This window comes from Saccostrea cucullata, unplaced genomic scaffold (assembly GCF_032062105.1).
Source record: "Saccostrea cucullata isolate Sc308-1 unplaced genomic scaffold, CSIRO_AGI_Scuc_v1 ctg1301, whole genome shotgun sequence".
NCBI classification, from domain to species: domain Eukaryota; kingdom Metazoa; phylum Mollusca; class Bivalvia; order Ostreida; family Ostreidae; genus Saccostrea; species Saccostrea cuccullata.
Window position 1 is genome coordinate 12,074 of NW_026918437.1, and position 72,089 is coordinate 84,162.

The following is a 72,089-nucleotide window of genomic DNA, read 5'->3' on the forward strand; positions in this document are numbered from 1 at the left end:
ATAATACATCATATAATTCTAAACTGGCTGTGTTAGAACTTAACAAATATCCATCTGCAGCTTAAATTGTTTATTGCATATTTAATGGAATAATGGAAATGCTACAGTCTAATAAAAAAAAACAAAAATAAATTATTCTTTAGACTATAAAATTCTAAGTGAGGCATGGTGACTGCAATTTGTTGCAAATATATAAAAATTGAAATGTATCTCGGTAATTTTATTTCAATGAACACATGTATAATTAGTTATCATTATATTATACAATACTAATTTAGTTTTAATCATACATTAAACATCAATTTGTTTTAATTACATTACACCAATTGAAAGATCTTTTTCTGAACTAGCCATCAAGAACTCTTAATGAACACAAGCAACTATGAGGCCATTTCTTTTTGCCCAACTCCCAAGAGATTAAAGATAAAGATAACAGCTGCATTTTCAGAGATCTGCTCTACCACTTAGCGCCTGACAATAAACTCATTAATTTCTCTCTATTTCTGTTATCAAAATTCTTCTTGACCAGTGCTTGATAATTATGCCCATGGGACAAACTAAATTCCTCTCAAAACATTAACATTTGTTACAGATTGCTTTAAAGCATATAATGAAAAAATAAGTTTTTACTTGATTTAACATTTTTAAACAAGGATACAACTATATTTTTGCATTTTTAAGGATTATGAAATTTAAAATTTTAAAGACTTAGTTTTTTAAAAAAAATCACTTAAATTAAAGGTCACAGTGACCTTGAAATAGGCCGCGACACACCTTCTACCTAAGATGCATAAACTGGCCAAGTTTGATGACTCTGAGTCTAATAGTTTTCTAGTTATGGGCCGGAAAGGATTTTTCCATATTTGGCTCTAACTTCTTAATTAAAGGTCAGAGCGACCTACTTTTTGTGCGCGACACACCTTCTACCCAAGACGCATCAGATGACAAAGTTTGATAATCCTAGGCCTAATAGTATTAAAGTTATGAGCCGGAAACGAAAAAGCTAACAGACGGACAGACGGACGGACACGAAGCCTATAACATAATACGTCCCGTCTGAAGACGGGCGTATAAAAATATTTCCTAACATAAACCATTAACACACATTCTTACCTCCGGGGTGACATCTCGGGGGGAGAACCCTGTCCCTCCCGTGGTCAGTATGAGGTTCAGTCTCCGTTTATCGCTCCACTCGACCAGCGTCGACTTGATCTGTTCCTCCTCATCAGGGACAATCTTAGTCACCACCACACGCCCCGGGATTCTGTAAATCACAGCTAGACCATTACATTAATATACTGCAGAACCCTTTAAAAGCAGACACCTACACTGGACTACCTGAATTTCTTTTCTTTTAATTACATATATGAAAATTTAAGACATATCTTTATTTTCAGGAGAAACAGGGCTACATATTTTAAGGAGACTTTACAAGAGTTTTCAGGACTTAGAGATGACAGGAAAATGTCTAAAAAAAATGGCAAGGACTGATGAAATCCTTAGACATTTCAGTCCAGATGAATGATTATCTTTTAAAAATTGCAGAACAATTAAAATAAAGAACACAGATAGACAGACCTTTCTTTTGACTGATACACTCTGTCAAAATGTCTTTGAGATTTATTTTTAGAAAATTTAACCATCTCTGTAAACATATGGCAAACATGATAAACATGTGTGAATAACTAACATAGTTTTAAATGAAAATTTCAGGATCAGATTGTATATTAGTGCTTTTGTATTGCTTCTTGTTCACTAATTCAAGTACATTAAAAATAAAACATGTTGTTTTTAAAATTGGACAAGTGAATGATGTATGATTTCACAGGGCTCTCACATCACATTTTGGGACTGGGGCCGGGGCCGTTCAAACTGGGAAAATTATCGTCAATTTGGGAAAAGTTGGATAACTAAAATTCATTAAAAAAATCCTCAAAATTTTGCTTTTCTAGTATTTTGTCATCAATTTAACTCTGGTTTTGAATAAACAGTTAAACAGAACAAACATGGGTACGTAGGCTATTTATGAATTTTCAAAGTACATTAGCTTTGTCATTACTATCTTTGAGTGTTGATAATTGCCGTTATATGTCTTTCTGAGTGACAGTCGCTAGTCAAGTAGTCCCGAATTTCCTCGATCACATGGACAATTTTGCTTACCAAAACAGCGCGAGACTGCACATGCCAAAGCGTGGGTATATTTCTAGGTGCAGCTTACTAATGTTTAAATGAAATGTCTATTTTTGAAACCAATATGATGTTTTTCATTGAAACTACATGACAAAATACTCTGCTCTCAGGGGCTGACAAATAGATTTTTAAGGCACTTGTCCAAGGGCAAGTACATGGTAAAAGTTGACTTGCCCTACCTGAATTTTTGCTTGCCCTACCATAAACTAATTCTGTATTTATAGATATTTCAAAAAAAGAGGAAGACAAATGCTTAGTAAATCATGCAAGCCCCTATGCCCAGCTTAATATTTATGGAATACAAATAAATTCTTTTTTTGATAAGTCACTTGCCCACGGGCAAGTGGTTGATAAAATTTCACTTGCCCACCCCTAAAATTCACTAGCCCCGGTGTCATATAATATATTGAACCCCGCGATATTTTGAACCCGGGTTCAAAATATCGCTGCGAAATATTGAACCCCCCTATAAAATATTGAACCCGGTGTTCAAAATATTATGGCCATAAAATATTGAGTCCCCCTAGCTGTCCTTTTAATTTAAGAGGTAGGGGGTTCAAAATATTATGGCCATAAAATATTGAGTCCCCTGCCCTTTTAATTTTACAGGGAGGGGGTTCAAAATATTATGGCGGCCATAAAATATTAAGTCCCCCTACCCATTTAATTTAAGAGGGAGGGGGTTCAAAATATTATGGCCATAAAATATTGAGTCCCCCTGTCCTTTTAATTCAAGAGATAGGGGATTCAAAATATTATGGCCATAAAATATCGAGTCCCCCTGCCCATTTAATTTTACAGGGAGGGGGTTCAAAATATTATGGCCATAAAATATCGAGTCCCCCTGCACATTTAATTTTACAGGGAGGGGGTTCAAAATATTATGGCCATAAAATATTGAGTCCCCCTGCCCATTTAATTTTACAGGGAGGGGGTTCAAAATATTATGGCCATAAAATATTGAACCCCCTGTTCTTTTAATGGGATTTGTCATCCCCTGGCTCTCATAGTTAGTACATATTTTTGTAAAAACAATAACCTGGTTCCCCGAACCAGTTTATGAATGCATTTGGCACGAACTATTAAAATAGTAGTACAGTTTCACTTTCATTTGCAAGTTTGTTTAGTTTGGGTTTTTTTTTTTTTGAGATTTAGTTTCATGGACTTTTATTTTTTAATTATATTTTGCTATGGAAATTGGGAAATTTACACCTTTCTTTTGGGAAAAAAGGTACCTTTTTTGCATTGGGAACGGGGCCGAATATCCACCCCAGATATAGAGAATCGAGAGCCCTGTTTCATAATTTATTAGCATGAATCAGTACAATAAAATTGCACCCAACTTTGAGCGTTTCCTTTATTGTATGTTTACAGTATGTTTAGACTTATTTTTGTACATTTACAGTATACTTAGACTTAATTTTGTACATTTACAGTATACATGGTATATACTTACACTTTTTGGTCGTGAATTAACACAAACAGGTTCTTACAGCTTTCATCCACTGCTTCATTTCTGTAGCACCTGTCACTGACTGAAATACAAGGGAAACAACGCCTTATATGTACGTGACTTAAACTCATTCACTAATGACTAATGTAATAACAATAGCAACTACATTGATCATCTTATTTTGTAAATCACTCTGTGGAACAAAAAATTCTATTATCATGACTATAAAAGGTAAAAATCTGATAACCCCCCCCCCCCCCCCAAATAAAAGAGAAATGATAGAATTGATGCAGAAAGAGTTTGAAGAATTCAAATATTCACATCAAAAATCATTACCAATGGAGTGATCAGTATCAATAAAACTAAAAAATTCTTCTGGACAAAATTTGCAGGCTACTATTTACTATTTACCAGGTCCAGTCCAAAGACTATTTCTACCTACGTAGCTATTAATTGCTACGTAGGTATTTAAACCTACCCAAAGTAGATATTTTTATCTACTTTCTGCATTAATTGCATTTTGTGGCCAAACAGCTGAACGGCGCAACATGGTGAGTACCATATTTCTTAAAACAGTCACACTGATGATGGATATGACAAAAATTTGACCAAAAAATGATTACTTCATGAATTAACAACTTTGCATAGAAATTAATGTAAAATTGAAGATTTAGGAAGTAATCATTTTTTGGCCAAAATTTCATCGTATTCATCATTAGTGTGACTGTATCAAAATACTGTAAATGTAATATATTTATGTGTACAATATTTGGCGGAAATTGATTTTTCAACAAGTTAGCGTAGATTTGATTTAGCGCATTTCTAAATGTTGTTATTTATGAATACATGCGCAAGACATTTAGCGTTGTACATGTACTTGAATTAGCTGATGTTTCTTTCCCCCAAAAGCGCCAAAAAGAATACACAGCCAAATGTAATACGTTTACAGTATATGGTATTTGCCATGTAGCGCCGTTTGTTCTTTTGGTCACAAAATGCAGATAATACAAAAAGTAGGTAAAAATAGCTATTTTTGGTAGGTTTAGATACCTACAAAGCTATTAATAGCGAGCGCAGTGAGGCGGAGCTCTTAAAGCAACGCCTGTGCGAAGAGAAAATTCGGTCTTCTGCACATTCATTCGATAGATTTTTTTGATGCAGTAATTTGGACCCACAATGCATCACTTGTTTTAGCTACGTTCTCGCGAGAATCACGGCAAATGTTCAACAAAAAGTTTACTCGCCTTGATTTAATGGATATATATTGAAGATAATAGAAAACAAAACGTTCTTCATTAACTTTCAGCACTGTTCAGGCTTTTTCTCGGTATATTGCGACTTACATACGTCATGTGACGTCAGAGTCTAGACGCACCAAATGTCACGTGCGGTTTGACGAGCCCGATCTAAATGAAAACAATAGAAGAGTTTGCGCTCGCTCTAACGGTCGCACCGTCAACATATTAGCTACGTATGTACATAGGTAGAAATAGTCTTTGGACTGGACCTATTTACTTCTCCAAACTAAAGATGTAAAGCCAAAGGTATAAAATGACCTTTGTCAAAGTTTTTTGTCCATTCAATGCAACTTTGTTGTTGGAAAACTGCCTGTACCCAACCGAGACAAAGTAGACCCATGAATGACCTTATATAGTTACATGTAAAATGTAAACAGCGTGCGCAATCTACTTTCGTTTTCTTTGTATGATATTTTTTCCGTTTGTCATTTAGTCAGGACTGTTCATCTAATCAATTCCTGAATTCCTGCTACTCCTGAATTATTTTATGGGAGACATTACCTGTTAGAATCCCAATCTGTATCACCGACATCTTCCCCGCGACGGAGGAATCCATGTTTAAACTTCCCGAATTACGGAATGTTGAACCCGATGCTTTAAAGATGAGCAGCGCCTTTTCGCGCCTCTCTCATAAATCATAAATTTATGACGAAGTCTCACATGATTTAATTATATGATATATGGTATAACAATTGGTATGAAAAACATCAGCCAGCATTTGACTTACCAACAAATCTCTCCCTAAGCTTAAATTTTGGTTATAAAAGCTGAATGAATCATTAAATTCATACAAATCATCCCAATAATTTTGATAAAACTCTTTTTGACAAGGACATTGTGTCGACCATAGAATTTCAGACATTCCACATTAAATAGATCAATTCATAGTGTAAAGCATAGGTGGATGATTGTTTCAAAAAGCAAAATGAACATAAAAATTCTCTGATATAATTTAAGTGAATTTGAAAAAAAAAAATATTCCATTGATCATAAGGTATAATGTAAAGATCGAAAGTTAATTCATAGCTTCTTCAAGTCTTATTATTTTTTAATAAAGCTAAATTTGACCAATTTTTGTTTCTGATGTTGAGAATAGAACACTAAAGCATGATTCACAAGTCTCGCGTGAATCTGAAATTGAGTTAAAATTTCGGGAAAAATATCGTTACGGAAGTTAACGTTATGCAAGTGAATTTCCCAGCAATAAAAGTTTAAATTCTAAGAATCTACAGCTCTTGATACTTGTAGAACATCGATTTTTAAAAAAAAAAAAAAAAGTATTTCCGATTTAAAAGTATAATATGTGTATATAATTACATCCACTGAATATTTTCTCCTTTATTTCTTAAGAAACCCCATTGCGTTCATCACTGTGTCATGTTGTAAATTTGGAATTTACCGGGTGGCCGTAAATACAAAATTTACAACTGCATAAACTACAGTAGGCATGTCGCCTGTACAGATTTCTTAATCAGTGGCTGTTCCATCAATGAAACGTATAAAGACGTTCGCATCATTAATACAATAATTAATCTTTTTAATCCTACTTTAATTGATTATTTAAACAGATATAAATATAAACAATCAAATGTCTTTCTTTGTTTGTTATTACTGGAATGAACGGTCGCAGCTATTGCAGAAAAACTTTACATAACCCGCTTACGCGGGTTATGTATTTTTTCTGCAACAGCTGCTTCCGTTCGTTCCAGTAATATTTACATCCACTGAATATTTTCTTCTTTATTTTATAAGAAAACCCACTGCGTTCATCCCTGCATAAACTACATTAGGCATATCACCTGTACAGATTTCTTGATCAGTGGCCGTTCCATCAATAGTTAAGACGTTCGCATCATTAACACAATAATTAATATTTTTAATCCTACTTAAAATGATAATTTAAGCAGATATAAATATAAACAATAAAATGTCTTTCTTTTTTTGTTGTTACTGGAATGAACGGTCGCAGCGTTTGCAGAAAAAATTTACATAACCCGCTTACGCGGGTTATGTATTATTTCTGCAACAGCTGCTTCCGTTCATTCCAGTAACAACAAACAAAGAAAGCATTTTATTGTTTAAATAACAAAGAAAGAAAGACATTTTATTGTTTAAATATCGACATATCAGTTTAATCAGATACTTAAAAACCAACGGAAGTACATGTACGTTTAGAAAGATTGAAATACCCAAAATAACTATTATAGAGGTACTGTGAGCAATGAGCTCACTAAATAATACGCCGCCTCCCATATGAATATAATGGCAGTGTCCATGTTTTGTCGTGGCAAACCCAAAATATGTGTCAGATCAAAAAATAAAATAGGAGGTGCACAAAGGCAATATTTAATAAAGAATCTGTGAAAGTTTCAACAAATTTCATTCAGTGGTATATAATAGGAGTTGCGGATAATCGATGCATACATGGGTACCCCAAAGCGTAACAGACGGACGGACGGACATACCGATTACAGTATATCCTCTCACTTTTCAAGCGGGGGGTATAATTATACCAGATTAATAGCATGAATTGTTTTTTATTTAACTATTCCCCACGATATATTAAAGACTATATATGCAGACTTTTAACGTCATATAGACAACCCAGGTACTTGTTGACATCCCCCCCCCCCCGATAAAATATCAACCCCAGGGCTTGTAGGATATTTCTTCACAAATTATATGTATTACATTTATTCATTAAGTTTACCACAGGCATAAGCGGGAAAAAGTGGAAAATACTCGTTCCATACAAAACACCCCACTATACATTCTCTCTTATAATGTACATGTGTATAGTATATTTTTATGGAAGGATTATTTTTCATTTTTTCCCGATTTTTCCAATGAAATACTTAATAAATAGTGAAGAAATATCCAATAAGCTTCGAGGTTGATAATGAAGTCTCTTGCTGCCATTTTCAATTTAGTCAGGGATTCATTGGGTGGCGATAAAAACGGGATTCAGTGATTGATACGAGGATTGTTTGACAAGTTGTACTCCTAAGTGAGGTGTATGTAATTCACTGAAGTGGAAATCGTGATTTTTGAAAATTTTCATTTAATCTGTAATTATGGTGATAATTATTTACATATCATCGATGTCTGTAACAGTTATATAATTAAACTCTGTCACAGTGCATCTTTGATCGAACTACAGGGCGTATAATAGGAAATACAGAGCATCTTGGACTTCGATAACGGGATATAGCGGTATTAAAAGTATATAGATGCGGAAAATGAGTAAGGATGCTTAATTTTAAGTGAATTAATTTTCCAGTTTGATAGACCCGACCAATAACACTTCAAAATACATCGAATAGCATGAATAGGGTAATACTAAAATACGAGAATAAGAAGATATAAGGGAACCAGATTTTGAAGAAAGGAAATGGGGATAAAAACAGTATTCAAGCTCATTTGTTCATTCAAACAGCAAGTACAAATTATAGGAGCAGGGCAAACACGGACTTTTAATTAGCTGCAGATCTGTAGCTCTCCGAAAAAAAGATATTGATAGACCGGAGAGCTACAGTGCCACCCATTGAAAAAACTGTATATTTATTGCGCACAAAAAAGTGCGCTCGATTCTTGATTAATTTTTCCAAATTCTTACCTCAATTGCAAAAAATGGAAGATTTCAAAAAATTACTCTTTCGTCTATCAAGTTCTCTCGTAGTTGACATCTGAACGAAGCATTTTGGATCGAATTATCTTTGAAACCAAAATGGCAGTATAAATAAGCGAAATGTCCGAAGATTGCAATATCAGGGCCAGGAGGACTATTAACAACAATTATGAGGAATGTTTTGTTGTGGAAAGAGTCAAAGAATATGTTAGGAACACACGGTTAGTAATATTTTGAGATTACAGCTTGAAAAACATGGAGAAATAAATCGATAACCGAGCGCATTTTTTGTGCGCAATAAATATACAGTTTTTTCAATGGGTGGCTCTGTAGCTCTCCGGTCTATCAATATATGGGTCAATATAAAAAAAGCAGCTAAATGGTTCATATGAAAATTGGAGATACAATTAAATATTTCCGTTTCTTTTTTTGTATCTAAATTGATAAAGCTGCACAATATTTTGGGAAAACAACATTTAGCAAACAGTAGGGAAGCTATTTTTTTCACAGGTGCTTGAGGACAGGAACCCCCCCCCTTAATATAGACCCCCGGGCCTGTTAGACTTTTTTCACATAAATTATATATGGATGACACATTTGTGATATAATCTATCCTATCAATTCAGAAAATTTGCTTAAACTTATATTTTATAAAAATATCTACCCTCTCTGTATATAAATTAACGTTGATTTTTATATAGAGAATGTAGGGTAGATTTAATAGAACGTTTGTTTTAGGTAATTTTTCGATTTGCTGGTATAGATCATATCACAAATATGGCAATGGAAGATTTTTTATGAGAAAAAAATAGAAAAAGCCCAGGGGTCTATATCGAAGGGGGGGGGGGGGGTCCTGTCCTCAAGCACCTGTGATTTTTTTCAGAATTTTCTCGTAAAAGTTACCAAATTGTGTTTTTCTGTCATTGGTGTTACCTTATAAAATTTTGTTGTGTAGAATCAATTAAAAAACTTATGAATGCAAGCCTTGATAAACATGTACTAGGATTATTCAAGTTTACAGATAAGTACAAAAGTATCGTTGTCCAGTGATGAAAATTAAGTTATCAATCATATTTGGACATTGACATGAGACAAAAATAAATAGACACACACTAAAAGATGCTGTAAATGTGGTGCCATGTGTGTACAGTTCAAAATAACATAATTTATGACTTTTTTGAAGGAGTGAAATTAGGTAATATAAAGTCATTTCTTACATTTAAACTTATTAAAAGTAAAAAATAACAAGTTTTAGGTTGGTTACTCCACTGACTCAACTGTAACACCAATGATCGAAATTATTAATACTAATGACTTAGCACTTAACAATTAGCATTTAAACATACTATAACATGAAACTTCATGTGAAAGACAGAATACAATGCATGGCTAACACACAAAAATGAAAAAAAGTTTCTGAGATTTCATACTTAAAATGATCTTATAACAAAAAGAAATCTGGTAACACCAGTGACAGAATAGTTAACTTTTATGGTAACACCAATGACTGGTGAAGTAACACCGGTGACAAGAGATATGCAGTGTTTGTTAATCATTGGTTTGAAAAAAAAAATAATGTTTGTAGGGTAAAAGGGTCTCAATTGTGAAGGATATGATGTTTTAAATCCCACATTCTTCATTAGAGAACTAGTAGATAAAATGTATTAATCAAAATCTCTTGTCACCGGTGTTACTTCACCAGTCAATGGTGTTACCATAAAAGTTAACTATTCGTAGAGAGATTTATACAAACTAAGTTAAACTTGACTAATTTTACTTTACTTAGGTGATAAACTTTGACATTCATGCATGGCCAGTGAATTTTTCAGAAGGGAAAATATATTTTTTGAGCATAAAAAATGTTTTGTCATTGGTGTTATACAATACATGTATATGATCTGAAGTTGTCATTGGCATTACCAGATATTTAAAACTTCCGTACGTGGAAAAAAAAATATTTATTGGAAAATAAATCAATTACTTTCAAATACCATAAATTAGGTTTGCAAATAGAATACAAATAAATAATTTTTCAATATAAGAAGAATATATTTTGCCTCCAAAAGTACTTGTTTTGTCAATGGTGTAACCATTCCTGTCATTGGTGTTAAACTTTAGAAAGTAATGCCAATGACCGTAACACCAATGACGTATTAGTCATAAAATGATCTAATACTTCTAATTTACCCTGGATAAAGTAAAAGTTTTGTCAACATTGCTTTTAGTTTCCCTAAAGAACATCTTTCGTAAAAGAGTTCAATGAATATCTGAAATCGTTTTGAAATAACGATGGAAACACCACTGACAAAAAAAGTTTGTACTAGTGTACTTTTTTACTTCTGAATCCATTAATATGTTCTGATCATGAATATCAAGGAGCAGTTTCTGTTGTTTTTGGTGAGAAGTGATGTAATATGACTTAGGACTGTTTATATTTTCTTATCAGGAATGATAACTCTTTTGTAGCAAAAACAAAAATAGTAACACCAATGACACAACTTTCTTGTACACAGTCAGTCATATTAAATGCTGTATCAGTTAAATGGAAGGAGGGGCTCATATTTTTTTATTCAAAGATATATTCTATTTAACATTTATTTTATGTACATGTATACATGATTTTTCAGACAAAATTTCATATAATTTTTGGCGTATTTATCCTTATTTGAAGAGAAAAATTCCATTGACAGCATGAATTTGGCTGATTGGTGTGATAAAATCAGCCATTGACTTTAATGAAATTAATTATGTGAAAATTTCTATTAGTAAATAGAAAGTACAGATGTCATAGATTGTAAAGCAACAATCCAAAATTGGGAGAAAATAAGAAATAGGATTTTACAAAGAAGTGACACATTTAGCTGCTTTTTTTTATATTGACCCATATATTTTTTCGGAGAGCTACAGATCTGCAGCTAACTTTTAATGAAACATATGGAGATAACGAGCAGTATTCAGTTGCTTTTTCAATAAAAAAAATATAATTATATAGAATTTCAGCAGTCTTATTTCATTTTTAAGTCATTATTTCGCAAGTTCTATGGTCGATACAATGATCTTTTCAGCAAATACAATAAATAATGAACTAACAATTAGTATGAAAAACGTCAGTCGATCAACATTTGACTTAATGATAAATTGTACTTACTGACAAGGTCATTGTATCGACCATACAACTTATGAAATGATGACTTGAAACGAGACAGCTTATATTCTTGTTTCTTCAACTTGTTTGTCAATAATTTACCTTGTTTTAGAAATTGTTCTTAAGAAGAGCATGCTCTTGTGTATCGAATCAAATGAGATACATAAACACCGTATGCAGGTGATGAAGGTATATTGCTACATAAGTAAGGGAAGTTGACGATAGAAAAGGTAAAGTCATCACTTTTATCATAGAGCTTTGGTTGTTGATCACCATTAACGTCTATTTCAAGTAAAATATCCAAGTATGAAACAGATGTGTTAGACTCTTTGGTATCTTTTATCTCAAGCTCACCAGGATATATCGTACATGTATCGACATAGGAATGGAAATTACCATTTGTTAAGGCCCATGTTTGCTCTACCCCTATATTTTGTAATGTTTTATGGACTTTGTATTGAATTCTGTTCGTTTTCTCCATATCCTTCATGCTATGTTATACAAATGCTTAGAGACATTGGCAGAAATTGCAAGTTTTGACCACAGGTACTTGTGGACAGGACCCCCCCCCCCCCCCCCCCCCCGATATTCAACCCCGGGGCTTATTGGACATTTTTTTCAAAAATTATATTTATTACACTTATTCATCATGTGTACAATATGAAAAAATCGTCAAAACCCCAAAACAATCGCTCCACAAAAAATACCCCACTATACATTATAAGTCCCTTATAATGTATAGCGGGGTATTTTTTTTTATTATTGCTAAGGCATTCAATTCAATTTCATGTCGCTAATAGTTAAAGATTCCATTCAAGGGTACATGCCGCAAGGGTTTTAATTTCACGCTAAAGGCTTGTGCTTTGAGACAGGTACTTACGTTTTCCGATACCTGCATTCGCTATTTATTTTACGAAGATATTACAAGTCGCGAAAACGGTGAAAATAAAACTATAATGTAACTGCCCAATATATACATGTATGTACTTGGTACATGTAAACGTCAAGCTATTACATGTGTACAGTATGTAATGTGGTTGAAGACGTCCATATGAAAATTACAATAAAATAAATTAATTTTAAAAAGCACTTCGACTAAATTAAATTCGTGATAAAGTTTCAAGCCTTGAATTCTTAAACCATTAATCCATAAAAACACATCGCTGTATAAATATTGAATATGAATATGCATTGATTTATCAGTAGGAAGTATTTCTGCTAGTGTATATAAGAAAACAATTACAGATAATTATAAACTTTAATTATATTGAATTCTTACAACTTTAAACGTGACGTCGTCTAGTTTTCCTACTGACACGCAATTAAGATTGGAAATTTAGAAATTTTAAAGATTTAAAAGTAAACCATTTACATCGTTTACGTATCCTATTATTTCATTATTGTCTTTTCACAGAATAGTTCAGACGGTTGTTTGTAGTACGCCAACCTTAAAACGTACCACTCCCAGAGGTATTTATTGGCGTATAGCAACAAATCCAACTGTGAATTCCCAATTTACAGTGGTGTAATTTTTTGCATCTTTTACGCTCTTGGGATGGCGATTTACAACTCGTACACCATTTATAAAGCCAAGAGGGACCCATCCATTGTGTGAGTCTCTCTCTCTCTCTCTTTCAATATTTAGAACAAGTAGAAGGACTAAAATTTTAATTTGCGTGTCTTTTAATTGTGTTTTATTAGAAAGATATCTTCATAATCGAGAGAGGTATCGACTGTAAGCTATTTTCAATATATTGTTAACGCATTAATTACTCAATTTGTTTGCACACACCGCTGCTGTTATGAGACTATATCTTTACAAAATAATGCTTTAATGTTTATATTGACATTTTTTAACTCTCTGCATTGACAGCAAATGTGATTTATATTTCAAAATCCATGAAATATATGGAGATAACGAACAGCATTCACGCAATATCAAAATACATAAATCTGAACAAAATAGTAGCAGAGCAAACACGGACCTTCAAAACATCAGAGGTTGGATCAAATTTCAATGAGGAGTGAGCATCCCCTGTCGACCGATCATATTTTTTGCTCTGTGCTCCTTGTCATGATCGGGAAATAACGGAGAAATTCGTCGTCAAGTGTAAAAATAATGGACTAACATATTGAATTAAATTTGTGAATGCATTTATCCTTCGGATAAGCTACGGTTGATGGAAGAGCCAACGCTACAGCTTCTGCTCAATGTAAGCGTGGTTTTCGTTTTTGACGTTGTACTTCCAAGGTGTTCAACATTTGTGACGTCAAAATAAAACGTAACATTTATCCTTTTGATACCGTATCCATGTTATTGCGTTTTCAATGCAAGGACCGTAATGCCTTGCAATGCCGTAAATGCACAGACGCTTTATATTCAAAATACATGTGTAATTTAAATATTGATACTTATCTTTATTTGATGAGAATGTTTATTAGAGTCTCAGATAGGGTTAATGATGTCTGGAAACCCTGTGTTATATTTAGGTCACAGATGTGGGTTTTCCCATTTATCCTGCTGAACTCAGTTGTGACAGTTCTCATGCTTGTTGCCTCCTGTATGGTCGGTGTTGGTTTTAAAGAGATGTGTGACTCCTTGACGAAAGGGGAACACAAGTATTTTCCCAGGTAAGAATTAATACTGTAGACGTCTCCCCTTACAAACCAAGGACATTAGCAAACCCATCCGTTTTAATACTGTGCCAAAAAGGAATCTATATTTTCCAGTTGTATAGAAGCAAAATAAAAACCAAATAAAAACTAAATCAGATTAACAAGAGTTTCCCAGCAATATGATGAGAAATGATGACATACTTTAATAATCAGTGTGACTTCATCAACTAGTCAACAATTTCTATTGTTAAACCCCCTTATGCAGTACAGTGTATTATTCCTCTATCGTCTGCATTCTTACTTGAAGTAAAAATAAATTAACTTTGAAAAAAAAATAGCAAGAAAAGAGTAAAATTCCCTTGTCACAAATATTAGTTTCGGGATAGTATGAAATATCGGAGTTTTTTTTTTCTTTTTTTTTTAGACTTTTCTTACAGTTTTGATATTTTAGTAGTCTGAGGTCGACATCGGAAAGATGCTTGAGATTCTAATTAACAATATATATGTTGTTTTTGGAGACCAGGTCTTCCAACAATCTATTGGAATTCCCATGGGTACCATGACCAATTGCGCCCCGTTATTAGCAGACCTCTTTTTGTATTCATATGAGGTAGAATGTGTGCAAAATCTTATTAACTTTGCGCAAAACACTTGCTTTGGTCTTCAACTTGACATTCAGATATATCTAATACGTATTGTCAATTAAAAATTGTAATTTCCATTCTTATGTCTAAACGATATATCCTGGTGACATTCAGATGTAAGATACCACAGAGTCTGACACATCTGTTTCACATTTGGGTATTTTCACTTGAAAAAGATGTTAATCATAATCAAACAACCAAGCTCTATGATAAACGTGATGACTTTAATATTTCTGTAGTCAACTTCCCTTACTTTTGAAGCAATATACCTTCATCACCTGCATAAGGAGGTTATGTATCTCAGATGATTTGATACGCAGGAGCATGTATGAACAATTTCTAAAACGAGGTAAATTATTAACAAACAAATTGATAAAACAAAAATATCAGCAGTGTCGTTTAAAGTCATCATTTGTTAAGTTCTATGGTCGATAAAATGACCTCGTCAGCAAATTCAATTTATCATTGAGTCAAATGCTGACTGAAGTTTTTCAATTAAAACGCGATCGCGAGTGTGACTGTCGGCTGGAGATGTTCACTCCTCCATGGTACCTGATCCCACCTCAGATGGTACCTAAGAAAGCGCTCTAGGAATGATTCAACCAAATTATGAAAGTGAGTATTACCTTTTGAATAACAATAAATTAACTCAATCAATTTGTTTTGGTTTTTTTCTTCAATTTCAGAATGCCTCATGGATTTGTACTAGGGATGTCAGTTTTACTCGGACAGCTTAGTCGAATGGTCGGAGGCTTTAGTCGAACGATAGTCGAATATTCGTTTAATTTTAATTATTTATTCATATCATTTTCACTGTCTTTTACAGACTATTTTACAATATTCATCCTGCGCTATCACCATTATAAAACGATTTTCTAAATTGTAAACATGTACGTAATACAATAAAAATTGTACATCAATATGTATCCAATGCATTTAATTTCAAAATTAATATATCAGCTGTACGTTTTATCTAAATTCAGGATAACAAACGCTCGTAATTGTCCTTTCTTTACATAACGATAGAACAGAATTAAAGCCAATTTCTGCGTGTCCGTTTAAACAATTAAAGTGTGTCTCTTATAAAAACAAAGAGAGAGCGAGAGCTTGGGATAATTTTTAATTATGAAATTTTGTGCAAATAATCAATGATTGTATGTAATTAATATATATATATATATATATATATATATATATATATATATATATATATATATATATATATATATATATATATATATATATATAAAGCACTAAAAAAACCAACAACACTGTATATCCTAAATGTCGGATCTATCAAGTAGATACAAGGTCACGGATGGAAATTTATAAAAAGCACTAAAAATGACCAACGACACGAACAATAAAAATTGTCAAATTTTCGGGACGCCCTGTCCCTTCCTCAGGACAAAGAAAAGAGTTAAAAAGTCATAAGAACAAAGGAAAAAGCGAAACAAAAAACAACTAGCACTACTACTAAACTACTAAACACTATATATTTACATACTAAGTTACATGTTGATTTGGAAATTTTTAAGAACACTATTAAAGAAAGAATCCGGACCGCTATGAAATGCGTCCGGTCTATCGGGTATACTCGGGTGAAGTGCGATTTAATTGAACGAATTAATTATGCTAATTAATTACGACAATCAGTAAATCGTACATTGTTTCATTCTCTCAAAATGGCGTAACTATACTTGATAAAGAATAACCAAAGAAAAATAATATAGAAGGGGCATTTTAACATATGAATTATGATCTATTATAAATTTTAATTTGAAATGTTTTAGGACTGATTATCGGTAAAAAATAATTAATAATTAATTAACAAAGGCGTAAGCAATACATAGTTATGTGGGTTGTTCGAGAGTTGGTGACGCAAATTAACTGTGGAGTTTACACTAAATTGAAAGAATAATCTTGTTTGGTATCATCAGGAATCGGGTCTAGTTTACGTTCATTCTGGTGAAGTCATTCAGTTTGTTAATACCATTGGGGCGGAATGACTTCAATCTGTGCATCCAGAACTTTTCTTTGCTTTTTCTCTGAGCGTCTGTCCATCTTGGGTTATGATCAATCACCACTACTGTCATGTCCTCCCATTTGTGACCCTCAAGGTTGAAATGTTCCCCAACGGTTTCATTGAGTTTTTTGGTCCTAATGGTCGAACGGTGGTTATTGACTCTCCTGCGGAGATCTCCTGTTTCACCAATATACTGTTTGGAGCAAACTTTGCAACTGATGAGATAAATGCAGTTGTCAGTATGACAGGACAAACTTCCTAGTATTTTGTAGCTGCGGCCTGTAACAGGGCTGTTAAAACTGTCTGTGTCAGTGCTGTGCTTACAAAGAAGACATCTTCTGTCAGAGCAAGTCTTAAAGCCCCCGTTAGGTAATGGGTTGTCCAGTCTGGTTCTTACTACCATGTCCTTTAGGTTCCTAGGGCGTCTGTATGCAGCCAATGGGGGTTCCTTAAAGACCTCTGCCATTCGTTTGTTTGAATGGAGAATTGGTAGGTTCTTTTGAAGGATACCGCTTAGGTTCTTAAGAATGAACGTAAACTAGACCCGATGCCTGATGATACTAAACAAGATTATTCTCTCAATTTAGTGTAAACTCTACAGTTAATTTGCGTCACCAACTCTCGAACAACCCACATAACTATGTATTGCTTACGCCTTTGTTAATTAATTATTAATTATTTTTTACCGATAATCAGTCCTAAAACATTTCAAATTAAAATTTATAATAGATCATAATTCATATGTTAAAATGCCCCTTCTATATTATTTTTCTTTGGTTATTCTTTATCAAGTATAGTTACGCCATTTTGAGAGAATGAAACAATGTACGATTTACTGATTGTCGTAATTAATTAGCATAATTAATTCGTTCAATTATGTAAATCGCACTTCACCCGAGTATACCCGATAGACCGGACGCATTTCATAGCGGTCCGGATTCTTTCTTTAATAGTGTTCTTAAAAATTTCCAAATCAACATGTAACTTAGTATGTAAATATATAGTGTTTAGTAGTTTAGTAGTAGTGCTAGTTGTTTTTTGTTTCGCTTTTTCCTTTGTTCTTAAGACTTTTTAACTCTTTTCTTTGTCCTGAGGAAGGGACAGGGCGTCCCGAAAATTTTGACAATTTTTATTGTTCGTGTCGTTGGTCATTTTTAGTGCTTTATATATATATATATATATATATATATATATATATATATATATATATATATATATATATATATATATATATATATATTTATATATATATATAAAGAAAACATAGTTTAATTACTCTCATAATGGACCCAAATTTAAAATTTTGGAGGTAGACAATCATTACTAAACATGTTTTATTTTCTTTCCCAATCTGCTTTTTTAACCGTTATACTATACCCTTATTAATTTTACATATGAAAATATTGATCTGTAAATAAATGAAATGGGCAAATCTAAGTTTATTACCTTAAATTCAAAATTACTTTCATGAAACACATTTTTTACGAATAATCGACTAAAGAAATTTTAGAGGATAGTCAGTATGATCGAACGATCGTCGAGTACTCGAATATTCGTTGACATCCCTAATTTGTACAGTTTGCTGGCTGGTGCTGGTAATTTTTGGAATTGTCCAATTTGTACTCAGTAGGCGTTAGAAAACTCATACACGTCATGAAGCCAATTAACAGAGCCAGTACAGAGCAGAGTCGAAGTGAAGAATCTAGGTCATATATGATGTACACAAGAAACATATTGACGCAAGCGTCAAAAATCGGCCGCAAACCAATTATTAATTCTTTCATAATACAATTAGAAACTAAATTCTTATATTTATCTGTTAATATATATCCCTATGACATTAAACATTTGAATGCGACATTCCAGGGTTTTCTTCAGTACATAATACCTGTACATTTCTACATGTACAATGTATTTAAGCAACTTACTCATAGTCCTCTGCGTCCCCGCACTCAGATTCATTTGTACAAACGAACTCTGGCGGAAGTTTGATGTTTAAGTAGTTTTAACATTTAACCATCAAAACTAACGTTTAAACTTATCTAATTAGAGATAGTTTAACTTTAAATAAAACGTAACAACTATGTGGGGCTCCTCGCTCGCTCAGAGGATGTTGAAATCCCCATATTCCCTCTAGATCCGCCACTACATTTTTTCTCTATCTTGTGTGGCTGGAAAAGGCTTGGCATATTGTAAAACGCGCTTTGTCCTTGTCTGTTGGAGAAAAATCTCCTAATATTCTGTCTGATAATAAACTAAGATTAAGTCATATTTTTGAAAATTTTCCGTATTAAAAGTACATTGTATATTTATATTTACACGTCATTTTAAATTATATATACAACAAATCCTGTTGAAGTAGAGAAAGTAAATTTGTTTATACATGTATATAACGCGGCCCTTGCTTTAGACTATGCCCAACATGTGTGCTTATTTCTCCGCACTTCAGTTACGTCGGAGTTTGTCAATCAGGATTGGATGAAACATTTAACCCATTATTTATAAAATTTTAATTTTATGATTATTGTGCGTTTTTGTTTAACATTTAAAAAAATCTGTCTTAATATTCTATTACATGAATGTTAAATATTTTTTTATTCAAATTGTTCTAACTCCGCAGAAACGCACGGCGACTTAAAACTTTCATATCATATAACCGACCGCCTCCTGGCGGCCGGTAATAATCACTTTTGGAGTTTTAACATTCTATTTATTTATTACTGATTATGAAGATAGATAGATGTTCATTATCAGTTCTTTTTTGTTTCTATTTAACCATGCTTTCAGTTTAAACCCTATTTTACCACTAATGAATGATTCAAATATATTTATGCTTAATTTTTAAAATGAAAAATGCAAAATAAACTAAATATGCAAAATAAACTATGCTGTTAATTAATATAATTATAATTAGATAAGAAATGTCGGATTTTTCAATTGTTACAGATGTGTTAACATTTACGTCTGTGTATCTATTTCTCCATTATTAAATATGGCAACCTACTAGTATACATTTTTGTAATAATATAAAACGAAAAAAGCATTTTGTAGTATTTTAAACTATTAAACCATTAAAGGGTGAAGGAGTAAAGACTTCAAGTAATGCTGCTTAATTTTCAACTACAAATACCTTAAGGAAGCACACCATATCCAGTATATAAAATGCCTTATTCTGAAAACATGTTCAGAGAAGGTAAGTCGCCCCTCAAATGCCAACTTTTTTTCAAAAATTCTGACAGTCCTGTCCTACAAATTAGCCACATATTGTAATCAACATGTTAAAGAAATCCAAACATTAATAAAAAACTGTATTATATTTTTTAAACACGTTCATTTAAGTCCATATAAAGTACGATATATTGAATCTCGTTTAGTTCATTTGTAAATTGATGAAAAACAAAACCCTATATCTCCTTCAAATATTTGAAATCTGATAATATATATTATATATATTTAAATTTAAAATTGAATATCATGTTTCTAACGTAATATACGAGTGTATAATATATAATAAAATGTACGAAAAGCAAAACCGCTCTGCAAAGGCGGATTTCGGTAATAAAATTAATTTCAAATCTTCAATACATTTATGAAAGATTTTTTCGCAAAATAATCATTATACATGTATACGGCGAACATCTGTTTCCGCAGGAAATGTTGAATGTTGTAATTCATGTGCAATGGCTTTCATAAGGTTTAATGCTATATATTTTTACATTAATTAGTGGTGAGAACACTCCCGGAATCGGACTTTGCGTACCTAGGACAACATAAAAAAATTATGCGGAAAAAAATCTGAATGAAGTTGTTTCTAGGAATAATTTAAAAGACTGTATCCGTCACATTGTAAACTGTGTTACCGCTCTTGAAAAACACGCCCCCTAATTAACATTATTGCTGTTTGATAAGTGACCAATTTTTAATGACTCTTCAATTAAATGTTTCGTCATTTTCATTCGTGAAGAAAACCAACATGGCTGTTTCAAACTTTTTGTTATTGTTTAATATATTTGTTTCTTTCGTTATTGTTGTTTGTGGTTTTGCGATTTCAAATTCGCCAGGCGTTTCACGTGTAATTAGTGTATACATGTACAATTTAGATAATTTAGACATGTGCAGTTAGTATAAAATTTCAAATATTGTTTTAAACCGAAATATATTAATTTAGCTTTACGTATTCCTTCAGTTTTTAGTCAATTTTCTTGTTGCCAACATTAAACGATTAAATATAAGGATATTATTCACAAAGATTTTTAATTTCACTGTAAAGGTTGTGCTTTGCAAAAGGCATAAATACCGAATGATCTATTACCAGCATTAACTTCTTTGTTTTTCTCAAAGATATGTAAACTCCCAAATAAAACTACTTGGTTTTTTGCAAAAGAACGTACCTAATTGATAAAAATACTGATTTTTATTGTGCAAATTTAGCAATTAAATTGAGTATCAAAGTGAAATACCTTTCATATACATCAATCTTTTTATTTCATCGTGTACGTCTTTTCACAGATTAGATCAGACGGTTGTTTGTTGTACGCCAACCTTAAACCTTACAACTCCGGAATATATTTATTGGTGTATAGCAACAAATCCAACTGTGAATTCCCAATCTACAGTGCTGTATTTTTATGCATTCTTACGTTCTTTGGATGGTGATTTACTTGTATATCATTAATAAAGCTCAGATGGGCCCATCCATTGTTTGAGTCTCTCTCTCTCTCTCAATATTTAGAACATGTAGTTTATTTTTGCGTGTCTTTTATTTGTGTTTTATTAGAAATATATATTTTGATAATCGAGAGACTGATATGTATCAACTATAAGCTATTTTCAATATATAGTTAGCGCGTTACTCAATTTGTTTGCACACACCGATGCAGTTATGAGACTATATCTTTGCAATTAAATAATGCTTTAATGTTTATATTGACATTTTTTAATTCGATCTCTGCATTGACTGCAAATCTGTGAGATATCTATGTTTCGAAATCCATGAAAGATATGGAGATAACGAACAGCATTCAATATCAAAGTCCATAAATCTGTATAAAATAGGAGCAGAGCAAACACGGACCTCAATATGTTGAGCAATGATGACATACTTTTAATAAGTAGCGTGACTTTATGAACTAGTTCAAATTTCTATTGTTAAACCCTCTTATGTAGAATTATACCTCTATCGTCTGCATTCTTACTTTAATAACAACATTTATAACCTTAAAAAGCAACAAAGGAGTAAAATTCTCCTGGTTTCGGGATAGTATGAAATATGTAACGTTTTTCAGTTTTTTTTATTACGGTTTTAATATTTTAGTAGCCTGAGGTCGACATCAAAAAGATACTTAAGTTTCTGATTGACAATATCTGTGTTGTTATTTTTTTTTTTTTTTGACACCAGGTCTTCCAACAATCTATTAGAATTCCCATAGGTACCAATTGCGCCCTGTTATTAGCAGATCTATTCTTGCATTCATATGACGCAGAATTTGTGCAAAATCTTATGCGTGAAAAGAAGAAAACACTTGCTATCGTCTTCAACTTGACATTCAAATATATCGATGAGGTATAGTCAATTAACAATTGTACGAGAACTGTTCAATAAATAGTGTCCTCAGTGTTCAAAAAGGAACAAAAAACGCTATTCAATGATTTAGTCTCAATGATTTAACTTAAATATTCTCTTTTGATTAAAACATATGTCGGTAACAATTATATACCGCTTGTGATTGTTTTTCGAGCACATTTTTGAGTATGGCCCTTCGTATACTGGATTATGGCAGATCCTATAATTTCCCGGACTTGTTTCACCTTTTGAATAGCAGTAAATTAGCTTAGACAATTTGTTTAGGGTTTTTCTAAAAATTCAGAATGCCTCATGGATTTGTACAGTTTGCTGGCTGGTGCTGGTTATTTTTGGAATTGTCCAGTTTGTACTTAATAGACGCCAGAAAACGCATGCACATCATGAAGTAAATAAACAGAGCCAGTACAGAGCAGAGTCGAAGTGAAAAATCTACGTCATATATGATGTACATAATCACTTACGTCATGGAATTCCTGACATCATAATCCGATGAAGACATATTTTGAGTCTATCATTGAATGAGTACTTATATGTATCTGACAGCTGAAAGGATGTACATGTATGACAGTCATAGTAACCATTATATGGACACTTTTGGAGTTTTAGCATTATATTTATTTATTACTGATTATGAAGATAGAAGTATGTTCATTATCAGCTTTTTTTCGTTTCTATTTAACAATGCTTTCTGTTAAAACCTGATTCTACCACTAATGAATGATCCAAATATGATTATGCTTGAGTTTTAAAATGAAAAATGCAAAATAAACTATGCCGTTAATTAATGTAATTATAATTAGACAAGAAATGTCGGATTTTTTAATTGTTACAACTGTGTTAACATATACGTCTGTGTATCTATTTCTCCCATATTAAATATTATATTATTAAATTACCTTAAGGAAGCACACGATATCCAGTATATAAAAATGCCTTATTCTGAAAACATGTTTAGAGAAGGGAAGTCGCCCCTCAAATGCCAACTTTTTCCAAAAACCTGACAGCCTTTTTCACACAAATTAGCCACATATTGTAATCAACATGTTTAAAGAAACCCAAAGATGAATAAAAACTGTATTATATTTTTAAACACGTTCACGTACGTCCATATAAAGTACCATATATTGATACTCGTTCAGTTCATTTGTAAATTGAATTTTAAAAAATCTCTTTACCTCCTTCAAATATTTGAAATCTAAAAAATATATATATATTTAATTTCAAAATTAAATATCATATTTCTAACGTACCGTAAAATATGTATAATATATAATAAAATGTACGAAAAAGCTAAACCAATCTGCAAAGGCGGATTTCCGTTATAAAATTAATTTCAAATCTTCAATACGTACGTTTATGTTAAGATTTTTTTCGTACAAAAATGGTATAATACGTGTATATGGCGAACATCTGTTTCCGCAGGAAATGTTGAATTTTGTAATTGATGTGCAATTGCTTTGGTAGATTTAAATCTGTGTATTTTTACACTTATAAATTAAAAATAGTGTTGAGTACACTCCTAGAATCGGACTTTCGGTACCTAGGACAAATCGGTGACGTAACAGCATAAAAAATATGCGGAAAAAAATCTGAATGAAGTTGTTTCTAAGAATAATTGAAAAGGACACTCGACATTGATTTTCAAAACTCAAACTTATATGCTCGGATCATGAGAGGAAATTTAAAAATGTGGTTCTTGGATTTTTAGAGTAAATCTATAAGCTTAATTAGTATTAATTACTTTAAATAAATATAAACCATACTCCTTTTAAAAATTACATTTACTCTTTTGTGTTGAGTAAACCCCCATTGAACTTGAAATAATTAATTGCCATTATCAGTATATGTATATATATATAATATATATATATATATATATATGTCGTTGGTCATTTTAGTGCTTTATATAAATTTCCATCCGTGACCTTGTATCTACTTAGTAGATCCGACATTTATGATATACAGTGTTGTTGGTTTTTTAGTGCTTTTTTTATATATATATATATATATATATATATATATATATATATATATATATATATATATATATATATATATATATATATATATATACAGGTTTAATTGTCATCAACTTGTCTGCCTGCTCTATCATCAATGAATATTAAAATATTTATAAAGAATAGAAATTGGTTGAAATATTACATAGGATAGTCTTACATAGAATTCGAAAGTGTAGATTTTAAGAGAGGTATTAATTGAAACTCGCGATACTCAAAAATAAAAATGGCAAAAGTGTAACCAAGACTGTTTAATCACTGTATCCGTCACATTGTAAACTGTTTTACCGCTCTTAAAAAACACGCCCCCTAATTAACATTATTGCTATATGATAAGTGACCAATTTTAAATGACTCTTCAATTAAATTTTTTGTCATTTTCATTCCTGAGGAAAACCGACATGGCTGTATCAAATTTTCTGTTGTTGATTAATATATTTGTTTATGTCGTTATTTTTGTTTGCGGTTTTGCGATTTCAATTCCACTTGGTGTTTCACGTGTAAGTACAGTGTATACAATTTAGATAGTTTACACATGTGCAGTAAATATAAAATTTGAAATATAGTTTTTAAACTGAATCATAATGATTTTATTTATGTATTAGTTATTTTTTTAATTTTCTTGTTGCCAAAATTTAACGATTCGATAAAAGGATATCAGTCACAAAGATTTACAATTTCACTGTAAAGGCTGTGCTTTGCAAAAGGCATAATTTCTGTATGATCTAATACTTGCAATACTTTTTTTTAATCTCAAAGATATGTTAACTTCCAAATAAACAGTACTTGGTTTTTTGCTAAAGAACTCTAATTCATACATATTCACTTCAAGGCAGTCCATGTGTTAAAGGGTTAAACACATGCATATATATGAAAATAAAGTTTTTATTTATCGAAAGTTTTAACACTAAATTAAATATTCTGATGAAATTCCAAACCCAGAATAAACAATTGATTTGTAAAACAAACCTGCATACGTTTATCAAATATTTATAGATTAATATTTTTTACTATCGAAGATAGACTTTTAACTTATGCATACAAACAGAGGGTTTCCTTTAATTAGTGAATGTAAAATTTTGCATTCTGATCTTTTCTTCTGCATCCAGTACTGATTTTCCTTGTTAAATTTTAGCAATTAAATTAAATATCAAAGTAAAATACCTTACAGCTTGGAGACGTCATGCTTTTATTTCATCGTGTAGTCTTTTTACAGATTAGATCAGACGGTTGTTTGTTGTACGCCAACCTTAAACCTTACAACTCCGAGAGGTATTTATTAGTGTATAGCAACAAATCCAACTGTGAATTCCCAATCTACAATGGTGTAATTTTTTGCATCTTTTACGCTCTTGGGATGGCGATTTACAACTCGTACACCATTTATAAAGCTCAGAGGGACCCGTCCATTGTGTGAGTCTCTCTCTCTCAACTTTTAGAAGGGCTAAACTTCTATTTTATGTGTCATAAAAATTGTTCTCTAAGAAATATGTTTTCATAATCGGCACACTGGTATCAACTGTATAGAAAGTAAACTTAAATTTTAATTCTATTATTTTCTTGAAGGAATACAAAACTATTTTGGGTGCTGAAATGAAATGTAACTATTTTAAACTTGTTTATTATATTTAAAAAAGAAAAGAGTTGATCCTTATGTTGCGTGTTCTAATCCCACTGTGGGACGTGGAGACCGGTCCTTCGGATGAGACCGTATAAACCGAGGTTCCGCATCGCAGTAGGTGCCTGCTCAAAGGCCTTAAGTGCCGAGTATGGAAAAAAAATTGCAACTCTCCACCGCCATTTGGTGGCGTCTCCATATGAGTAAAAAATTCTCGAGAGGCACGTAAAACAATATAAAATCAATCCATATATTTAAAATCTATTTCAAAAACGAAAAAAAAAGTAAAATAAATATTTCTTTTTTTTTATTTTACAATTAGTAAAAAACACACACAAAAACATAATTTGTTAAAATACAGCGAAAACTGTCTAACCCGACACCTGTGTAATCCGTTATTCTTACGTTAAATTTTATTTCCATTTTACTATTTATTATGTTTTTGTCTTATCCAACATCCTGTCTACTCCGACATAAAATTCCTCTCCCAGTGGTTGTTGGATAAGACAGGTTTCATTGTACATAACCTATGGATTGGATTTAGGTCACAGATGTGGGTTTTCCCATTTATCCTGCTGAACTCAGTGGTGACAGTACTTATGCTTGTTGCCTCCTGCATGGTCAGTGTTGGTTTTAAAGAGATATGTGACTCAATGACAAAAGGCAAATACAAGTACTATCCCAGGTAAGAATAAATTCTAAAATAGTATCAGCTTACATTCTAAAGACATCGACAGATCCAGCAGAATTAATTTATACAGTGCTTACTCTGAATTTATATTTTTCCAGTTGTATAGAAGCAGAAAACCAGAAGCTTGAGTCAGTGGCAACAAAGGAAACTTCTTCTACGGGACGCTTCTACACCTTAATTAATGTTACTCAGGTAATCGTGACAACCAAATAAATTTTAAATCTGATTAACGCTAATTGACTCTCGGAGTTTCCCAGCAATATGTTGAGAAATGATGACATTCTATAATAATTATGTTTTATGGCGACCTGATAAATTAGCTTACAATTTTATCATTAAATCCCCTATTGTAGAATTATGCCTTTAACGCCTGCATCCTAAGAGGAGAGAAAAATTTAAAACTAAATTTTCAGTTCAGTGAATTTCAGAAACATTAGAGAATGCTGGATCAAAAAGATGTGGCCTTTCAATAAATATTTTCAATTGTCCCATTATAATCATTACCTGAGTGGAATCAAAATAGTCAAAATAATTATCAGTTATGCTTATTATCGTAATAAATCTACTTCTAGTCTAAGGAAAAAAATCATCCTAAACAGACACTTGCATGTTTTGGATCTCAGTCAATCAGAAATTTAAGAGGGATTCTATCAAAATATAACAGAGAGTATTAGTTTTTGAATAACAATAATAAAGCTGCGCCAAAATAATAATATTTATGGGCCTTTTCAGAATGCCTCATGGATTTGTACAGTTTGCTGGCTGGTGCTGGTTATTTTTGGTATTGTCCAATTTGTACTCAATAGACGCCAGAAATCTCATACACGTCATGAAGTCAATTAACAGAGCCAGTACAGAACGGACGTCATAGTGAAGAATCTACGTCATATGATGTATATTATCACTTACGTCATAGACTTCATGACATCATTATCAGATGAAGTAAAACTAGTCGTTCATTAAATGAGTACTTATACACGTACATGTATCTCGCAGCTGAAAGGACGTTTGACAGAATCCAAACCCGATATCCTCTGTGTCCTTTTGGTTCTGTAGCTATAATATGGAAACTTTTGTAACTTTTGCATTCTTTTTCTTCTCTAATTATGATTGTTATTGAGTATGAAGATAGATAAATGTTTTTATCGGTTCTTTTATTTTTCTATATAAACATGTTTTTAGAAATAAACAACAATCTTAAAAAGTTCTCTGGGAAAGAACTTTTAGTTGGTCACGTGATTTAAAACCTAATGCACGTCAAAAGAAGATTGATTGTACAACTCGTGATTGAAAAATATCCATATTGTTAATCATTATATCTTTTTCATTGTTATAAACTTATAACAATAGAGATATTTAGAAATATTCCAATACAAGTTGCACCGTCTTATAAATATGTATAGACAAAACATCACCTCGCTCTGTGATTCGCTATGACCTCTGACCCCCAAATAATATGAACACGGAATTGAATATATTTTCTCTTCATAGAATTATCTAAGAGAGATATTTGCAAATGTAAATATTTCAATTTAAACCTTATTCCACCTTTAGGTGTATGATCGACTAATTTGTCAAGATGGTTGATTTTTAAATAAAAAATAAACATTAGAAAATTTATAGATCTTTTTTATTCCTATAAGATGATTTGGTAAATTCACGTTCTTGTGGTTCTATATAAATGATCATATTTACTTGTCCAAATAATTTTCCAGAAGATTCCTTGCAAATAGGAAGACTGTTCAATCTCTCATGAACTACCATGAATGTCTTCATTGTTATTTCATAAAACCGCACTTTACGTCAAAACTATGGTGCAAACTCTTTTGCTTTAAAAATGACAGCTGAATGGTATAAATTTTGTGGTAATTCATCAGAAAAATATTTATCACGAAGCACTAATGCGCTTCATGAAATATGCCGGTATAACGACGAATTATTTCCTATCTAGCTTGTAACACGAGCTTTGATTGGTTACAAAGTAGGGTTTAGAATTCCGTACACCCGACTTCAGTCGGGGGAAAAAACATGACGTCACAATGCATAGTTTCTTTATGATAAGAAGCAAATAACATGACGTCACTATATGCATTGAAGGACGTAGTAAATGTTAAATCGATAGCTTGATACACAGTTTTATAAAGAATTATTTGGGTAAATAGGAAATAAATTCGTTATCCAAGTCCAATCAAGGGTGTACGGGGATTTACCCCGCGCTTTATTCCATATTTTATACAACCTTCGGCCTCAGGGTGTATGAAATAAAACCCGGGGTAAATCCCTGTACACCCTTGATTGAACTTGGATAACTAATAAAGTGACCCTCGTAGACTATTGGTAGGTTGTTGTTGGGACCCCCCCCCCCCCCCTTTCCAAAAATAAAAAAAAAATAGCAATCTTAACCATAGGAGCAAGAAAAGCAACGTAATTTAACTATACATGTATAAATATTTAAATATATATGTATGCATTCTGCTTTAAAAAAACATGCTTAAAATTAACTATATCAGGAAAATACCATTCATATTAAGAAAGTTCTTATAATGATATATAAAAAATCCCTCAAAACAAGCAAAAATTTAAATTTGAGTGAATGATAGTTTATGCCTCGGTCACATTTAAGCCGATGGTCGGGCGACTTAATTTTTCTGGTCTTGTCGGCTGAAAGAACATGATCGGTCGACATAGTATTGGGCGACACGGAGCAGTCACATTATTTTCTAGGGACACCGATGACTTGGATAAATAACACAAAAAAAAAATCTTTTTTCCTTAAAAATCAGCAATAGTTTTTCATAGATCTATATTCAGATAGGTGACGTGGGTAATGTTTGCAAGGCAAAGTGGCAGAATCTTATAAAATTTTGACTCAATGTTGAAAATGTGTACAAAATTTTGTTTGGAATTGCATAAAAACGACAAATAGTGCCTATCTAAGCAGCAAAGAATACTTAAGGTTTCTTTATATCTTAAGGATTATTTATTTATGTTATTTCCGTTCAAAAAATTTATATCAATCCATGCATCAAAATTTTGTTTATTTTATATATCCTTAATAGGTTAAATATTCACAAGTCGGCCAATAGTCGCCTGATGATCGAGCTCTGAGCTACAGTTTGATTTTAACTGTCGGCCGAAATTTTCAACACACTTATTGTCCAACGACGGGCGACTGACTTAATAAACTGACCGCCGATGGTCGGACGATGATCGGAGGTTGGTCGACGGATAACTGCAGTTGAAGAAATCGGCCACCGACGCATGAAAAATTATAACTTGGACCGATGGACACAAAATTGGTCGGCCGACAAAAAATAGGTCAAAATCGGCCAAGACAACTGCCGATGAACTGACTACTGTCACCCGAAGAATCCCATTTTTGCTTCAAAACCCGTCGGCCGTTGTTCGTTTTTGGAAATGTGACTGGGGTTTTAGTCATCACAGATATCTATAAATTCATCAAAATAACTTCAAAATAACTTCCTTTTCAACATTTTTTAGAAGCCACTTAAAAATAAAGTTACACCCATTCAAGAGAATTCGCTAGAGCTTGATCGTAAGGTCGTGGTTTCGAGCCACGGTTGCGACTCTCCTATGTCGATAAAAAAAAACGTAACAACTGCATCTTCCCTAAGCGTTAAGCACTTTAAAGTGAAAGTTGGGGTTCTTTGGATGATACCTTAAAACCGAGGTCACGTTTCATGGCAGGCATTGGCACGATAAAAATTTCAATACTCAATGGGCCTGAGTGCCAAATAAAGTCTAAATTTGAAGTCCTTCATCGGTATATGGTTGCTTCTCTGTTAGAGTGAAAAAATCTCGAACAGGACGTAAACCTTCATACACTTAATCAACACTTGATGAAATTCCGAAAGCTGATACACGGTCCCATTAAATATATTTGTGATTCAAGAAAACCTTTCAGCGACAGGAGGTTTACCACCGAACTAAAATCGTGTGGAACAAATTTTCTTAAAATTTGCAGATTAAATACTGTAGAAGTACGTTTTTCCGCGTGTTATTAATTTACGCTATGTACGCGGTCACAAATTTTCCGCGGAAATTTGTCCAAGCGTACTAAATATAAATGTATAAGGCATATAGTGACAATCTAGAAAATCTGCGTAATTTTCTACCCGCGGATAAAACAGAAATTGAGATTCCGCGGAATTATGACCCCGTGGAAAAAAGTACGTCTACAGTAATCAAAATCTGCTGAATTTCAAAACAACAATAATATGATATATATAATATAAAAAGAAATATTACTTCTTTAATGATTTTGATGTTTATTTTAAATAATTACTCTCCATGTATATATGTATGTATATGGCAGAAGAGAAAAACAATATGTCCCTGATCTTAGATCTAGGGGCATAAAAGTACCAATATGTTACGTTTATATACGTTATTTTTTACGTGTACATTAGAAATTCTTTTTTGATGATTATACGTACAAGTATAACAATGACCATGTAAATACGTATTATTAAATACTATGTAAGCTCCTATTTATGATTTTCGATGAAATTTACTTTTCAGTTTTATCCTTAAATTCTTCAACTTTGTGTTACACAGCAAAAGTTAACGCTTAATTTTGTATAGTAAAGACACACATTTGCATTGCCATAAGGAATTAATTAGCTTTAAAGAGGGGGTTACAACCCCGTTACCATAAAACTCGCCACATTATATAAGCTTAACGGGACCACGCAATGGTTCTTGATTCTAACATAATATGTTACAATATATCTTATTTTTGTATAGTTCTATTTAATTTCACTATCAAATTCAAATGTGTTAATATTGCCTATCATACGTAGAAAAAAATAATGTGTAAAATGAAACTTTTTCATAATCCTGCATTTTTTTTATTGTTAAAAAATCACCACATGTAACTACATGTATATAAAAAGAGGAAACATGATATTACTTGTGTCAATTTTTTATGTCAAACGCCTCTAAAAAGCGACCACATCTTTAATCAACGTCCATGGAAGTTCTTTTTTTTTCTTAAACTTCTTAGGCCACTGGAAAACAGTAACTAAATGCATTTTTCCCAAGCCTTTGTCAATAATATACACGTTTAAGATAAAGTGATCCCGGGATTTTTACAAAACGTGTGACGAGACCGAAATTTGACTTTATCTAACAACTTAAAGATGAACAATAAACCATCTACTTATAAACTAAATATCCAGTAAAATCAGTAAAACTCTCACACAAATTTTTATAAAAGATCAAGCAATCGTAATAATGACATAGTTTTCGTTTTATATACCACAGGGCGGTTTGATTCTTATTTCACGAATTAAGAATCAAATGATAATAAACGCGTTAATGTCTCCCCCGCATTTCCAAACAACCGTTTCTATGGCAACTGCCACAAAGTTACTATCAAAGATATTTAAAATGTTTTTTGATTTAAAATATTCATCAAGTGTCTATATTTTCATTTGTAATTTTCAACGAATTCCACTGAAAAATAAATAAAATATGAAGAAATTCCACGAACTTTTGGATCAACCCTCGTACATGTATATCTTCATTTGAACTATTCTCATTAATGAAACTACTTAGCTAATTCATGCTTTATAGCTTATCAAGATTTCAGTTTGGTTTGTCTGATCATGATATAGAGCACACTGCGGGTACGACGGTCAACAGGGATGCTTACTGCTCAATGACACCTGATCCAGCCAGATTTCAGAGGTCTGTGCTCGCTCTGTTCACAATGTGTATTGATTAATGGGGCTTTGTGCAAGATTTTTGTACATCATAAGATAACACTTGCTAAAACTCTTCGCATCTGCTTTCAAATTTTAAGATAGATGTTTTTAAGACACCGCCTATTGCGATGACCATTAATTGTAATGGAAAACTAGAGGTACTGTGAGACATGAGCTCACTAAATGATACTCCGGCCTTCCATATAAAGATAATGGCAGTGTCCATGTTTAGCTATGCGAAGCCCAACATACGAGGGTCATTTCAAAAGTTCAGGTAACTGTTTAATAAGAAATTAACAGTTTAACGGAAATTATTGAGTTTGATATCATTGGAGAGATCAGAAAAATATATACAAATTGTGACGTCACTTTATAATTTTTATGATATGATAACTCCGAAAATGACGTCAGAATATAGAATAATTAGCATATTGACCATAACGTAACAAAAGACACAATTTGATCAAATTAAAATTTTCAAGACATTTGCTCATTACTCGGACGCAACCCAACGGACGCAAATGCCAGTTGATGGAATGTTTACATGGACTACAATCTAACATATGGTATAGCATTCTATTTCGAAGAGACTGTTCACGGTAGCCTAGTGGTAGAGCGTTCGCTTCGTGATCGGGAGGCCCGGGTTCGATTCTCGTTCCCGGCGCCGCGTCCAATCTAAGACGTAAAAATAGGTAGCGACTGTTCCTTCGCCAAGCGTTCGGCATCAGAAGTGAAAGTCACGGGTCTTTCAGATATGACCTTAAAAACGTAGGTCCCGTGTCATGGTACGCGCTGGCATGATAAAGAACCCTCACTGCTCAATGGCCCTAAGTGCCGAGTATAGGTGTAAAGAACTATATGCGGTATATTGCATATATTTGCCCCCACAAAAGTCAAATTTTGAAAACTTCCTGAAATGTGCTGAATTCAATAAATTGTTTGAGATATATGAATTAACAGAAAATATCATAGTGTGAAAGCAGTGTATTCACAATTTTGGTTTCTATGACGTCACAAACTAGTCCGATTTTATATCCTTTTTTAGAAAGAGGACAAAATGGACAAAATTTCAACAATTTTAGCTTTAAAATTTATAGAGCGCAAGTTTGTTCAGGAACAATCTTGACATATTTCATTGATATTGTCATTCTACACATTATCTCAAAATATTGATCCTGAACACACATGCGCTCGGTGACTTTTACTCAAAATATCGACGAAATATGTACATTTTTCTGTAAAATTCATAAAAAAACTGAAATTTACGTCATGTTTGTGACGTCATTACGTACATAGGGCGTCATTACTTATGAAAATATTCAGTGCTTCGAAGTCAGCATATACTCCCCTGTTTAAGAACTTAATTAAATATATCTACATCAAAGTTTTATTTGGGGGGCAAATATTGGTTACTACCGAATAAAGTTCTTTGAAGCCCTTCACCGGCATACGGTGACGTCTTCATATGAGTGAAAAATTCTCAAGAGGGACGTTAAACAATAAACAATCAATCATACAATCTATTTCGAAGATCTTCTTGTTCTGAAATAATTTTAGCGAGTATCAAAATTTTATGGATTTTCGCTCAAACTATTGCGCAAAAGAGATCTAACTGCAAGAAAAAGACCAAGTTGACAATCAAAGAAAAATAGGCGGTAGTCTTACAAAATTTGATGGCATAAATTCGTCAGGTGTTTTAACCAGATTTGTGGGATCGAGTGAGGGCTCAAGAGAAGTTAAGTTAAGTGTGCCCCATATGTTCTCATAAAATCCAAAATGGCGGCGGTGCAGTTGTAATTATTCGTGAAAGACAAATGTTCGTTGATTTCGCTTGTTATGACTTTTGTCGGATGCCAAAGAAATGCTAAACAGACATGTTTATTGGTTTCAAATTTAAAAAAAAGGAGATTATAAAGGGTTGGGTTCATAAAATATAAAGGACGGTTATGCGTCAAGAATTACCCGGTAGGAAATGAAAGGTAGTGGATCGAACCAATGCTTGAAAGTGATGAAATTCTCCCAAACAATGCACAGAATATCGTACCCCGTAAATTGCCCTTTATGTTCTTAATGGCATCTGTGGAGTTTTAAAGACTCATTGAGTCAAATGCTGACTGACGTGTTTAAAACTAATTGTTAGTCCATTTTATACACTGAATTGACAACGGATTTTTCCGTTAATTCACGGTCACGACAAGGAGCACACGGCGGATGTGAACAGTCGCCAGGGGATGCTTTCTCCTCCATGGCACCTGATCCCACCTCTGATGTTTAGGGAATCTTTGTTTGCACTGCTCTTATTTCTTTTACGGACTTGGATATTAAATACTGTTTGTTATCTCCTTATCCTTCATACTTAACAGTAAAGATTTGCGGCTAGGATTTCGTGAATCCTTTTCCAAGAATCTACATCCCATCAAACGTTTATACTGTAATTATATTGATTCATTGAATCTACTGAATAAACAAAGAAACATAAGTTTGCTTAAAGTTTTATAATCAAATTTGAGTATTTTTCTGAGGTAAGGAAATATTTTTGTTTAAATTCCCCGTTTTATACATTAAAGCTTTTATGTCAAGACCCTTTAAATATTTCAATTTACAAAAGCTGTTATTTCCCAACCATGACAAGGAGCACACGGCCGGTGGGAACGGTCGGCAGTGGGATTATCAGTCTTCCATTGCCCCTGATCCCACTTATGATGTTTTGGAGGTCCGTATTTGCTTTGCTCCTATTTTGTATTGTTTTACGGACTTTTGATCTTGAATACTGTTTGTTATCTCCATATGCATTTAATTTCTAATTTAAAAAAAACATTTTGTCTCATAATTGCACCAGTGTAACTCGGAATACTCGGATTCTAGGAACTCATGGTCAAGACACAGTAACCAGATTACAATTTTCATAACAAATGAAAAAAAAATCAATGCTTTGAAACTCCCCCCCCCCATTTTTTTGACTTTTGAACAAATGTTATTTCTCTTTTTTTTTTTTTAAAAAAATCCCTCTTTCACTCTTTTCCCATGTTAGAATTATAATTGAATAGCCATTGCAACAGCTATTAACTTTTAGCTACGGAGACAATAGGACCAGGCTGCTCTATACATATAAGTTTAAGTTTTGGTGTATGGGATTGAGGTGGGAGAAGCTATTCAGAATGGAAAGTTATCTAAACATTAAAAAGATTATACATCAGAATGTTCTTAACCTTTACAAATTACAAGATACACAATATATTAACTTCCATCAAGATCAAAAATATATGCTTTTTCATATTTAATATATAAAGCTGCTTATCATGTTTTATCGAAAAAAAAAACAAAAAAACGACAGGTCCCCCATTTTAGAAGATCGAGTTTTATTTATCACATATAAACGTATGCAGTTCCTGTTTCATATTCTTTCAGTAAAATATATTTTTGAAAATAGGCGATGAATGTAGAAGGATAGGGAGATAATGAACAGTATTCAATCTCAAAGTCCATAAAACAATACAAAATAGGAGCAGAGCAAACACGGACCTCCGAAACATCAGAGGTGGGATCAGGTGCCATGGAGGAGTTAGCATTCCCTGCTGACAGGTCACACTCGCTGTGTGCTCCTTGTCATGCTCAGGAAATAATGGAAAAATCCGTGGTCAATTCAGTGTATAAATAATGGACTGACAATTAGTATGAAAAACGTCAGTCAGCATTTGATGCAATGATAAATTGTTTTTGCTGGCAAGGTCATTATATCGACCATAGACGAAATGTCTGATTTTAGTGTATATTTTATGCAGTCAACAGTTACTTCAGGAATTGATCAAGTTTAAGAGGGTATGGTTTTTGTTCTATTTTCATCCAGCTATAAGTTAATCAAACCTTCTCAAATATCGTCTTCATCATGCAACAAATGTCGTTTTCACACATATCGAAGCGATTTGATGATGACTCATAACCATTGATACATTATTCATTTCCCGGTCGACAATTGGTGATTACATATATTTTTCTTGTGGTTTTATATTTTAGTTTTTGATTAAAACGCAATAGATCCCAAAAAGTAAATTATATAAAACAATAAAAGGCGTTTTTCTGTGCACATTCGGACAATTTTTCTCTACAATCAAGCATGGCATTATCAAACCACCTTTTATTCCAAATGTTATATTTTATTATTCCCTATCACTGAAGTATAAATCCAGATAACATTAAAGTTTCTTCTAATTTCAAACTCTCCAATGTGAGCGTGAATTTTTATTTTTCGCTCATGAAGTTTCACTGGCAAGGTGTACAACGTAAATAACGACAAAATAAAATCATATACATTACATATTAGCAGACTTATTTTTATATACAAATGAAGCAGAATTTATGCAAAGTCTTATGCGTGAAAAGAAGAAAACACTTGATGTGGCCTTCAACTCGACATTTAGATATTCGACGACGTATTGTCAATTAATAATGGTAATTTCCATTCCTACGTCGATACGATATATCCTGGTGAGCTTGAGATAAAAGATACCACAGAGTCCAACACCTCTGTTTCATACTTGGATATTTTACTTGAAAAAGAAACTAATGATAATCAAACACCCAAGCTATATGATAAACGTGATGATTTTAACTTTTCTATCGTCAACTTCCCTTACTTATGCAGCAATATACCTTCATTACCTGCATACGGAGTATATATATCTCAGTTGATTCGATACGCAACAGCATGCTCTACGAATGAACAATTTCTAAAACGAGATAAATTATTGACAAGCAAATTGACGAAACAAGAATATCAGCAGTCTCGTTTAAAGTTACCATTTCGTAAGTTCTATGGTCGATACAATGACCTTGTCAGCAAATACAGTTTATCATTGAGTCAAATGCTGACTGACATTTTTCAGACCAATTGTTAGTCCATTATTTATACACTGAATTGACGACGGATTTTTTCCGTTATTTCCTGATCATTACAAGGAGCACACGGCGGTTGTGACCGGTCGGCAGGTGATGCTCACTCCTCCATGGCACCTGATCCCACCTCTGATGTTTTGGGGGTCCGTGTTTGCTCTGCTCTTATTTTGTATTGTTTTATGGACTTTGAGATTGAATACTGTTCGTTATCTCTATATCTTCTATGTAATCCTTTGATCTCCTATTTTAAGCTACATGTATGGCGGTTAAATGCCGCATTTCCCCCCACTCTTTACAAACAAAACTGCATGGGCATGCAACGAGAAAGTTTTGTATATGAAATTTAATCTACATATAATCTAGCTACATGTATGGTGATTCACTGATAAATATTGCTATTTCGATTTATTTGTCTTGAACATTCCTTACAAAATAGACTTTTGTTCAATTTCTCATGAACTAGTATGGGTGAGCATGAATATATCCATTGTTACGTCATAATACCGTACTTGACTTCAAAACTATAGTGCACACTGTTTTGATATAAAAATGAAGTTGAATGGCGTAAGAACAAGGTACAGTTTTAATACAAATTAAGCCTTGTATTTTTCTAAAATATCAAAGTGATATAAGAAATTAAAAATTATTCAACCTGGATAATAGGAATTCCATGCCGTAAGAAAGCAAAAAGCGATTTTCTCATATGACCTCCTTAATGCTAATTGTGACGTCATTAACTTGTGTATTTTCCCATATTTTCTTTAAAAGTTGCAGATGATGTCAATTTTCAGTGGAATTTTCTTTCAGAAAACATACAGCACATGAATCGCTCACAAAGATTTTTAGATAATTATGTGATTTTTCAATGCATTTTACATAACATATCCAAAAACTGGAGTAGGCAACTGTGGCAGGCACTATTTTCTAAAGAAAAATAAGAACAGAAATGAGTCATTCTGAGGCTATTCTGCATTTAAGTTACAAATGTACCAAATTAATGACGTCATATTTCCAGAAGGGTCCTCCTTCATACCATGTACTTTAATCATTTATCATGCATATTCATCTGCTCAACTATTTATAAAGCCAATTACATAACTTTTTAAGAACATTAAAATTTTAGGGCGCAATAAAGCCCAAACTGTACCTTCTTTGTGGTAACTAATCAGAAACTATGTAAATGTAAGAAATGAATTTAATATTTGAAGATTTTTTAGGCACATGCATATTATCATGAACTACAACGCTTCACGGTGACATATTTATCATGAGAAGCTAACGTGTTTTATAAATTATGCCGGCGTGAAGTGTCGTAGTTCATGTCGTCATGAATCTTCAAAAATAAAATTCATTTCTTAACAGTCACTGCTTCTCCTCGACTCTTTGACCTTTCACGGAGACCAGCATGTCAAATTCACGGCGTTAAGAATTTCTATGTTATTCCTATACTTTATGATATTGATAAGTTTAATAATAATATACAAACAATTATATAAAAACAATTTTTTTATTATGTAGGAAGAATAATACGATTCTCATTTTAAAAAAGTAAGATTATAACACTATTTTCAGAATATAATATAAATATTCATTAAAGTCATTACGCAATATTAATTTAGATCTAATAAATTATAACATATTACATCAATAAAATCTTTATATCAAGCCATTATCGTATATCAAAAAAAGTCTTTGCATAACATCTGTAAATAACTCGTATGGATGGATAAAATGTTCAAGCTTCAATATACATTTACAATAAGAAAGATATAAAAAGTCAGTGAGGTTTTATCATCATGACAATCTCCTTTATCTCTCGACCATCACGTACTGTAGGAAACCATGGGTAGATCCACCTTGCCGGAGGAGGGGACCAGGGGCCGTTTAGGTTGGCAAAGGTACAGCCGTAATACCACCAACCGCCTCCTCCAAACTGTATGGCACAGTTTAGATTATGCAAATCGTTGTCTCTGTCTTTTGTTGTAAAGTATCTCCCATTTAGATTAATTGAACCACGGCCTATCATACTGTCACCTGTGCAATTATTTAAGAAAAAAAATTACATGTTCACCTATTTCAAATTAGATCATAATTATTTACTTAAGATATAAAGATAAAGGGAAACATACATAGTATAATTTAATATCAAATATAATATTTTGAATTGTGTTTAATTGGACTTCTTGTTTATTATCATGTTATAATAATAATAAATTTCTATGTATTTTTGCTTGACATTCGATTTCTTAATTTGACAGTATACAAATACAAATACATTGCATTGAATTATATTTTATTCATACGTATAATAAAAAATGAACCGTTTTACGGAAATTATCGACTTTGATATCATTAGAAAGATCAGAAAAATATATACAGATTGTGACGTCACTTTCAAATTTTTATGACGTAATAACTCAGAAAATGACGTCAGAATATAGAATGTTCAGCATACTGACCATAAAAATGACGTAACAAAAGACAATTTTGATCAAATAAAAATTTTAAAGACAATTTTGATCATTACTTGGACGCAAGCTAACGGACGCAAATGCCAATTGGTGGAATGTTTACATAGACTACGGTCTATCATATGGTGTTCTATTTCGGAGATCTTCTTGTTCTGAAATAGTTTAAGCGAGTGTCAAACTAAACATGTTTTTATCGAATCTCGCTCAAACTATTGCGTAAAAGTAACCTCACTGTGAGAAAAAGACAAAGTTGACGATCAAAGAAAAATAGGCGATTGTGTTACAGAATTTGTTGGAATAAATTCGTCAGGTGTTTTAACCAGATTTGTGGGATCGATGAAGGTTCAAGAGAAGTTATGTTTAGTGTGCCCCATATTTTCTCGTAAAATCCAAAATGGCGGCAGCGCAGTTGTAACCCCACCGTACCTCCATATATTCTCAAATTTTAATGCATGGAAAATAATTAAGATTTTACATATCAGTGTAAATATACATTTTTTGGACTCAAAAGCAGTAGTAAGTTATGGGGCACCTAAGTTGAATTAACATGAAAAAATACGCACAGAATCAAGTCAGGGACTTGATTTAGTACATTTTATTCGTAAACGGTAAAAGTCCTGTTACTCAAAATACATTTGATGAAAACTGCATTAATATACTGAACAGTTTAAAACAGGACATGTTTTATAAGAAACAATGGAGAGCTATAAAAGAGACCGAAAATCTAGCCGTATCATGTAAGTAAAAATCTTAAATGAATGTCAATGATAGCATAACCGGGCATAAACCGTGCTCGTTAACAAATCATACAATGAATAATGGATTTGCTAATAAATAGTATTATAGTCCTACTTTACCTCTTTGCAAATTAAAATTTTCTTTCAAATAATTGTTCAAATAAGCCTTTGGCAACACTTTTAAGATCGTCTCATGTGGATAAAAAACGCGACTTTTCAGTATGCTAAACATTCTATATTCTGACGTCATTTTCTGATTTATAATGTCATAAAAATTATAAAGTGACGTCACAATATGTGTATATTTATCTGATCTTTCCAATGATACCAAAGTCAATAATTTCCGTATAACGGTTCATTTTTTATTAAACAGTTGCCAAAACTTTTGAAATGCCCCTCGTATTTTTTTTTTCTGAAGATTTAATCTGGTTTAATTATACATACAAAGAAGATGTTAAATTTGGGGTCTACATTAGCTCCGCTCCAATTATGCACTGTTTAATGGACTTCTGAGCTCGAATACTGTTAGTTATCTTCATATACATTTCATTTTGCAAGTCATTGACACTTTTTCAGCTACTGCAGTAGCTTCTCGGCTACTGCATAGCGGTATCTGCTCAGTTACTTTATGATAACCATCTCACACTGAGATCTGTTATACAGCACACAATACTCATACTGAGCTTTGTTATACAACACACAATACTCACACTGAGCTTTGTTATACAACCAACAATACTCACACTGAGCTTTGTTATACAACACACAATACTCACACTGAGATCTGTTATACAACAAACACAATACTCACACTGAGCTTTGTTATACAACACATAATACTCACACTGAGCTTTGTTATACAACAAACACAATACTCATACTGAGCTTTGTTATACAACAAACATAATACTCACACTGAGCTTTGTTATACAACAAACATAATACTCACACTGAGCTTTGTTATACAACAAACATAATACTCACACTGAGCTTTGTTATACAACAAACATAATACTCACACTGAGCTTTGTTATACAACACACAATACTCACACTGAGCTTTGTTATACAACAAACATAATACTCACATTGAGCTTTGTTATACAACAAACATAATACTCACATTGAGCTTTGTTATACAACAAACATAATACTCACACTGAGCTTTGTTATACAACCAACAATACACATACTGAGCTCTGTTAAATACAAAAAATCACTATTCATATTAATGTCAGTGTAATTCTGGGGGGTTTCCTATAGTTGTTTGTTTACTGCTCAAATTTATAAATTCAACACAAACATAGAATAATTAAGTTTAAAGCACACAACTATTGTTTATTGCCCCCCGCTTTCCCGAAAGCGAGGGGACATTAAATTTCATTCGTCTGTCCGTCCGTCCGTCTAGCTGTCTGTCCGTCAGTCTGTCCGTCCGTCACAAAAACTTTAACCTTGCCCATAACTTTTGATTCAGTGGAGCTATGACGTTCATATTTCATATGTGTATTCCTTGTGACAAGACATTTCTATAATTAGGTACCACCAAATTTGACATTTTGACCTTGACCTTGGAGTTTGACCCACTTTTACACAAAAATTTCAAACTTTTACTTTGGCCATAACTTTTGAAAGGTAGGAACTAAGATTTTCATATTTCATACATGTATTCTTTGTTGCAAGACCTTTTATTGGATACCAATAACTTTGACCTTTTATCCTTGACCTTGGAGATTTCTGTACTTATGAAAAAACTTTAACCTTGACCATAACTTTTGAATAGTAAGGGATAGGGCTTTTATTCTTCATATATATAATTCTTGTGAGAAGACCTTTCATTGGATACCAAGATCTTTGCCCTTTGGACCTTGACCTTGGAGTTTGACCTACTTTTCAAAAACTTTGACCTTGGCCGCAACTTTTGAACAGCAGAAGCCAGGACTTTCATATTTCACATATGTATTCTTTGTGGCAAGACCTTTCATTTGATACCAACAACCTTGACCTTATGACCTTGACCATGGAGATTTTTTGTACTTATGAGAAAACTTTAACCTTGACCATAACTTTTGAATGGTAGGGGCTAGGGCTTTCATACTTTACATATGTAATCCTTTTGAGAAGACTTTTCATTAGATACCAAGAACATTACCCTTTGACCTTGACTTTGGAGTTCAGTGATATTTTCTAAATAGATGACTTATGATAGGGCGTTCATATTAGACACAAAATGACATTGAAAAATGACATCTCACCCAAAAAGACACCGAAAGCGGGGGACCACAATTCTTTGAATTTGCTTGTCAATTTTGAAACTGATTGGTTCATACGGTATGGACTGTTATTTTTGAAATAAATCTTACTTACAGAATATTGATGGCCACATATTCCTCCAAATACGTACCTACTCAGAGTTGTGTCCTGTCACCAGATAAAAAATATCTCTCCTCTCTTTCTTTCTTTCCCTCTCTTTCCTTCTTTCTCTCTCTTTTTCTCCTCTCTCTCTCTCCTTATTAACTGCCATTTCTACATTGTTTTTCCCTTTACCTACCCAGGGTCCCGGTAGCTTGTCCTTCCAGAAAAAGTCTGTATTTGTCAGTTTCATCTCCAAAAGAGAACTGGTTGTACGAGGGGCATTTCAAAAGTCCTGAGAACTGTTTAATAAAAAAATTAACCGTTTTACGGATATTATTGAGTTTGATATCATTGGAATGATCAGAAAAATATACACATATTGTGACGTCACTTTATAATTTTTATGACGTAATATCTCCTAAAATGACGTCACAATATAGAATGTTTAGCATACTGAAAATTCGCGTTTTTATCCACATGGCACGATTTTAAAAGTGCTGCCAAAGGCTTATTTGAAAAAAAAAATTTCAAAGAAAATTTTTATTTGCAAAGAAGTAGAGTAGGTATATGGTACTGCTTATCAACAATTCTATATTTCATTGTTTGGTTTGTTTACTAGCATGGATTATGTCCGGTTATGCTATCATCGACATTCATTCAAGATTTTAAGTTACATGATACGAAAGGATTTTCGGTCTTTTACATAGTTCTCCATTGTATGAAATAAAACATTTTCAGTATAAAACTGAACTATATTAATACAGTTTTCAACAAATATATTTTGAGTAACAGTACTCTTACCGTTTACAAATAAAATGTACAAAAGTCTTGCCTCTGACTTGTTTCTGTGCGTATTTTTTCTTATTAATTCAACTTCGGCGCCCAAAAACGCGCTACTGGTTTAAACTTTTGACTCCAAAAAAGGTTTATAAGTTACACAGACATGTAGAATCTTATTCAATTTCCATGAATTAATTTTTGCGAATATGTAGAGGTACGGTGGGGTTAGAACTGCGCCCGCGCCATTTTGGATTTTACGAGAAAATATGGGGCAAACTAACCTTAACTTCTCTTGAGCTTTGAACAATCCCACAAATTTGGTTAATACACCTGACGAATTGATGCCATCAAATTTTGTAACATGATCGTCTATTTTTCTTTGATTGCCAACTTTGCCTTATTCTCACAGTTAGGTCTTTTTTACGCAATATTTTCAGCAAGATTCGATAAAAACATGCTATGTTTGACAATCGCTTAAACCATTTCAGAACGAGAAGATCTCCGAAAAAGACCACCATATGATAGATTGTAGTCTATGTAAAGATTCTACCAACTGACATTTGCGCCCGATAGCTTGTGCCAGAGTAATGAGCAAAAGTTGTTTTTAAAATTTTACGTTGATGAAATTGTGTCTTTTGTTACGTCATTTTTATGGCCAGTATTGTAAGCATGCGGACGTATGACGTCATTTTCTGAGTTATTACATCATAAAAATTATAAAGTGACGTCACAATATGTGTATATTTTTCTGATCTTTCCAATGTTGTCAAACTCAATAATTTCCGTAAAACGGTTAATTTTTTATTATACAGTTCTCAGGACTTTTGAAATGCCCCTCGTATAATTCATAGAGCTTTGTCCCATTAGTCAGTGTGATGGAGACGTAGAGGGAGGAGTTCCTTCCCCTGGTAAGTCGATGTATTACGTCATTTCCTATATAATTTATTGACAGAGTTTATTCCCCTTCCTTCTTGTTAAATGAATGTCAGTATACATATATTTAATTCTGGGATGCCATTTCCTCACACACCAAAAGGAATCAATTTATCAATATATACAACTACATAATTAAAATTTAATTTAAAGAGGTAAATATGATTATACATGTATATGTATACTACCTTCTCAATAATTGAATCTATTTATCAAAATCTTGATAACGAAGTTGAAATAAAAGAAATTGTGTGATAACAAAGTAATTACTCGATAAGGAATGATAAAAAATAAAAGTAATTATACCAATCCAATATGAGTCTTCCACATTTCCAAATCCGTTTTTGTACTCCGTCCACGTTCTTAAAAAACTAACATTTCCGCTCCTACGTTGCTGGATCACCTACAAATTATCTTATTGAAACACATTGTAGCATTCATAACTTTATAGTTGTTGAACTAGGATTTGCAGTGTAAATTTTCTAAGGTAGAGAGAGAGAGAAAGACAGAGACAGAGAGAGAGGAGAAATAGAGAGAGGGGTTTCTGACCGTCCACCATGCGTCATTGGTCTCCAGTTTGCATTGGACATTAATTGATGTAGTATTATCAAAAGGATAAACTTGGTAAACACCGAACTCTATCTGACCCTTAGCCTGAAGATCATGACAGTCTTTAGGAAGGGCTGTATAAATATTGTATATCAATACTCTACTTCATGGAATTGTATCACAAATATAATTAACAAAATATTCTGAATTTAATATTAATATAAATATTATTATTATATATATATACAAATTTATTAATGATGTTACCTTCAGGAAAATAGTTCCTCCATCCATCTTCAGCTACAGCAATTTCTGTTTGGTTACACGGATTATAGACGCGGCACTTCTTATGTTTAGAGTTAAACCCAAAACAGCCACAGGTGCAGCCACACAGAGCGGAACAGAAGGGCAAGGACTGGTCGTTAGACTCTGCTAGAAATCCACTGTCTGATTTTTTGTCATCAAAGACCAGATCTGCTAGATACTTGCGGGAACCTGCCATCACGCTTTCCAAGACAGGCATCATGAAAAAACGGAGGAAAAGGAGTTTGTTACAAGTAGCCATGATTGCTTCCATGGACGTTTAACTTCAATAGTTCAGAAGAATGGATGTTTAAACTATTTTGGAATATATATAACTTACAGTTCTTAATCTATTCCGACGAAATCAGCTTATCAATAGTTTTAATTTCTGAAACACCAATGAAACAATAAGTGCATAAGAATGAGGGCGGAGTTAGTTACATTAGTTGAACATTTAAAACTAAATACAGAAAAATAGCAGTACCGCCTTGTTAACATTGAGCAGGTTGAAAAAAATTGGGTTTCTATTCAGAAACAGGGAGATATGATACAGATAATTGAATATTAAAGTTCCAATTTTGATATACTATCTGGAAATGAATGTACTATACACAGTCGGAATGACAAACTGACAAACAAATAGACCGACAGCCAGACTTAAGAAAAAGGGGACAAAAATACTATCAAAATATTCTAAGAAACAAAAATTACCAGAAAACTATGTACTAATATTTTTTCGAAAGAGCACAGTTCACTTTAAAATGGCCCTTTAGATATACCAGTTTATTGACTAGCACTTTATTTTCCATTTTAAACATCATAATAAATCAAATACTTATAGTACTTTCATTATCATTTTAAAGTTTTTCTACTTAAACTCCAGGTCTTGGAACACAGGCTTTATGGAATTGCAATGTTCTTGAATTTTAATGTAAACAGGTATATTTGAGTACTTTATGGAAAGAAAAATAATATGAGAGCACTCTCTGATCTAAAAAATAAAACATTAAACATGTCGTGTAATCCACAGAAACAATTCTATATCATTTACTTGTTGCTTATTTTTTATCAAAGGTTGCGCTCATCATTAGATAATTAAAATAGCTTTAAAAATACTGACTGATTTTGTAAAGTTCTCAGAATATGAGGAAAAATGCATTGACTAGCCAGAAAATTACTTTATTTTTTGATAGACCTACAATCACCAAACTTATAAAAGGTATTTAACGCATTGTTAAATAAAATTCAGCAGTTTAATTTTTTTTTTCAGATGTTTACAGAGCCAAAAGGGTCATACACATGTACGTGAACCTTGTTCATTATTTTGTTTTATTTATATATATTTCCATTTCTTATTCTTGTCTCTGTGATAACTCTTTGAAACAAAGCGGAGTTAACATCTTGATAAATCTGCCGGAATGTACTTGTAAATTAGGCAGGTCGAAAGGTCAGCAGCTAGGGAGGCCTAATATGCATGCAAATCTTGAGCGCATCTCTCTCTGTGTTTGACGCTAAGGATGATAAATAAGCATGAAAATATCCTGCGGCTGCCTTTGTATTTGACGTCAGTGAGTGATTGCTACGAAAATTGGCAAGGAAGTCATCGTGTAATTTAAATCTATGTTTACATTTAAAAAAATGTAAATCTACAATTTTGTTTTACAATAAAATGGAAATATAAGGAATCACTGTCTAGTTCATATAGTATGCCAGGGACATCAACGATAGTGGGAAACATGGGATAATTTATGCATAACGGGCTTCGCCCGTTAATCAAATTATTCCAGTTTCCCACTATCGTTGATGCCCTGCCATACTATACGAACTAGACAGTGATTCCTTAAGTACATTAACCTCCTTCCCTCCTTACACTGTCTAGTAACAATAGAAATTGTTATACATTTACAACTTTGTTCCTATACAAATCTATGCGAAAAAAGCTGAGCGGGCATAAGAAAAAAATCGATGTTTGACCGGTAGATGAGATGTTGGACCGCTTACTTCACAGAATAGGCGGAGCTTACTTTCACTAAATAATCAAACTTCTTTAAATTTTATCTTTCTTTCTAAAAAATTTTGCATTATATTAATGTTTTGAATGCAAAAAGTCGCTCAATTACTAGACACTTTCAATATAATCATTTGTCATCGGTGTAGACAAAATTATGCTACACAGCACCCGGTAGCGACATAAAACAACTGTGTGTAGTTACAAGAAATCAGAAGAGCTATATATCAAAGAAACAGACAACAGTTGCACGTGTCAGCTCTGAATACAAAATATTAGCATTGAAAGACTATTTATTGTAACAACATTCTCCTTCGATACGGGAACCCCATGGCCAATTAAATAGCCAAATCCTAAAAACGGGTCCCTAAGTTCCAAAATGAGATTCGAAACCACATTGAAAGTCTCACTACATACTCTGCAGAATTTCTTCTCATTGCATAATCACCGGCAATCATTAAAAAATACTTGTTTCGTTTTAAATTTATTTACTTTCATAGGTATATCCCCCCTGAGAAGAATAGGAAGCATGTTTCTTTGTTGCTGCTGTCTGTCTGTCGGTCTACCAAAAGTTTCCGTTCATTTTCTTCGCAGAGCTTGTACTTTATGAAATGAATTTAGGTATATATATTTACATTTGCAAATGTTTTCCTTTATATAACACTACTGAAAGCAATGCGTATCTATAACTGTATAAATACAGGTATGGGGTCAAGAGGTCATAGATGTGCGTATAGATAATCGTTTGACGTAATTTCTCAGTGACGTCATAAAGGGTCGACGCGCGTTCAGTGGATAACATACATGCCGTTGGGTTTGAAAAATAATGCATTTCACACGTTAAAAGTCACAATCAGGTAAATATAAGGTATGAATAAGTCACAAATGTAAATATAAGTAATAAGGTATCATTTTAAAACATCTATCGGGCTATAAATACGGGTTGGTACGAGATTAAATTCATCATAAAGCCCTTCGGGCTTTATGGAATTTAATCTCGTGACCAACCCGTATTTATATCCCGATAGATGTTTAAAAATGATACCTTATTTCTTAAATATTTATCTTAAGAATATCTAGGCCAGGTTCCGTTCTGTTAACAATCTAGCACTACGAGGGCTGTTCGGAAATTATTGAGACAATTACATTTACTCCAAAAAGGACGGAGATAATTTCATGAAAATTTATCAATATTTTATAAAGAACAAATGAAATGATTATGTTAAATTTTTAATTCCTATGATGATAAGAAAAGTTTTGGTGAAATGATAAACATGCATATGTCTATCAACCCGGAGCAGCTTCGCTACGTCATTTAACGTCACGTCAGCCGGAGATGGTTCCGCATATAAAACGATCGCAAAGCGTTTGATACTTTTCCTTCTCTGTTATTACATATAGCTTTACAAAAATTTAACAGTCTCTTTTTCGCAAACTATTCTTTAAAACTGTATGGCGTTGCTACCCCATTGTAAAATTTTCATTTGTGGGAAAGGATGACTTAGAATCACACAATGCCGATTTATGCAACCTAGGTCAACGATATTAATACCGTAACGATATTAATACGGTACGTAATAACTGATGGTTGTCCGGAGCTTTTTACTCGGTTGAATTAATTGTATAAAAAAATGTATATCAATGACATAAAAAAACACATTATTTTTTCTCGTTATCATTGTTTTAGCAGGTCGTCCATTCTGGAAAAGAGTTCTACATTGCGATACATAAAATTTTGGGTATGCTGGCTGCTCCGCCCTTGACGTCAAAATCCATTTTTTTTGTTCTTTGCAGATCTCTCTACCGTGCTTAAGTTTTAATGATCTCCGTATTTGTGATCAAAATTCTAAAAAAAGTTGCACAGCATGAATTTGAAATAAAGCTGAACAATTATACATATAAACTGAATTATTTTGGCTCTTATCATGGGTCTAGGAAGAGTAAGAACGTTGGTGTTACATATTTTCAATATCTGATTTCGTGACTGCTCCAGGTACATCTACTGTTGACGTATTTATGTAGCATTGTACAGAAAATATTTAATATTTGTAAAATATTTTTTGCTTTTATTAATTCTAAGTGTATGTCAAACGTATATGCAAAATTTCCCCGAAAGACATTCACTAGAAAGCAAAATACACATAATGTCTCAATAATTTTCGAACAACCCTCGTATTTGCAGTTTCTGTTCATTTTCTTTGCAAGGGTTGCACATACTGAAATGAAAATTTGTAGACAGTTCTTAACATAAAAATATCTAGGTCAGGGTTCTTTTTTATGAAAGACGGAGCAATCAATTATTGATAGAATATTGTCCCTTCGAACAAGAAAACATACAAAAAATCATATGGAGATAACATCTCTTGTTTGGTGAGATGAATATTAGACAGACAAATGTGATTATCATACATACATGACCATTAAAATTATATAGGGGCCCTCAGATATAACAAGTGAAAAAAGGAATATGGCGGACTAATTTATAGATTGTGTTCAACTTTAAGTGCCAAAATTAGCTTACATTGTTAGTGTTTGAGTCGCAATTGGTCGCATTCCTAAATGAGTGAAAAATCAGGAAAAAACCCATCTACCACTCAATGCACACGTTAGTTATTCTCTTAGGGTCATTTCCATTCTTATGTTTTTGATGTCCGTCTTTGTTCTTCTTCTATTTTGTATTGTTTTGTGGAGTTTTGATCTTGAATACTGTTTGTTATCTTCTTATGTTTTATGCAAATTATCTCGCGTTTGTAGCTTGTTTGCTTTAAAATCTTTGCTTTCCAATCTAAGGACGAATAGAGTCTATGTTCTTAATTAAATTAAAATCCAAGAAACAAGACTGGAAAAATGTTTAATTCACGAAAAAATTAAGAAAGGCACATTCCCATTAATAAAACATACGCAGGCATCTCATCATTGTTTTGGTTATTTTTAAAGTCACTGATGTTTGTTGTTAGTGCAGCATGATAAGCAGTCATTATTCGTAGCATGTCAACCAAGTTATGAATATATTCAATAGAATTCTTTCCAAACAAAGGCCAGTACTTCTTTTGTAAATGGTGTGTTGACCGTTTTGATAATTTTCCAAAGACATATGTCAGTAAATGATGAAGACACTATTTGCATTTTAAGTTCTGGACTAGTAAAGTTGTACATGTACATTCTCTATGTCATCATTTAAATCGTCTTGTAAAAGGATAATAATAAAGTTTTAATATTATTCGGAAACCAATATTCATGGACACTTAACAAATAAGCAATTACGGAGTATATGAATGATTATTCCCTTTGATTACGACATAAATCACGGCTGAAAATTAATACGTAACAAGAACCTTCGTAAAATAGTGATTGACCACTTTATGATTATTAGATTTCTTTGTGTGTTAATTAGTCGTTTTCTTTAATCTACAATCAAAATTCTTTGAAGATAATCAATGCAGTGTGAATATTGTAAAAAAGGTTCATATGCAGTATATACATGTATGTGTTTTTATTAATACTGATGAGTAAAAAATTAGATAAATAATAGATATGAAAACTTATTAAGAAAAGAAGGATATAGAGATAAGAACAGTATTCAATCTCAAAGTCCATAAAACAATACAAAATAGGAGCAGAGCAAACACGGACCTCCGAAACATCAGAGGTGGGATCAGGTGCCATGGAGGAGTGAGCTTCCCCTGCTGACCGGTCACACCCACCTTGTGCTCCTTGTCATGCTAAGGAAATAACGAAAAAATCCGTCGTCAATTCAGTGTATAAATAATGGACTAACAATTAGTATGAAAATCGTCAGTCAGCATTTGACTCAATGATAAATTGTATTTGCTGACTAGGTCATTGTTTCGACCATAGAACTTACGAAATGATGACTTTAAACGAGACTGCTGATATTCTTGTTTCATCAACTTGCTTGTCAATAATTTACCTCTTTAAGAAATTGTTCATACTTAGAGCATGCTCTTGCGTATCGAATCAACTGAGATATATATACTCCGTATGCAGGAGATGACGGTATATTGCTGTTTAAGTAAGGAAAGTTGACGATAAAAAAGTTAAAGTCATCACGTTTATCATATAGCTTGGTTGTTAGATTTCCATTAACGTCTTTTTCAACTAAAATATCCAAGTATGAAACAGATGTGTCAGACGTTGTGGTATCTTTTATCTCAAGCTCACCAGGATATATCGTATCGACATAAGAATTTAGGAAATGACCATTGTTAATTGACAACACGTCGTCGATATATCTAAATGTCGAGTTGAAGGCCAGAGCAAAGTTTTTGTTCTTTTCACACATAAGATTTTACACAAATTCTGATTCATATGAAAAATCATCCGAGTAACTCGATCAGAAGAATATATAAGCGAGTAACCGGTTGCAAAAAATCGTCCGATTTGACAACACTAATATAAACCACATATGCAGGTGATATTGCTTCAATGTATATATGTAACCTAAAGGTTGAAAAATTGTAGTTATCACATTTTAGTGTCGTCATAAAGCTTTGCTGTTAGGCCTAATGAGTCACCATTGGCTATTGTCAATCAGAAACTCAAGCATCCTTTATATCAACCTCAGAGTACTTTTGTATAGATATGCAATCAGAATGTTTTTAAACAAAAAAGTTTTGCAATTGACCTATGATTAGGTCTAAAGTATATTTACGAGTCCGATTTTTATTGAAAAAAAAAACAACTGTCAATGATATCAAAAATCCTTGACTTCAATGAATCTCGGGAACTGGTTTGTTGAGTGTTGAAAAGTATTCTCCCGTTCAAAGTCAACTTGAGAGAATTAATGTTTTCATATTGGTTATCACCACTTCCAAAATCCAGTTATGTTTATAGACTTTTTAAAAAATTCATTTCCTCAAATAAATTTGTACATCTTTTTGAAACAAAAAAACATTTAAAAAGTTTTTTTTTTTTACAACAAACATTTTACTGCTGTTAATTTCTATAAAGAGGAAAAAATTTCCATATGACAAATTTTTGTAAAAAAAATTACATATATATATATTATACTACATAAAGTATGAGTGTTAAATGCTTCAGTTGTCAATGCTATCCCTGTATAACTTCAAAGTGTAGTTTCTGAATTACTTTTAGTACCTTATACTGCTGATTTGTCAATACAAGACTTAAAGCCTAAAAGTTCCTCATAACACTCTTTCTAACCACCCTCTGAGGTATATACAGTTGGGCTTAATTAACACATAATATATACCTCTGTCATGTCTGTTGCATCTAAAGTTTGTTATTTAGCAATGAATGATGATTTGTTAATTATTATAGGTATATGTTAATTTGTAATACCCTAATCAAGCTACATGTATTCTCAATAATAAAGTTATATAGCTAAATCAAACTATATAGCTTATCAAAATTTCAGTTCATTAAAAAAGCACACTGCGGGTTTGGCCGGTGGACAGGGAGGCTAACTGCTCAATGGCACCTAATGCAACCAGTTTCAGTGTTCTGTGTTCGCTCTGCTCACATTTTGTATCGGTTAATTGACCCTTGGATAGATTACTCTTCATCATGTGATTTCTGTAAAATTATATTACTGTTCCAAATTGGCTTTACAAAGTGTATTTTTCCCCTCAATTATTTTTAAAGTTTTCTTTTTTTTTTTAATTTTACGAAGTAATTACCTAGGATTTATCCTTGAGTAATGCTATTTTCAGCAATACAATTTATCTAACAAAAATCTACAATAAAACAGATAAATAGGTCATAAACAAGGGCCTCAAGAAATTCCTGAGGTCGGATAAGTTGCCAAGGAGGAGTAAGCATCCCCTGCTGTCCCTTCAAGCCCGCCGTGAGCCCTTTGTATTGATCAAGTAAATGGAAAATTCTGTAGTTCATAAAAATCTATACACTGAGTTCCCATCAGGAAATTCCTTTTCAGCGCAAATGTGTAAATAGTAATTATATGAATATACATTATTTTTATTTCCGTGTATTTTCTGTTACCATATCCTTCAATGTCAAAAAGTTAAACATTGTACATTGTGTATTCCTTACTTTGGGACCATTACATATGTGATGTCTGCATTATGAAAATTTGTGCATAATGTTCATATCACATTCTGTCAGATAAATTTTAAAATGAATATTGATTATTGTTAAGTGGAATTCTATTTAAGAGCTTACTATGAGAAGGATCAGTTACGAAAGCAAGGGGCGTGTTACTCACTGAGAACATTTCAACAACCTCGTTTAAAGTCGGTATTTGTTAAATTCTATGGTCGTGATAATGACCTTGTATGTAAATATAACCTATAACATGTATAACTTTGGGTCTTAAATCGGCTGACTGATATTTCATAATAAATATTTTGCATTTGTTGTTATATTGAATTTGACTGGTAGACGCAATGTACATGTATCCTTGAGCAATCCATAGGGCTTACGGCGGGCGTGGACGATCAGCAGGGTTTTTTTTTTAGTTTCCATTGATACATGTGATACGTGATCCTACCTCTGGAATTTTTAGGGTGGAGTGCTTGTGTCCTTTTCATTTTTGTGTATTTTTTTAAAAAATGTTTTGAGATCGATCGCTGTTTGTTATTATCTTTATCTTGTACATGTATATATGAAGATAAACATGATAGTTTGCAAACTGGTATCCTTTCTTTTTTGAATGATGCTTATAATCATTGAACATGTATGAATTTACATTCAAATATACATTTTATATTTACAAATGTATTTATTTTTAACATTTTGCGTCATTTGTATATTTTATCACTGTGGTTATAAATACATTGTTTACATAGCCGTATATTATTAAACAGATTAAACATCCAAGGTATCTAACGAAGATCGCACTAAATCTGAACTTAAAACATTTTTGTGACGTCATCTTTTGTTAAACCTGGTTCAATAAATTTGTTATTGTCCTGCACCCCGTCCAATAAGTTACCTGTAGGTGTCCAGTAAGTTTCAACTTATTGGACAGGTACAGGTAACGTTAAAATGAGAACAAAGAGCGAGGCAAATAAGTAAACAGCACTTAAAAGGCAATGACAAATCATACAATTTAATATGAACAATGTATGAAATTAGTAGCGTTAAATGTTAATATTTCACAAAAAATCCTATTGAAAATGGCACAAAAAATCCAGTGAATTGAATGTCTCAGATTCATTATTGTAGACGCATCCGTGTCTCCGATCATAAATTTCCTGAATTCACCGTTCATTGCTATATAATAGATACATTTCCCAATGCTTGATTCACGGAACATAATATAGAATCCAATGGACACAAAGAATGAATGAGAAGAATGCGTTTTCTTACACACAACCTTGGGCTTTTTGTTTATTGAAATATCAATTTTTCCGCATTTAGCACAAAATTTCGCTCACGAAATTCCAACAGAATCTGTAATTTCGTTCAGTGATTTATTACCATTTGTCCACCTAGTCCTGCGTCGTTTGAGCGAGTGTCTATCGTTGTTTTAAGGGGTAAAATCCTTCCGACTTCGAAACCTGCACACAAAAGAGAAAGTGTTGCATTTTAAAAAAAAATACATCAGAAATAATCTCTCAATTTCAAAGAAAATGCTTAAACAGTTGTAGGAGTAAAATCCTATTGCTTTACAAAAATTACCTGTTAACGGGGAACTCCGAAACATAAGAATATGCATCCGGATTTCATAGTAAAAACTTGAACTGAGGCATCTTGGTGTATAATCGATAAATGGCATCGTCAAAACACCCGATTCTGAAGGTATTTTTTCAAAATCAAAACGCACGTCGTCATCCGTGGTCGTTGCGTTGTAAAATGAATAAATTGTCAAGAATTTAGTAGACCTGACTTTTACGCATGCGGAGTATAAATAAAAAATGTCGCAATGCGGACAAATAAGACTAAACAAAGTTAATGTTCATATTTATCGATATAAAACACCTCTCGATGATTCCTACTATTAATAAAATCAGAAGAAAAACCAAAACTGGTTTTCTTTGGCCTAACTTGATGAACAGTGCCAGGTACTCATCCAAGCAGAACGAGACCTTACCTGTGGCTGTCCAATAAGTTAACAATAGAAGTGTTCGACAATGGTGAAATGTTTTAAGTAAGTTATAAGCCTCAAACTGACCATTATGTCAGATATTAGACTCTCCTCGGCGCTAACGCGCCTCGGGTCGTCTAATATCTGACATAATGGACAGTTTTCGTCTTATAACCATTACTTACACAATATATAACCCTAGATTTATATTTATGATTAGTTAAATCCCTGTGTAGAACAAACTCTTGTGATGAACATTTAAGTAATCAATTCAGGTTTCTGATTTATCTATCTGAAAGTTATTGATAATGAAAGTTATTCGCTTTAAATATCGTCGGGCTCGACATTGCGTAATCTTGTATATTCCACATGGATACGCCCCCTTATATGCATGAGTTATGAGTATTTTGTGATTAGAGGGCTATGGCTGTGTTTGACGTTCAGTTGTTTGTAAACACACTACTTTATTTCTTTATTTTTGTTTGTGGATTTGCAATATCAATACCACTGGGGGTAACAGGCGTGAGTAAACAATTTAGATAAGTAAAGTGTACATAATTATATGTAGGCATATGAATTTGAGAAAAACTTTAAATAACGTTCAACTGATAAAAAAAAACGCAATTTATGCAAGCACACATACTTGACATTTGAAACTGAGATACTTGTTCAATCAACAGGCTGTAACAATCATCTTAATGAATTTTACATGGTTATAAAAATTAAGCAAGACTGTATAAATCTGTTGTTGTTTTAGGAGTTTTTTTTGCATTCAATTTTTATACTGACAAATGAATCCTTATATGTAGTTCATATGAAAATAAATACGTTGCTCTGTTTGTATATAACAAATACATATATTAATACATACATTATAAGATTAAATACATAACATTTATGTGTGTAAATTTTAGGGTGCAAGAAATGAAAAGAAAAACATGATGCATAAATAATAATTATACCTTTTACAAAATCAAACTATAAAAGAGAAAAACAACAGAAAATATCAATACATGTATGAAAAGATTGAAAATAAGTGTTTGCTTGTTAGTATAATATGATTAATTTATTAAGCACTTTTCATTAAGTCACGCGTATACTTTTTTCGTTAATGTTAATGGAACACATGGGGATAACAAACAGTATTTAAGATCGAAAGTCCAAAAAACAAAACAAAAATATATAGCAGCAGACCAAACACAGAACTCCGAAACATCAGAGATGGGATCAGGTGCCATGCAGAAGGAAGCATCCCCTGCTGACCGGTCACACCTGCCTTGTGCTAGTTGTCATCATCGGGAACCCATGGGAATTCCAACAGATAGTTGGAATACCTGGTCTCCAAAACCCACATAGATATTGTCAATCAAAATCTCAAGCATCTGTTTGATGTCAACTTCAGAGGACTTGAGTGTGCAATCAGAATGTTTATTAACAAAATTATTTTGCAAATGACCAATAACAAGGTATATAAATTGATGAGTTCCATTTGTATCGAAAAAGCAGCTGTCAATGATATCAAAAAGCCTGGACTTTAATTCATCAAGGGAAGTGGTTGTGCATAAAGTTGAAAAGTCGTAAGCTCTTTAGCGGTTGATCTTAAGATTTCAAATTGTTCAAAAGTTTGATTATTTTAAAATATATTTGTTTGTTTGTTGTTTAACGTCCCTCTCGATATTCGTTCACTCATATGGAGACTCCACCATTTGCCGATGGAGAGCTTGTCCTAAAGTAGACACTCGGGGCTTTTGAGCAACGATGGATCTACTGCGATACGGAATATCAGTTTTACGGTTTCATCCGAATGACTCCTCGTCCCACAATGGGATTCGAACCTGCGACGGTAGGATCAACTCCCCACTCCGCAATTTAAGTGCAGACGCTCTAACCACAGTGCCACGCTGACGAAGAAAATTATGTAGCGTCAGGTGTCTGTGCATAGGCCAGAGGGTGCATTGACTTGAAAACAACATTTTATGTCCTTATTTTTCATTTTTCTCTCTGATATCCATCCTTCCTCGTTCCAGAATGTCTTCCAGCTCCACACCAATTTCAGATCTAAAGATTAGCCCTTTAGTATCTGGCCTTTTTTGTATTCTTTTTCTTCCGTTCACATTTTTTCCGTATTGTTCAGTACTTCTGTGTGCTATTTTCATTTTTTTTTTGTTCTTCAATATGTAAAGAGAATTCCTTAATCTATCTTTGAAAAACACGATTATAACTTATTTCCGGTTATAACGCGGAAATTACTTTCTATCGTACGGTCACTCTTCGCGGTTTACAAAATATAACTGCAACATCCAGATTATACTGACTAGTGTATAATTTTTATATCAATTCATTTCTTATATGGAAATAAAACACAAAAAAATAATGCATTAAAAAGAAAACTACAGAACAAACAAACACAAAACAAATATGTTCAGTTAATATCAAACGAGATCTAGAACCGCCAAATAAGAGACACAGAAACGCAGCATAGTCCCTATTACATATATTCTTTAGAATGATTGAAAAACTCTTTGTTATATATTAATTTATATTATATTTTCATCAAGGTTCCATCAAACCGTTTATCTTTTATTTATTTTATTTTTTACAGATTGAGAATTCTGGAGGGTGCCTGCTATACGCCTCCCTCAAACCTTACAACTCCACGTACTATACACTGCTATACAGCAAGAAATCCAACTGTGACGTCCCCATCTATGTTGGTGTGTTTGTTTGTATCTTCTACGCCCTGGGGATGGGCGTTTACAACACCTACGCTATATATAAATCCCAGAAGGACCCGTCCATAGCGTGAGTCTATCTTCGTAACAAATTCATATGCGTCGAATGTTTTCTTTTCTAATGTAAAGATGTGCAAAGAAATGAACATAAACTTTTTAAATATAAACATTTTATAAAGGAATAATGAAGTTGCTCGTACCACCATCGCCAAAGAGAGCTTAAGGTTTCCATTTGTGAGTCAGATGTTTGTAAAATTGTTTTGCTAAAAAACATTCTGATTGTTCACACAAGTACTCTGCTTGAGTTTCTGACTGACAATCTCCATGTGGTTTTCTGAGACTAGGTTTGTTGGAATTTCCATTTGTGTCCCGTAATCAGAAGACCTATTGAATCAACTTGTTGTGGCCTTCAACTCGACATTTTGATACTGTAAAATCACATATTTTCGTTCTTTCAAATTTTCATGGTTGGAGAAAATATGGGTTCATGCGGATTTAATTTCGAGCATGAAGAATTGCTGAGTACTTATTACCGGGGTACCTGTAAAAATGAAATTAAACCCCAAAATTTATTTTAAAGATAATACTGAGTAAGTGATTTCACAGAAATATCGACGATGTACTATAAATGAAAGATATACATGTATTTTATTAGTGTGCTTGAAATCAAAGATACCACAGAGTCTGACACGTCTGTTTCATAACTGGAAATTTTATTCGAAAAAATGTTTTCATTAATGGTTATCTAACAACGACGCTTTATGAGAAATTTGACGACATCAACTTTAAATTTCAATCGTCAACTTCCCTTACGTATAAACATGAAAAATGCAGTAATATACCCTTATCACCTGTATATGAAGTTTGTTTATATATCTCAGTTGATTCAATACAAAAGAGAATGTTCTTAACAATATCTAAAATAAGGGAAGCTATTGACAATCAAGGATTTTAACAGTCTCTTTTGACGTCAACATTTCCATTTCTATAGTTCATACAATGAACGTGTAAGCATAATAAACAATCTTTTATCAGGTCAAATGTTGACTGACGTTTTCCATAAGAATTGTTAGGGCATTATTTTTACAGATTTTTTTCCGTTGCCCGATCATGACAAGGGGCACACGTTGGGTGTTATCGATTGACTGGGGATACTTACTACTTCATGGTATCGTATCTACGTTTTTGCGTTTAGAGGTGTTTGTTTTGCTCTCCATTTGTAGATCCCAGATGTGGGCTATTCCGTTCATCATGTTGTATTTTGGCCCTATATACAGCCTACTCCGGATATATTGAAATTCAGGGGACCATGCAAATTATTTCAATATATATACATTTGTGGTATCTCTCCATTATATAAACATACAGAGAGAGAATATCTTCAATTCTGTATGAAGTTTGTCAGAGGTCAGAGGTCAATACGTGACCTAATCACACGCGCAATAATATCTACCGGTACATAAATTATAAAAAAAAAAAAAATGACCTGCTCTACTTGCTTTTCATGTATGAAATGAATAAAATAAGCAAGTAAAATGATAATTATTTTATTTTAAATGTAAACAAGTATTTCATACAGTTTTTGGGCTATAGATTCAACCTGTGTACAAAGAGAAAACTAGGAGCCTATAATTATAGCGTTTGTTTACATTTTTCTTCACTTTTGTCAACTGCACAGTCTCTAACGTTCATCCTTATTTTTTTGATAGACCTTTGGTAAAATTTTCATGATAAACTTTTATTTTATCTTTAAATTTTACTCACGATAAATGTGTAAATCTGTTGGAAAATATCTTTGCAATCATGCCATGAACAGCTGCCAAACACCTCGGCGTTTTCGTAGTTCAATGTAAAGCTGTCGCCAGTGTCTCCGTGTTTATCAGTGTTTTACGGTAAGTATGCCTTTAGTTACTGAAACTGTGGAATGTTTTTGATCAAATTGCAAATTAGGCCCTAACTGGCTCGGACAAGTGTATCAGTCCATCGGATCCATCCATCCCTTTCCAGCGACCGAAATTCCTCCAACTTTTTATCATCAAACTTCGGACGTGTTTCTTGTGTCTTTTCAGCATTGATTATCATTTTTCACGAATAAAATATTCCCCGACAACAATCTGTTCACTATTACTGATCACATGTAGCCTTTCACAAAATATTCCCTTCGAAATAGATTAATATTCCTTAGCCTAATGAATTCGAAGCGTAACCGCCATGCAAACCGATTTACACCTTGCGTCATTTTTCAAAAACTACGACGGACGGTTAGTGCAATAATTTAAATTCGAAAATATTCAATTGTCTGTCTCAAATGTATATATAAGTAATAAATAACAAGTTTATAAACTTCAACGGGAATTGAAGTGGGTCGGTACGTGATCAAATCTTCTGAGAAGGCCTTCGGCCTTCACAGGATTTGATCACGTGACCGACCCACTTCAATTCCCATTGAAGTTTATAAACTTGTTATTTATTTCTTAAGGTAAAGATCCATACCATGCTATAGAAATAACGGAACTACAGATTTTGTTGAAACTTTTCAGAATCTTAACTGAGTATTTGTCCTTTCCAGATCAGTGTAAATTTTGGGGTCAACCGGGCCTCCTTTAGAAAGGATTGTTACTAAAAATAGACATTGTCTCGTGAAATTACGGAAATGCAGTAATTAAGATATTTATGCTAGATTTCTAAATGTAAAAGCAAAAGAATTTTTTTAACATATGAATTATAGAGAAAATATGTTTGTTTAACGGTTTAATTATTTTTTTAATCTGCTGATCCACCTAATATTACTTTCTAGGGCGAATTAAACATATTTAGCTCAAAATTATAAAGTTCATTGCTAGTAAAAATAAATTGCTGTTTGATATTCTAACTACAGATTTCTTTTTGAAATTAACACGTTATTTTTCAATAGTCTCTCCCTTATATGGCATAAAAATTAAGTGGGGCAGCGGGCATCAAACAAGAAAATTTCACATTTTTATACCAAATTTGCTGAAAAATGATTATTTGAAAAATCTTTTTAACATCTATACTTTTATAATTTGGGTGCAAAAGTCGCTTTAAATATTTAAAACTATCGTTAATAGAACATTAATAAGTATGGTTTAAATTATAAGTTAAATATTTATTGCAGAGACGGCCAAGAATTCGTTTTCACGATTCACAAGCATTATAGTAATCGGGTTCAATCTTCGGAATATTCTATATACCGGTAATGCGCATGTGTGACGTTATGACGGAAGTGAAAGAAGAAAACACTTTCAGTTTCAACATTGGTCGTTTGGATGCGATTTATTTGATTAAAAAATGAGAGAAGTGGCACATTTTACAACTTTTTGTGTCTATGTAATACATTTTTCGCTATTCATAGATACAAATAAGTGGTTTGTTTGCCACATCTTTTTAACGTCTGGTTTCTGATCACAGGAAAAGCTCCGGTCTGTCTAAGTAAGGTGCAACGTTGTTTATCATGATTTTATCCATGTACAAATTGATAAAATCTATGTAAGCGGAGATGGATATGTTCAGTGTTTCCACTTTGTAATGTTTGTTTTTTTAAAACACCGTGCTTATAGGAGATCGTGTCCTTGGAAGTTGGAAGGCAGAGATCCCATTCTTAAGCTAGGGACACTGAATGATCGAGGTTTTCCGTACATAACTCAAATTCGTTTAATAAATTCTTAACACCAAGCTCCATAGCTGATGACATTATTACTAAAACTATGTCATTCAATTGGTAAAATATGAACTCGTTCAATGGTGATATGTTTGAGTAATTTATGTATCTTTAAAATGAATAAGGTTGGATAAATTAATATCTGAAAGAGTTCATAATTAAAAGGATTAAGTAAAGGAAGTCAAACAATAAAAAAATATTTGTTTTATGTACTCTGACCGACCTGTCAAAATCACTCTTACACAATAATTTTTTTCAGCACTTATAATTTTTTTCTCGTTTCCATAGTATAAACTCTATAGGATGCTTCTTGATTGAAATTTTCATGGTGGATCTAGTGGTGAGTGTGTGTGTTCCCATGGACATTGCAGAGTTATTGTATGTACATACTAAACCAAGCAGTACAATTCTCTGTCATCCTTGGACTTTTAGTAAGACGTAGTATTCTCTGCACTAGTGTCTTTCAAATGGCAAATAGATTTTCATTGGTTAAAAAATTAATAACATCAGGTACTTTTAATCGTTGTTGACAATCATTAGACAACTTACCGGTAATCATTTACTTCTTATATGTAATCCTGTTATTGGAAATTGGCTACACTCTTTGACATTTGCCCGAATATCCCGGCCACGTATATTTCAACAATGAATGAAAGCTGTGTAAATTTTAGGGGCTAATTATATAACATTAAGAATACCATGCCTTACTGAAAGTCCAAAGATAACAGTGAATTGTACTAAAATGACCTTGGACCCCTCCTTGGAAAAACTGATCCATGCAAAATTGGTATGAAAAGTCACTGGTATGATGCTTTAAAAGTCAATGACTCCCTGAGTAAATAGAATTTTCTATGTTAAAGTGATATTTTGATATGTATCCAGTGAGCATTTGTTCGATGTATTGACTCAGATTCTCGAACCTGTAATTGTCTGAGCATAATTGATGAACATTATAAATACCGAATACCGGTATTTAATTTGTATGTAATTGTACATTAAAAGTAGCTGAGAAATGGTACATGCATTATGAACATGGTCTAGTTTAAAAAAAATCTTTCTGTTGCTCTGTGCCTAAAATAAAAACATTTAATCAAGACATTCAAGATGGTTCAATTTGACTTGTACTGGAGTTTAGGCTGGAGTTCAATTATACTTCTTCAAATTGTATTCTAAAATAAAAAAAATTATTTTTTTTTTCTTCAGCTTTTTATCATGCTACATATGACACAGCATAAAGTCCTAACTCATAAGTTTGGGAAGGACTCTTCATTCATTGGGGGAGAAAGGGTTGATATGAATTTTGCATGCTGGTCCAATACATTATCTGCCATGGCTTTCTTTTATCTTTCTTTGTTTTTAATGATTAATGCATTATTAAACAATACACGAACAACCTAATTATATAATTCTAACATTGTAAGCACTCGGCTTAACATACAGGGTAGAATTTGTCTGTTTGAAATTTTATCCCTTTCCTTATTCCTTTTTTATATCACACACTTTGATCTCATAGGCATTCCTATTTTATATTTCCCTTCTTTGTTACTTTAATATTGAGATTTGTGGGTTTAAGTCTAACCACCATTACCATGACTAAAGTTATACATGAAATTATGATCTAGAATAGTAGACTAGGGATCCACATTATCTTATTAGCTACTGATACACTGTATCTATCGGTATACTATAAATATTCACGGGTGCTTGAAGACAGAAATACCCCCTCCCCATCCGATATAGACCCCTGAGTCTGTTCGGCGTATGTTTTTCTCATGTATTATACATATTGTATATACTGTAGATGACACATTTGTAATTTTATCATCAATTTGGAAATTGCTTTGGCAAACATATTATAACAAGAGGCCCACAAGGTTTGAAAATGGTTATGTACTATGTACAAGCATATAAGCAAACGATAATGACTTTCGACAAGAGAACCATTTATCATGTTTATTTGTTACTCTGTATTTTTTTAACTTACAGAGAATCGAATCCAGGACACCTGTCTAATGACAGGTGCACCAATACACTACCCACAGCACTACAAATGGTAGCTAAAGGTTAAAACATATTTTTCCAAATTTTCAGCATATGTGTGTATTATTTCAGGAAATATATTTTTTCATGCATCAATGTCCTTTTCTACTTGAATATGTTGAATGAAATATTCTGGGTTTTTTTTTATCAAGAATTATTCAATGTTTCAGTGCAAGGATATACCAAATTATAACAGAACATTTATATATGTGCAGTAACTGTTTTATCTATGATATATACATTGAAAAAAAAAAGTTTTCCACAATTTGTTTTCAAATCCTTAGTCAATCCCCAAAGGACGATTTTCGAGGACGATATTTCAATTCAAACAATCGAGAAGAGAAAAACGACATTTAAAAATCGGAATATTGAAGCAAAGCAGTTAGGTACCTGAATACTTGAGCCGTGGTTGAATTTCGAAAATGGTTATGTACTAAGCCTTAGTATGTACAAACATATAAGCAAACGATTACGACTTTCGACAAGAGAACCATTTATTTGTTACTCTGTATTTCTTCAACTTACAGAGACAAAAAACGACCCGATTGTCGAAGTCTTTTAGTTATCTTGTACTCGAGACAATCTCCCTCCATGCCATCTTTGTTGTACTTTCGGTTTGACGAATCATCTAAATTTAAACTCTCCTTCGATCATGCATCCCGGAAATAACTGAACATCGTATTTTTTATGCCTTTTATTTGGAAATTAATGTACCTTTCTTTACACAGTAAGTTAGCTGCAATAATGTAGCCCTCTCCGATTTTTTTTATCTGATATTTTCTGGAGAGGGCTACAATTCCATCGCATCTCCGTAATGGTGCAAATATATTTTTTTGATACGGGTGATTGGAGGCAAAATAAATTATTTTTACATTAAACTTACTTCTTATAAGACGGAATTTTTATTCACTGTCAACAACATAGCCTGTTAAACTCGAAAACCATGCAAAATAAATCTGTGTCTTTCCCAGCTGCAATATTCAGCAGCCATGACAGTTCACGCTTGACGTAGTGAGACTTTCACTTGAAATTTGGAACAACCAAATAAAGCAAATGTCGATGTTTATAAACGATTGTGCTATAATATATTACAAAAACATCGATAAATAAAACCATTTCAAGTGTTATTTTTGCGCAAACAGCGATAACGTATGCTTAAAATATGGGAATTCCTAGTAGATCCGCTCCTATAGAACCTAAATTCTCATTGGCTGTCCCAAAATACAATCCATCAAGGTCAGTAAACATGGCGGATAAATTCAAGTTAAGCTGTTGACACACACGAAAAATAACCGATATATGGATCGTTGTGAATATTTTTGGATCGATTTATGTTTTGCATAATTACATATTTGGATTCCAGGTAAGAGATGATAATAAAATAGCCGTTTACTGATAATTTGAGCCGAAATCCGTGCGGGAGTGATCCACTGCCGCATCTGCACCATTATAGAGATCCTAAGGAGTTGTAGCCCTCTCCCAAAAAAAAAAAAAAAAAAAAATCGGAGAGGGCTACATTATTGCAGCTAACAGTAAGTGAAATCGACGTCAGGCATTTTTGATGGAATAAGCGTCGGGCGCGTTTGACGTAATAACGTCACTGACGAGAATAACGTCATATAGCGTTATTTCACGTGGTATGGGTAATTACCTTAAATATCCGTAATTCAATATAAGCGAAATCGTGAAGCCGCCATTTTTACAAGTTCAATCCCGATCTAAAATAAAGAAGAACAAACCCGAACAAATTAACTTTGTTCTCGTTTATAGACAGATAACATAGAATATGAGTCCTTGAGAATTTAAATATTTTTAATTTTATTTCTGTTGCATTGAAAAGACAATCTTCAACCTCATTATTAATCCCCGATCTCATTTATTTGCGTTTTGGAGAAAATTCACCGGACTAAAACGGTTGAGTACTGCTGAACGCTGCTTGTATTCCATCGTAAGTGTACTCGGGTTAATCTCTTAGTTATTTCGAATTTAGGCATACCAATAGCCATTTACAGAATGCATTTGATTTCAAAGTTATGGGTTTTTTTTCTAGATCTGTGAAGGTTGTTATTATGTACGAGGGTTGATCCAAAAGTAATGTCACAACATCGATAAAATCGCTATCCGTCGACGTAAAACAACAAAATTATAAATAATGAAAGCTAAATTTATTTCAAATCAGACCTGAAAATTTCAATTCAACATGATTTATACTTTTCAAAATATCGGATTATATACAACGTGCGATTATGGTAGTCGCCGCAGCTAAATAACGTCATATGACGGATACGCGCCTTCTTGCATTTTAACACTTCCCTTCGTTTCATTAAAAAATATTTGAGATTTGATATCCACGAACTCGTTCATAAATTTCACTTTCTTACCCTTAGTTCCCATCGTACACTCACTCTTTTCATAATTAATTCTGTCAAAATTCATTTGAACAGTAGTAAAAGACCAACTTAAAATTTCACATATCGCTCTCTCCGTCAGTCTTTTTGACAACGTCACACACCATTGAACATTTCCGTCCGCCCTCCCATCTTTCGGTTTTCTTGTCATCTGCTGAGCATTTAATAACCCATCACCCACCGAAAGTCGCTGAAACCATCTAAAAAAGTCTCTTATTTACATTCTTACCTCCGAAAGTCTGGTGAATCAACGTAACTGTCTCTACTGGCGATTTCTCCATTTTGAAGCAAAAATGCATTACAGTTTGTTTTGGCTTTTTTGTCCATTTTGACATTTCCTTTTTTCAATGCACTGGAATAAATCAACGATGTTTTTCATAAAAAATAGCAGTGATATCATATAGATTTCAATTTAAGACTAGAAATGATGTAATTTTTTTTCTTTAAAGTATTTTGCGTTTAGGCGCTTTTAAAAGATGCTTTTTAAGTGTTTGTCTTTTTTATACTAAAAAAAGTACACTTTAATTTGTGACGTTCGGTTTTGACGCGGCGACACCACCTATCTTATATGTTTTAAACATCTATAAAATAAATTCAGTTAAACATTATTGAATGAAAAATTAAAGTTTAATTAAATTTATATTTGTGCATCTTTTGGTATATAATATTTGATAATATGACGCCAAATATAAAAGATATAGACACTGTGACATTACTTTTGGATCAACCCTCGTATATATTCCGTTTTCAGATCCCCGATGGAGGTCATACCGTTCATCATGTTGTATTGTGACCCAATATATATCATGCAAATGTATATAATTCTGTTTTCAGATCCCAAATGTGGGCTATGCTCTTCATCACGCTGTATTATGGTCCTATATATATCATGTACCTGTATATGATTATTCAGTTTTCAGATCCCAGATGTGGGTTATGCCGTTCATTAAGTTGTATTGTGACCCAATATACATCATGTACATGTATGTATTCTGTTTTCAGATCCCAGACTGGTTTGTTCCGTTCATCATATTGTTTTATGGCCCTATATTTATCATGTATACATGCATTTATTCCGTTTATAGATCCCAGATGTGGGTTATGCCCTTCATCATGTTGAACTCCCTGGTGACTGCTGTTATGTTTGTATTCTGTTTACAGATCCCAGATGTGGGTTATGCCCTTCATCATGTTGAACTCCCTGGTGACTGCTGTTATGTTTGTATTCTATTTACAGATCCCAGATGTGGGTTATGCACTTCATCATGTTGAACTCCCTGGTGACTGCTGTTATGTTTGTATTCTATTTACAGATCCCAGATGTGGGTTATGCCGTTCATCATGTTGAACTCTCTGGTGACTGCTGTTATGTTTGTCGCCTCCTGTATGGTTAGTGTTGGATTTAAAGGAATCTGTGACTCATTGACGGGAGGACAATATAAGTACTATTCCAGGTAAGCACACTGTAATAGGAGGACAATATAAGTACTATTCCAGGTAAGCACACTGTAATAGGAGGACAATATAAGTACTATTCCAGGTAAGCACGTTGTACTATCTAAATATATTCAATATGCTATGCTGCTCACACAAAAAAACAATATATATATAACATGCGTTATGATAACTATGAACAATTTATCTTTTGATGATTAATACAATAATTTATGACCTTTGTAAAGATAACGAACTATATTTGAGCTCAAAAGTCCATTAAACAATAGGGTATCTCAAAAACATCAGAGGTGCCATGGAGGAGTGAGCATCCCCTGCCGACCGGTAACACACGCCGTTTGCTCCTTATCATGATCGGGAATTAAAGGGGAAAACTAAGGTAATTCGGTTTGGAAAAATGACCTCACAATTAGTATGAAAAACATCAGTGAGCATTTGACTTAATGGTAGATTGTGTTCTACCATACAACTTAATTAGGAAATGATGACTTTAAACTGCTAATATTCTTGTATCATCAACATATTTGCCAATAACTTACTACTTTTTAGAAAACATTTTAATACAAATAGTACATGTATATATGAATATTATGTGTATTTTTTTCGATCTTAAATTTTTTAGAGATAATATTGGTTTATATTTCCTTAAAGTTGTGTAAAGGCAGAGAAGCAGAAACTGGTGAACCAGTCAACAAAAAAGATTAGCTCTACAGGACATTTCTACACCTATATAAATGTTACACAGGTAAGCATGCTCTACTTATTAACATTTTCTAAAACGGTGTAAATTATTGACAAACAAGCTAATAAAACAAGAATATCAGTTGTCAATACAAAGACCTTGTCAGCAAATACAATGTATCATTGAGTCAAATGCTGACTGACGTTTATCAAACCAATTGCTAGACCATTATTTACACACTGATTTTAAGACAGATTTTTCCGTTATTTCCCGATCATGACAAGGAGCACACGGCGGGTGTAATCGGTTGGCAGGGGATGCTCTCTCCTTCACGACCCTTGTTCCCACCTCTGATGTTTTGGAGGTCCGTGTTTGCTCTGCTCCTATTCTGTATTGCTTTATGGACTTTTGAGCTTAAATATTGTTCGTTATCTCCATATATTTCATTCTCTCGTTTCACAGACTGCCTCGTGGATTTGTACCCTTGGCTGGTTAGCGCTGGTTATTTCTGGAATAGTCCGGTTTGCTCTCAATAGACGCCTCAGAACACAAGCAAGTGCGCCATCAGATATGACAAATATAGCCAGCATCGAACCGACGGCATAGTGAAGAAACTACGTCATAATACAACGTAATAGAACGTCATCAGACATAATTTACATAATCATTCACCGATGTCATATTGTCATTGTGTTTATATACAGCTGAAGACATCAAACACTTAAACCATTCCTGATTTGAATGAATTTCCAAGTGCATTCATTTTCAAATATCGTAAAATTCTATCATAATGTTTGTAAATTCGTATTTCTGAAGATTTTCCAATGTTATGTTAATGTTTTTGCATTTACACATGTATATAAAGGGAATGGGAACTTCTCAGTATTTTTATATCTTGTAATCTTTGCACATTTTGCCAACTGTACACATTTTCATCCTTTTTGGTTAGAAATTATAAAAAAAAACTTGAAATACAATATATTTTGTATGTACATGTAAACCCGGTATTTGACAGGCAATTAATGCTTATCATAGTACCAATTTTGTTTCATTTTTATGTTTAATTGACTATATACAACAACTTAACTGAGTGACAAATATCAAATTCCTTTTCATGCATGCAGTGGTTAGTATTTCTACATGGTCTAACTGTATCAATTTTAAAGGCGGATTCCGACTGGAATTGGTGTGGAATTGAGTAGGAACGCCTCAGTAGAAGAGGCGTCTTACAGGCGTCATTTCTATTTTCCGGGCGTCAATTTGCAATTAAGCTCAGATTCTCCTGGCGTAAAATGGCAGGGAAAAAAGAAACAAAAATTACGCCTAGAATTTCCAGGAGATGAAAAAGCTTCTGATCGGTCAATTTAATTATCAGTTAAGGGTCATTTCATACTGGAGGTTAAGTTTGAATTTGATCATATGACGGAGGGGGGTTAGTGTGGGTGGCATAGGAAATGCAGATATATCAATGTTAAGGCTTTTAAACTTCTTCTGGATGACACAATATCTGCTTGTAAGTGTGATATTTCAAATCTGGTACCTTTTTGAGTAAATTTTATTATGATTATGTACAATGATAGTTATAACTTATTGACCCTAAAATTACTCTAAATATTTTGAGTTTCCTTGCACACATTCTGAGAACAACAGTCTGATAGAGGCAGTCTCCAACTGTAAATGAACTGTGTAAATGAAGAACCGTTTTTAGTAACTTGTCTTAATGTCATAATTATTGAAGTGATCAAATGTGCCAGTATTGTAAAAAAAAATTGTTTTATCTTACACACTGGATCATAATGGTGTTTGTGTCCCTTACACAAAAAAGTGAAACAAGTTTTGTAAATTATGTTTCTATACTATAATAATGACCTGTCATTATGTTTTCTTTCAGTTCAGAAAGCTAAATTTTTAGTTTTAACATTGTAAATCATAACCTAAATGATTTTCTTTGTTTACATGGTTAATACGAGGGCTGTTCGAAATTTATTGAGACATTGTGTATATTTGCTTTCTAATGAACGTCTTTCGGTGCAAATTTGCATATACGTTTGACATACATTAAGAATTAATAAAAGCAAAAAATATTTTACAAATATTAAATATTTTCTGTACAATGGTATATAAATGCGTCATCAGTAGGGGTACCCGGAGCAGTCTCGAAATCAGATATTGAAAATATGTAACACCAACGTTCTAACTCTTCGTGGACCCATAATAAGAGCGAAAATAATTCTGTTTATGTGTATAATTTTTCAGCTTTAATTCAAATTCCTGTCTTGCAACTTTGATAGAATTTTGATCAGAAATACGGAGATCATAAAAAAAATTAAGCGCGGTAGAGAAATCTGCTAAGAACGAAAAAATGGATTTTGACGTCAAGGGCGGAGCAGAGAACATACCTAAAATTTTGTGTAGCGCAATGTAGAACTCTTTTCCAGACACAACGACCTGCTAAAATAAATACTACGAGAAAAAAATAATGTGTTAGGGTTTGTTATTTCATTGGTATACATTTTTTTTTTACAATTAATTCAACCAGAGTAAAATCAAAAGCTCCGGACGACCACAGTTATTACGTACAGTATTAATATCGTTACGGTATCAATATCGTTGACCCTCGTTGCATAAATCGACACTGCATGATTTTAAGTCATCTTTTCCAACAAATGAAAATATTACACTCGGGTAGCAACAGTATACATTTTTAAGGAATAGTTTAAGAAAAGAGACTGTTTTATTTTTTACTGTTATATGTAATAACAAAGAAGGAAAAAGATCAAACGCTTCCCGATCGTTTTACATGCAAAACCATCCCTGGCTGACGTGACGCTAAAATGACGTAGTGATGCTGCTCCGGATCGATAGAACGCATGTTTATTATTTCACAAAAACTTTTCTTATTATCATAGGAATTAGAAATTTTGCATAAGTGTTTTGTTCGTTCTTTATAAAATGTTGATGAATTTTCCTGAAATTATCTCCGTCGTTTATGGAGTAAATGTAATTGTCTCAATAATTTCCGAACAGCCCTCGTATTAGTCTTTTAGGTCACGAAGTATTATAATTTTAATAATAAGGAAATTCCAGGCGTAATTCTGATCAAGGCGTCAAATTAGTTTCCAGGCGTCATTTAGTTTTAATGCGTAATTGTTTTTCAGGCGTCATTTATTTTTACGGGCATAGCTCATTTGCATTTTTCGCCTCAAATTTCTGCCCAATTCCTCTTGGTTTCCACTTGCGTTACGCTCGGAACTTGTGTATCATCATATATGTTGACAATCTCTCACCAGAGGGCGTTTTTACGCTCCGCTCCAACACGAGCGGAGCGCGCCCTCTGGTGAGAGATTGATATGGTGAGAGACAAACTGACGCCCGGAATTTCTTCTCCAAATGCGCCTC

At 32.9% G+C, this 72,089-nt stretch overlaps 3 protein-coding genes across 3 annotated transcripts in view; 2 read left to right on the plus strand and 1 right to left on the minus strand.

Annotated features, from left to right (window-relative positions):
* Nucleotides 1-5,514, minus strand: part of LOC134266188 (uncharacterized) — an 11,935-nt gene extending 6,421 nt beyond the window's left edge. Inside the window, exons 1-3 of the mRNA XM_062748421.1 lie at nt 5,443-5,514; nt 3,647-3,725; nt 1,114-1,264 (exon numbers count right to left, since the gene is read on the minus strand). Coding sequence (XP_062604405.1) covers nt 1,114-1,264; nt 3,647-3,725; nt 5,443-5,497 — 285 coding nt within the window. The 5' untranslated portion in view covers nt 5,498-5,514. The remainder of the gene's footprint in view (nt 1-1,113; nt 1,265-3,646; nt 3,726-5,442) is intronic.
* A 7,691-nt stretch (nt 5,515-13,205) lies between these two features.
* LOC134266198 (transmembrane protein 179B-like) lies at nt 13,206-28,225 on the plus strand. Its single transcript, XM_062748431.1, has 4 exons — nt 13,206-13,325; nt 14,205-14,345; nt 27,010-27,103; nt 27,644-28,225. Exons 1-4 carry the CDS (start codon nt 13,270-13,272, stop codon nt 27,752-27,754), a joined length of 402 nt encoding a protein of 133 aa, XP_062604415.1. The 5' UTR covers nt 13,206-13,269; the 3' UTR covers nt 27,755-28,225.
* Nucleotides 28,226-56,073: 27,848 nt separating this feature from the next.
* Nucleotides 56,074-69,548, plus strand: LOC134266209 (transmembrane protein 179B-like). The gene is made up of 5 exons (XM_062748443.1): nt 56,074-56,216; nt 58,297-58,496; nt 67,867-68,007; nt 68,660-68,753; nt 69,153-69,548. Exons 1-5 carry the CDS (start codon nt 56,118-56,120, stop codon nt 69,294-69,296), a joined length of 678 nt encoding a protein of 225 aa, XP_062604427.1. The 5' UTR covers nt 56,074-56,117; the 3' UTR covers nt 69,297-69,548.
* Nucleotides 69,549-72,089: the final 2,541 nt, after the last annotated feature.

Coding starts and splice junctions, on each gene's coding strand:
- LOC134266198 (XM_062748431.1), top strand. CDS start 13,270: ATGGCGATTTACAACTCGTACACCATTTATAAAGCCAAGAGGGACCCA. Junction 14,346..27,009: donor GAACACAAGTATTTTCCCAG/GTAAGAATTAAT, acceptor ATATTTTTCCAG/TTGTATAGAAGCAGAAAACC. Junction 27,104..27,643: donor CCTTAATTAATGTTACTCAG/GTAATCGTGACA, acceptor GGGCCTTTTCAG/AATGCCTCATGGATTTGTAC.
- LOC134266209 (XM_062748443.1), top strand. CDS start 56,118: ATGGCTGTGTTTGACGTTCAGTTGTTTGTAAACACACTACTTTATTTC. Junction 58,497..67,866: donor CAGAAGGACCCGTCCATAGC/GTGAGTCTATCT, acceptor TTCTATTTACAG/ATCCCAGATGTGGGTTATGC. Junction 68,008..68,659: donor CAATATAAGTACTATTCCAG/GTAAGCACACTG, acceptor ATTTCCTTAAAG/TTGTGTAAAGGCAGAGAAGC.